At 29.1% G+C, this 62,860-nt stretch overlaps 6 protein-coding genes across 9 annotated transcripts in view; 4 read left to right on the top strand and 2 right to left on the bottom strand.

Annotated features, from left to right (window-relative positions):
• Positions 1–2,759: 2,759 nt before the first annotated feature.
• On the bottom strand, positions 2,760–9,495 carry LOC114174214 (AT-rich interactive domain-containing protein 6-like). Its single transcript, XM_028059005.1, has 13 exons — positions 9,253–9,495; positions 8,024–8,879; positions 7,880–7,919; positions 6,505–6,557; positions 5,931–5,976; positions 5,296–5,388; positions 4,958–5,065; positions 4,800–4,851; positions 4,629–4,710; positions 4,366–4,432; positions 4,228–4,278; positions 3,564–3,656; positions 2,760–3,173 (listed from the first exon to the last, which is right to left on the bottom strand). Exons 2-13 carry the CDS (start codon positions 8,839–8,841, stop codon positions 3,072–3,074), a joined length of 1,605 nt encoding a protein of 534 aa, XP_027914806.1. The 5' UTR covers positions 8,842–8,879; positions 9,253–9,495; the 3' UTR covers positions 2,760–3,071.
• Positions 9,496–14,403: 4,908 nt separating this feature from the next.
• On the top strand, positions 14,404–17,622 carry LOC114173060 (protein PIN-LIKES 3-like). Of its 2 annotated transcripts, XM_028057267.1 has the most exons (11): positions 14,404–14,555; positions 14,779–14,955; positions 15,054–15,133; positions 15,218–15,342; positions 15,787–15,908; positions 15,996–16,226; positions 16,436–16,528; positions 16,612–16,712; positions 16,861–16,913; positions 17,015–17,200; positions 17,301–17,622. In XM_028057267.1, the coding sequence occupies exons 2-11, from the start codon at positions 14,821–14,823 to the stop codon at positions 17,423–17,425; spliced, it is 1,251 nt and encodes a 416-aa protein (XP_027913068.1). In that variant the 5' UTR covers positions 14,404–14,555; positions 14,779–14,820; the 3' UTR covers positions 17,426–17,622. The 2 variants fall into 2 exon arrangements, with proteins under 2 accessions (XP_027913068.1, XP_027913069.1); XM_028057268.1 differs by lacking the exon at positions 14,404–14,555 and having other exon boundaries at positions 14,571–14,955.
• An 815-nt stretch (positions 17,623–18,437) lies between these two features.
• LOC114170029 (protein FAR1-RELATED SEQUENCE 5-like) lies at positions 18,438–23,023 on the top strand. Its single transcript, XM_028055499.1, has 2 exons — positions 18,438–21,219; positions 22,622–23,023. The coding sequence occupies exons 1-2, from the start codon at positions 19,021–19,023 to the stop codon at positions 22,787–22,789; spliced, it is 2,367 nt and encodes a 788-aa protein (XP_027911300.1). The 5' UTR covers positions 18,438–19,020; the 3' UTR covers positions 22,790–23,023.
• A 1,050-nt stretch (positions 23,024–24,073) lies between these two features.
• Positions 24,074–31,543, bottom strand: LOC114173668 (diacylglycerol O-acyltransferase 2D). Of its 2 annotated transcripts, XM_028058176.1 has the most exons (9): positions 31,117–31,543; positions 30,961–31,035; positions 30,801–30,886; positions 29,900–30,006; positions 29,656–29,811; positions 28,378–28,464; positions 26,235–26,332; positions 25,316–25,403; positions 24,074–24,371 (listed from the first exon to the last, which is right to left on the bottom strand). In XM_028058176.1, the coding sequence occupies exons 1-9, from the start codon at positions 31,296–31,298 to the stop codon at positions 24,270–24,272; spliced, it is 981 nt and encodes a 326-aa protein (XP_027913977.1). In that variant the 5' UTR covers positions 31,299–31,543; the 3' UTR covers positions 24,074–24,269. The 2 variants fall into 2 exon arrangements, 1 of the variants encoding a protein (XP_027913977.1); XR_003602534.1 differs by lacking the exons at positions 24,074–24,371; positions 25,316–25,403 and having other exon boundaries at positions 26,328–26,875; positions 27,031–28,464; positions 31,117–31,542.
• Positions 31,544–32,289: 746 nt separating this feature from the next.
• Positions 32,290–34,609, top strand: LOC114173755. Its single transcript, XM_028058337.1, has one exon. It carries the CDS (start codon positions 32,499–32,501, stop codon positions 34,410–34,412), a length of 1,914 nt encoding a protein of 637 aa, XP_027914138.1. The 5' UTR covers positions 32,290–32,498; the 3' UTR covers positions 34,413–34,609.
• Positions 34,610–61,658: 27,049 nt separating this feature from the next.
• LOC114173532 (subtilisin-like protease SBT5.3) overlaps positions 61,659–62,860 on the top strand; it is a 4,283-nt gene continuing 3,081 nt past the window's right edge. Inside the window, exons 1-5 of one of the 2 annotated variants that reach the window (XM_028057998.1) lie at positions 61,659–61,859; positions 61,949–61,986; positions 62,068–62,162; positions 62,276–62,373; positions 62,506–62,664. In XM_028057998.1, the coding sequence (XP_027913799.1) occupies positions 62,083–62,162; positions 62,276–62,373; positions 62,506–62,664 (337 nt within the window). In that variant the 5' untranslated portion in view covers positions 61,659–61,859; positions 61,949–61,986; positions 62,068–62,082. Of the gene's footprint in view, positions 61,987–62,067; positions 62,163–62,275; positions 62,374–62,505; positions 62,665–62,860 lie in introns of both variants that reach the window. The other variant, XM_028057997.1, reaches the window with a different exon arrangement.

The raw sequence follows: 62,860 nt of genomic DNA, 5'->3' as shown, positions 1-62,860 counted from the left end.
AAAGGCATACGAAGTTATTTAAATCGTGAAAGTACATTGAATTCACATTAAAAGTCTAGAAATTTTACATATTTTATTTACATGAATTTTTTATCTCAAAATAAAATTTAAATTACTCCATTTCTGCAAAATTATAGGTTTATATGTTCTTTGCATCTTGAAAGTGTTAGTCTTTTAGTGCACGTTTTGAAAGTCTCACATGAATTTTGAGACTACGAAACTTTTATTTTAAAGTCAATTAAATCTACCACAAATTCAATTGAAACATAACCTAATTTCAAAAATCCCTTGATGTGGAAGAGAACCATTATTGACCGTTAAAAAAGTCAACCTTACACTTGTGATGTTATATGCATCGAAAGTCAATATATCATAATTAAAGAAATACCTTCCGGAGAAAAATCGAAATTCAATTTAAAACAATTTTTTCTTCTTTTTTTTTCTTCCCACGAGCACGGAACTTGACTAAACAACAATAAAATAACGGTTCTCACAAGGTAAATAGAAAAAATGCACCAAAATCCATGTATATGAATGTGTTAATATTGTTGACCTTTATCATCTATTTATGTACGGAGTTTGTTTAAAATTGACCAAATTATTGTTATTATTATTACTCTTTTTAAATTAAAAGTTTAAAGATAAGGCATGTCGTGGGGCTTTTCTAACCAAAGATTTTCATATTTTATTTCATGGTCATTAAATTGGGAACACAGATTATTACTTTTCAATTGAATCAATCCTAGTGCCATTATACAGCTTTGATGTGGCAAAAAATATTATTTAAGAATAGTTTATTGAGAATTAAAAAAAAAAGTACTGCTGAAAGTAAACTACTTTTTATATGAAAATATAAAATTATTTTAACACTAGTATTTTTAGGTTAATAAAAATAATTAATAAAACATAATAACTTCTCATTGATTAACACACTTAATACATCTATTATCAAAGCCACTTGCACCACGTACTTATTCAAGAATTGAACCTACATCTACTGTATTGACACTAAAAATGCAATAAATGAAGCAAACTATATTCAAGAGGTACATGATTTATTATACTAGAAAATACTAGACTTAAATACCTTTCGTTCTCATTATCGTAGTGTTTGTTGCAGATGATCCTCATTTTGACAGAATATTTAAAATGATCTTCATTTTTATCAAATGTTTAAAATGGTCTTCATTTTTGCAATTGGTATTTTATTTGGTCCTTTTCTGTGTGACGCCGTTTAAGTCAGTAACGGAACACTATATAGGTGGCACTGTTTGTATTAAGTTGCATTGGGGTGTGTTACGTGTACTGTACAGATGGTTCCGTTACAGATTTAAACGGCGTCACAGAAAAGAACCAAATAAAATATGAATTACGAAAATGAGGACCATTTTAAACATTCGGTAAAAATAGGACCATTTTAAACATTCTGTCAAAATGATGACCATCTACAACAAACACTACGAAAATGAGGACGAAAAAGATATTTAAGCCAAAATACTATTATCCATTTTGAACAGTTTACAAAACTTTTTAATATTAATGCTTACAACAAGGAAATTTTCTTGAATCCTTTGTAGAATATATAGATCACATAATTTTTGTTCTCAACAAGTGGACGAGAGTTATTGCTCGCAAATTATTATTATTATTATTATGAATATTTGAGTATTGTAAATTACTTTTAATTTCATATTATTTATATTTCATTTTTTTAAGATTATATATATTTTTAATTCTTAAACTTAAATATAATATTAGAATCCGTCCATATTTTTAATTTTAATTTATTTTGATCCTAAAACAAAAAAGTTGAATAAATATTATCTTTTTAACTTAATAACGTTAATTTTTTATGGATCAAAGAGTATTTCAAATATTTCAACTATCACGTTTTAACTTAAATGTCATTCTAAAATACCATTTAACATAAAAGAAAAAAAGTTAACATTGTGTTTTCATTCTGTTTATACGACAATTATTGTATCAAAAAGTGTTATAGTAAAACTCAATAAAAAAAGCACACATATAATTTTAAAATAATGAAAATTTATTGACTTATTTTCAACTAAAATCAAATAATTTGGTATAACATGAAAATAAATTTACATATGAAAATTATACTATTTTATCTAAATAAAAAATTTAAAACACTTTTCCTTATTCAAATCATTTTAAAAATAAAAATAATAGTGTAAGAAATTAGATTCTCGTATATTTTAAATTCTTTGAAAAATCTCAGTAAATATTCCTGGCAATTTGTTCTAAGCATGCCAAATGACATTTTGCTATCCATGACATTTAGAAATAGAAAATTTAAAGTATTGAATAACAGTAATGTGGTTTAAATAAGAAAATTGATAATAAATTAATTTGAGAAATGTAATAAAATTATGAAATCCCAATTTCCGTATAAAAAAATTAAAGTTCTTCAATATCTCGTTGCGTTGCTAATATCATTATCTCTTCAATTATATTAAATATTTAAAATTGACTGAAGTTTGATTTTAAAATTTCAATACAAACGTGTCTGTGTTAGAGATAAAGAGAGCATTAAATTAAATTACCCATCTAAAATCCATGATTTAAAAAATATATAAAAAATTAATTTGATTTATACAAATAAAGTACTAATATAAAAAAAAAAAAACTTCATATTGCAAAATTTCTAAAATTTCTCATTCAAACATAACATAATGTAAAACCTACTAAATAATTACTGCAGAGAGGAGTATATACAGCAGATTAAATGCAATAGGAGCGACACATAAAAGGTCAAAAGTTTAATGTAATCTCACTATGAAAGTTACAACAACCCTCCTCCCTAGCAAATACAAATACAGAATTCTACCTAGCTCGTATTAACACGGTTAACAGTTAACTGAACTTCTTTGAAATAAATGCTACTCTAAGCCAGATATTGGCATGAGTTTTACAGACAGTAATAATTCTTCTACATGGTTTTGGGGTCAACTATCCTACATATATATATATATATATATATATATATATATATATATATATATATATATATATCATGGTCAAAGAGAAAGTCATCAAACCAGAAGGAACTACTATTCGGACAGTTCAAATGGTACACGAACAAACAACTGCCCATGCAGCGTCACCACCGCCGATGTCTGATGAGGATCAATTCTTGAGGGCAAGCTAACCACCTGAATTTATAAAATTTCTTGTGTTAAGAGTGAGAGGGAAGAGTAACATCACATAATATTCCTGAACAATCGAGTAGAAACCCCAAAAAGAGGGGGTTTAGATGAGGATTGTATTAATGAGCCTATAACCGTAGAATTAATTACTAATACCTAAGAATTTTAGAAAATAAACTTGCAAGTGTAGTGAAGCAAAGTAATAGTTTGATACAGACACAAAAGGTTGTTTCACTTTATATTCTTCAGTGTTTTGGTATGATGACTATAGTAGCAGGAAGAACAGACCACTGATGTTAGAACATGTAAACAAGACGGATTGAAAGTTGAAACAAAAGCAGTATTATTTTTAAAGCAAGACACTTTTTTTCATTGTTGAAGAGAAGTTAAATATACCTTTCTGAAAGGTGTCACGCCCCAAGGATTGTTGGGATGCTCAGGCTCACCACTTATGACAAGGCGTCCTGCTGGGTCTGACTGTACACGAACCTGGTTTTGAAAAAGCATCCACAGTTCCATTTCAGATTTTCGGTATTGTTTTTCAGTATTGTAACTAAAGCATTTAATGTTGAAGCGTTATTGCATCAAAAGTAACAAAGTTCAACAGAGGAAAAACTTTGCCTACAAAAGGAAAATGTAGAATACAAATTTTGAATTTATAAGTCAATTCTGATGGTCATCTGCCCGAGAATCAAAATCTCTAAATGAAAGTTGAATGTAACTATTATTTTCTTTCTTTAGAAGAGAAGTGGCTTTTATGAAATAGCTATTTCTTGAGATCACAACTTAAACCAATAATCTTTTAAGTGTCCTATGTAGCTCACAAACAATAGGCTGGATATGAAACAATTTGAAGTAAAGAACCGCAAATTTTCCAAGGCTCAAGGTTCAAGGGGAATATTCCAGAATATCCAACAGGTAGGCTTGTCCTAATATATGTTGAAATTTGCAATCGCTATAATGAATTTGGTATGCCTACCATACTGCAACTTCCTCTCAAGTAAAGGGGAGAAATAGAAAAAGTAATATGCTTAATTTTCACCATAACCAGAATGCATACCTCTTCCCGCAGAAGGCCAGGAACTAAAGCATATACCTCAAAACAATCTTTCTGCACGGAAGAGTGTTTATTTAAATCAGTAATTAGTAACTAGATACATGGCTTTTATGCTATCTCATCAAAGGATACAGAACTTACAGTTTTTTGTACATTGACTTTTACCCAGTCAGCAGGAGGTCCTATGTCAATCACAGTTGTGTCCAATCTAGCAGCCACGCAAATCAACAAAGGTGAGCAAGTCAGCAGATAAACCAAAGTCCTAAAGTAAACACTTCCTAATTTCAAGTAAAGAAAGTGGCTGGCAAAACGTTTCACTAATTAATTAAACAAATATATAAACAATTAATAAATACACAGAAAACACAAGAAAAGAGATTGAAAATGAAGTAACCGGTCTTAACTGTGGTTTAGAAGGTTTACTGCGTGCAGCTTTGACTGCATTATCCATGTAAGGTGAAGATGGCTTTTTACGTTTGTGCAAATCTGAGACAATAAGGAGATAATCCAATTCTGAGAATTGTTTAAAACCTGCTATACTGTTAAAAATGGAAGCAATAGGACGAAAGACATACTGATGCTTTTAAGCTGCTTTTCACGCTTTTGCACAGACATGGAATTCCTATCCTAAGAAAAAGAAAAGTATTAAACAATTATATGGAGGTCAAAACAGAGTAACAGACAATAATAAAGAATTCAGCGAACAAAAACAATAATTCAAAATCCTCCAGACCTTAATAATAGGGTCACTAACTTCACCATTCCCTAGGAGACGCTGTGAGTGCCAACCCTGCATAGCCCGTGCTGCAGCATCTCTCCGGGCTCTACCTGATGCTGAAGCCTGAATTTGCCCATCATTTAAAAAACAGTTTCAATAAACTGACGGTCACAGGAAAATTGACAGAGTGACAGTACAAAATAAGCAAAATTCAAATGCAGAAAATCAATGAAATTATGCAGATGTCAAATGTGGTTTTCCAATAATTCCTGTTCTCATATCCGCGACTTTTATGAGAATGGGCCTTATATTTGTTCATGAAACAGAAAGCAATGGTATAAATTACACATTACCTGATTTTCAATATTTACTGGCTCTGGGAGAGAAGAAATTGGCACATTTAGCTCACCACCTTTTATTTTATGTCTTTCATAATCAAGAAGTGCCTGGGGTAGGATATCACAAACAGCATGAATGAAGGTTAAATAGCATGGATGACAGCTGCATACTTCTAAAGGCACAATATCTGATCAATTTTCACACATTAGCAAATAGGAAAAATAATGAAATAAGCCTTTATTTCTTTTTAACATCTAAAACAAGCATGGCTAGATATTTATAGGTAACTGTGAGAAAGCAAACAAATATGAAATGTATCCCATGTCACTGCTAACTACTAAATGAAGAGAAAATTTGGGCACAAGAAAACTATGTAAAAGGTGTGGGATCTTCTCTGATAGGGTCATAGCATGAATGTCACCATCGTAACAAGCAGGAAAAGAATGATAACAATGTAAACAAATTGTAAAAGCTATTCAGGTATGCTTATTATCTACATCAATGTCAATATTCAAGCACATATAAAAAGCCTACTTATAAGCCTTAAAGGAACATCAACCAAGCACATATATAAATCATGTGCAATTAGTGAAAGCAATTAATAAAAAAAGAGAAACTGAATTATGACTAGTATATGTAGAGTAGTCACCTTCTCATAAAATCCCCGGAAAGTCCATGAGACAGTGGTGCATGTCCTGCATAGTTGGAGAACATTGCACTGAGTTAATATATTATACATTATATTATCTATAATTATCCATTCAGACAGCTCAAATTTTTCTGAAAAACTCCCCAACGCCCAGCCACCCAGTGAAAAAAGGAAAAGAAAATTGAAAATGAAGTCCAGTTGAGTAGGATATGGGGAAAAGCCAAAACAGTGACGAAATGTTTGAAGCCCACAAGTTAACCATGTCTTAAATATTGAAATCAAACAGCTGGTTCAAAGCTAAGCTAATATGCTTCTTAATCAACCATTCACAGTCCAATACATGCATCCAGCATTCTTTGTTTCCCATCAATACTTAACTTTAGAAACACTTCAAATTCTCGCAACTCCCTTACCAATAGATACTACCATTCCAGAGAGGCTATGCTTGGCAAAACAAACAGAAGAGATATAAAAACTACGCAGAAGACAAATACAAAATATGCATATATAACAAGATTTTGATTTCAGAGCAATAAACAAGATAAAGACACTGTAAGTGAAGAAAAATCCATACTTCGGAGGTTTGAAAGACTCTCCCACTTGCCGCCATAACTTACATGAAGTCACCTATTTATAAATATGAGCCAGTTAGGTGCATGACTTGGAAACATCAAAACAAGAGATAAATAAACAATCTAATTGCTTAGAGAGTAACCAATGTTAATTTGGCCCAAAAGACAACCCCTTAACATTTTGCTCATCCAATTGTAAAAGTACAGGACATCTATTCAACAACTGAAAAAAATTAAACAATTTTTTTAGTAAAATAGTAGACAGATTTACAACGTGTCACGTGCATCATGACAAACTATTCATTCATAAATTAATTAAACGAAAACAGATTACAGGATTATTAGGTGAGTATTTGGCAAGCTGGTATCTTCACGCCACTAAGAAACTGCATCACCTAGGATTTCTATGTCATGAATGCTATCATCGATACAATTAGGATACCAGGAATCTTATATCTCAAAATGTATGATGTTCTAAGTATATTTTGAATTATGTTCTGTTGACAGGATTAGTGACAAAAACAGGTTAAAGATGATAGTACCCCTCGGTATCATGTTGAGAAAAGGCAAACCGAGAGGAAATATAAAGAATTCATGGGTTATACACAGAACTATTCTTATTTATTTATAATGAAGAAAAGATCCAATAATAAGAAACAAAATCAATGTCTAAAAATGAAAAGTATTTGGTAAGATATTTCCCTGTGAAATCATATCAGATCTCCCTATTTAATGTATTTAAATCATATCTCTAACATGTTTGGTTTCATACTATACCCTAGCAATATAAAATACCTACAGTGTGATAACAGAGTATAACACGTACTGGTGTGAAGAATAGTTAACATGTAAAGCCTGTACATATTACTCTTCCTTAATTAGATGGTTTTGTTGCCATATTCTGTTAGGAATTAATTAATTAGACTCAAGGTATTGGTTGTCAGATTGATTATATAGTTGACTTCCGTAGAAAAGGGATGAGTATTCTGTAAATACACTTTCTAGTAGATGGAATGAACAACTCAGCCAGTTTTTCAATTGCAATAAATATATGTCACATTACTTATAAAAACTCAAGATTCTCATCACTCACTAGTCTCTTCTACCGTATATATGTGTGTGAATGCATTTGTTCACTTCATTTTACTAGGACAAATAACATTGGTCTTCCAACGGCTGGTGCCTTGCAAGTGACAAAAAAAATAAATAAATCATGTTACATGCTAGCTAGGTAGCTCATATGAAGACTGTTAACAAGCTAAACCAGCAACCTCCATGTGAAATTACAATGAACTTCTACTGTATCTAATCGTTCATCCAAGATGTGCTGCATAGTTTTGCGTAAGAGATTCAACAGGGAATAAGAAAAACGAATACCTTATCATAGCCACCCAATCTTGTTACAGCTCTCCACAACCTAATATTCAGCCATAAGTGAGCTTTATGCCAAAGTGATCATACTATGGACTAGTGTATTTATTTAAAAACAAGTAAAAGTTTAAATGAACATGAACCACTCACTTGAGGCAGTTTAGTCCTTCTCCATAAAACTTGGGATGTTTGAATTCCATGCTCCTCTCCCTAAAAAAGTTTTCAAGCTCCTTCATGAATGCTGACTGCTCCTCCTCTGTTCCTGACTCATTACCATCGTAGGAATGGTCAGCATCCAAGAAACAGAAGTGCTTTGAGTTTGAATTCCCATTATCAGCAGGATCGGTAGCTTGCTTTTCATCAGCCTTATTCTCAACTTCTAATACATTCACAAACTCAGTGTTTGTATCAGCAGGAGCAGGTTGTGATATAGGAGGCTCATTATGACTTGCAGGCATTGGATCACCATTGTCACAATTTTTACTGTCAACCACTCCACAGCCTTCAGGCTTCACTTCCACAGCCATTCCAACATTATCAATACTATTCTGACGAATATCATCACAATTCTCAACCTTCTTATCACTTGTGGGAAATTCTTCAGCTTCACCCTTCGCTTTAGACGCTTCTTCACATTCAATCGTATCCAAAACCTGAATATGAGACTCTACTGGGACAGAGTGAAAAGTATTTTTAACATCTTCTTGTGGAATTCCTTCTGAAACAACCTCAGGTTCCACATTTTTATGCTCAGCAGATGGCTCTTCCTTCTTAATTTCAGCAGGATTTGACCCACTTTCAACATGATTTGACCCATTTTCAACAAGGTTTGACGCTTCCTCTACTGGAGCAGGAGTAGAGGCCGCTTCAGGCTGAACTCGATCCTTTGTATCAACCAACACCTTGTTCTCTTCCACGACCGAGGACTCGCCCTGGGCAGCCTCTTCGTGTTCTTTTGCATCACTCATTTGACAATTTTAATCGTGCATGAGAACACAGCAACCTCCTACACCAACCCATTACAGTAATTTAAAAAAAAATAAAAAATCACAAGCTCACACTCAAAACACAGGCACCCAAAATACACAGAAGGGGATTTTTAAAAAAGGAGAGAGGGAGAGAGAGAGAGAAAAAAAAAAGGTTTAAAACTCCATGAACCAAACCCTACTGAGCGCAGACATTCACGGTTGAATTACCGCCATTAAAAGATGAAACAGGTGCCACAGAACTATGCGCTTATGAAATTCACAAAACGGGAAAATGTGATTACGAAATTCTTTGCAGGCATTCGACAACAGAATAAATCAATTCGAAGACAAAAAAAAAAAAAAAAAAAAAAAACAGAAAAAAGACTGGAAAACATCGCAATGTAGCATTACCTGTACAAATTGCAATTCAAGGGCAAGGAAGCAGTGTGAGCAGGAAAAAAAAAAATAACTAAAATGGAACACGGAGGTTTGAGGAATTTGAAAAACCCTAATTGTTTGTCCTCTTCTCTGCGGTTTGCAGGAATTTTCATCCCAACACCAATCGCTGGTTGAAGCGGCAGATTTTGATGCGTGTTTGGGTACACGCGCCACGCGCCGAGCAACTACAGGGTTGACCATACGACGTCGTTGCTGCCAGGACTCCGAGACGATCTGAGAATTTGGGCCTAGAACTTCGTTCGTATCGTATTGCGGCCGAAGATGGCCTTTTTCGCCTGCACCCTCCATGTCACTTTCTGCATCTCAATTAAAGTTATAATCTCCAAACTACCCCTTTTAAAATTATAATTAAAATCTCTACACTTTCTTATTTTTTATACTTTTTAGATTTTATGTTTGAAAAAATATTTTTAAATCCAGAAATGTCGAAAGTTCACAAATATTCGGATTGAATATTCTAAAAGATATTATAATATGCAAAAAGGACACTTTGGAACAGTTATTCTAGAATATAAAAATATCTTTAATATATTTAATCCAAAAAATATTAAAAAAAAACTTTAAATATTTTTATTATAATATGAAGGAAGGATAATTTAAGGATTACAACTTTTATTGAGGTGCAAAGGAGAAAACACCCCTGAAGATCGTGAGTTTCTTCCCTGCCGTAAAGATTTAGTTCTGCACCTCCCAAAAAGTGTTAAATCATCAAAAAAAAAAATTTTACCGAAAAAGTTTTTTTTTAAGAAAAAATATATTTGGATTATAGAAAATTCTGAAAAACTTAAGAACAAATTATTTTTTACACTTCTTTATAAATGAGGGACAATATAGTCATGATGGAGGTAGAAAAAGCAATTGGGCCCAGCAAGAAGAAATTTATAAGAGGGGCCCGATCTACAAGATACGGCCCAATAAAAATTTGTAGTGTTGGAATATGATTTTTGGTAAAAATGTTCATACCATTATTAAAAAAATAATAATGATATTTTAATTTATTTTTTTATTGATTTTTAACCTATTACTTCAGTTACAATTAAATTATTTTTTATAATTTCTTCTAATGATGTGATGCAATAACTTAATAATAATTAAAATGATAGATTAAAATTGGATAAAAATAATGAATTAAAATACCATGCTTGAGAAAAAGTAAAGGAGGAACACACCGACCTAAGGTATTATTATTCATCCACCAATCCAGTTCACCGATTCAATCTTATGCAAACCACTTTATCATAACTGAAAATTCGATGAAATAGTGAAAAGAAAAAACTCTTGATTTTTCAAGTTGATCACTTTTCTCTGTATTTTGAACAATTAATACGTCATTTTCTTCCTTAAGGAACAATTAATACGTCATTTTCTTTTTAAATTATTTAATTCCATTTTGGTGCTTGTATATCGAAATATTGGATAAAATTTATGAGAATGTAAACAAGTTGGAGAACTTTATTCCATAAATGTCTTCTTCCAACATTCTTGGTGATTGTGATAAATTTCTTAAAAAATATTTTGCTTCCAAAAAGCTTTGATACAAATAGGCCCACACTTTATACCCACTTTCTATCATTGATATAGATGAATCCAAGAAAACTTCGCAATCTATAAATTGGTTTTCGTCAAAATAAAAATGTGAAAAATAATTGAATACATTTAAAAAAAAAAAATCAAAGTTGAAATGAATTCACACGATATTCAATAACACCATTTTAATTTTTAACACAATTAACACGATGATTACGCATGAATCTGAATTGTTCTATTTTTGGTCCAAAAAATTTTTGGAAAAGTCAAAGTGATCATGCATTTGGATGAAAACATATAAATCGTTCTGTCTCAATAGCTAAAATTTTCTGTGACAGTTTCGATCACGTGTGTTGATTGTGTATGTTCTACATAGATCCACCATTATGTGGTGGATAAAGTGAAAATCGAAAAAAAAAAACTAAAAATAGATGGATATGATAACAGCTGTAAAATATGGATTTAGCGAGTATAATTGACATAACGAGAATACTTTTAAATGATTATTGTAAATTATATAATTTTATTTTATTCTGTTTTGGTTTAATTGTCAGAAAAAAAAAAGAAAAAAGTGTAAATAGGTTATTCATATACAAAAAGAAGATGACAAATTATATTTACACGATAACGATTAATTCAGTGATAATATTTATTGTAATTTACTTTCATTCATTTCTTTTATGAGTTTTTGGTCTGCCGTTGATAATTTATTTATTTTTATTGATCAATGTCCTAATGGCATAATTAATATATATCGAATTCTATAAGTGTAATATTAAATTAAGTCTGACTTAATCACATTAATATAATTTTATTTTATTTAAAAGATAGAAATACTCATAATTATTATACATATATGTTTCATATTTTATTTTACATTCATCAATAAAAGTTAAAGATAATTAAATAATAAAATAATTATATTTTAATGTTGTTAAAAATTAAATATAATTAAATATAAATCAGTTTAAATTAATCGTACAACCATAAAAAAATATTTTTAAATATCTACAAAATTTATAAGAAAAGAAACAAAAATAAAATATTTTAGAAGAAACCTTACAAATTTCAAAGTTATTTTTCTGTATTAGTAAGTTATTGTTTAAATCTTTAAAAATGTGTTTTTGTCTTTATAAAATTTATTATATGCATTTATACTATATTAATTAATATATTTAATTATTTCAATTTTTAATATAAAAATAAAAGAACCAATGCAAATTAATTATCCTTAACCAGTGTTCTAAGAGTATTGATTAGTATTCTCTTTTCTTTTGGGTATTCATGTTTCGTACAATTTAAGTTTCGAGTTACTTAAATATCTAAGTTCACCATTTGTAGTCACTATCTCACTTTCCTTCACACCATTTCACATTCATCTCAAAACACAAAAGTCTAATTATTAAAAATAAATGATGAGTTCCTAATTAATATTTACATAAAAAGAGAATTAAGTGAATAATTGGATATCTTTATAGAATTTACCCATAACAAAACATATGGTAAAACTACTTTGTTAATTGTAAAATCTTAATTAAAACACTTTAATTTAGATCGAAAAACATTTATTTGCTAGTACTATTTATACAAATTTCTCATGGAGTTGATATAGTTCACCCAAAATCGATTCGAAAAGGGTTGGACCAAAATTCTCAAAAAACACAAAAAGAAATTACAAACATTTCAACCAATATTCATATATTTTATTAAGATTAAAAAAAACTCCAAATTTTACACGAATGAAAATGAAGAGAAAAATTTATAAATTTAAAATAAAACTAATTATGAGCACTAAAAATATAGTTAAATTTATATACTAATTTTTTTCTTATAATTCATTAAATAAATAAACTTTGATGAAAATGTTCTTCAAACATCCGAAAACAAAAGTTAATGAGAAACTAAAACGCAACCTAACTCAATCCTATAGTATAAAACAGTAATCATAAATTATTTTAGACACAAAACTGTTATTAAATTGACTATGATAACTTGTTTGTCTCATGATCTGTGTTGCACTGATTTTTCTATACAAGAATATTTTTCTCAATTGATCTCATTCACTGAAATGAAATAAATATAATGTACAGACAAAAAACAATTAGATAACAGATAATATAAGACATATATTTAGAAAACTAATTATAAACTAAATATATGTTTATCTAAAATATAATAACAAAATATATTTATATGTATCGTAACATTTTAACATTTTATAACTGTATGTAATCTAAAAAACTTTTTTTAAGTAATAAAAAAATGAAAATTTTCCAAGAATCGAGAAACTAAAGAGATACACAGATACGGTTTTCATGAATGTGCGGACAAGAATTGAGGTTGCTTGATAATGAAGGACGAATACAAAAATTATGAATTTCTATGCGTCACAATCGGCCAATTTATGAAAAACAAATAAAATGCAAGTATATATTCGGAAAATTATTTTTTGATAATTTCTTTTTATATTTAACAATGGTAACTTGACAATATTTTATTGGATGAAATAGAAGTTTAATATAACTTGAGAATAAAAAAAAAGTTTGATGTGATTAAAAAAATTTTTTTGTCAAAGTTTATAAAAAAGAAGTGTAATTTTTTTTTATCAGTACTAGCAAATAATTGTCTCTAACATCTTCCCCACCCACATTATGGATTTGACAATATGTGGTGCTTTTGTTTTTTCGGCTTAAGAATAAATTATATTAATCAATTCCCAAGTTTATAAAAATCATATAAACACTTTTAGTTTTTAATGATCCAATATCGAAATATTTTTCATTAGCAATTTACTTTAAATAAAAAGTATTCTTTTCATCTTGTATTTAGTGATAAAAAATATCATAAAACCAAATTAGTTAGCTTTTTGATTATTTGGAAGAAAAAATAAATTTGAGTATATTTATTTAGATTTCAGTCTTACATGAGCATATAATTTATTCTCTCTCATTTACTAAGACGACAAATGAGCATTTGTCTTAGACACTTCTGGCACATCATGTGAGGCATGCCTCTTGTCCAAGTTGATCCTTGTTCCAAAGTTTCTAGGATAAAAGTAATACAACATCAAATTCGTGTTTTTCATGGGTTTTAGAAAATTTCTACGGTTGAAAACAAGGTTGACCACTGTGAAATTGTCTGTGAAATTATCTATGAAATTCTCCTGACTTGTATATCATCGGCCTCTAACACATAAAATAGATCGGACACATTTTTTTAATCGAGAAATATGAAATATTGGATGAAAATTAGTCAACTGAATAGGTAAAACAATCTTATCGGTCACAGGTCCAATCCTTCTCAAAATCTAATAACGGATCAAGAAACTTAGAAAAAAAGCTTACTTGAGCACTAGGCTATATTAGTATTTCAAGAAGTTTTTAATACACTTTAAAATTTTAATATCAACATATAACAAAAAAGACAGTGGATAGAAATCCAGCAAAAATTCAAATTTCTGATTTTCACGGTATGCATAAAGTAATAAAATAGATTATTATATTCTCTATGAAGTTTGTCTCTTTTTTTTTTTTACATGATTGGTCCCGGTTCCAATCATGTGGAGTACGTGTTCATGTTGTCGTCTTGGGCATTAGTGGAGGTCATAGTTTTTTGTCCACTTCAGCGTTTTTCTCCTTTTTTCTTTCCTTATTAATTCCGATAGAAGGAAGTAGCATCTTGTTCATATATACTGGATTATGCTCATTGGCCTCTATCTGCTGATTCGTGTTAGTAGAGTTTTGTTATTTTTACCTTTTTCTTTGGTTTATCTGTTATGTATTCATATAATTATATTTCTTTTGTCTGTGATACGTACTCATATTCAGTGCAATCTACAGTTTTCATTTTCTTTACATCTGTTGGGACCTTCTTATAGTACAATCTTGGATCTAAAGTTTGTGTTCTTCCAACATCTGTGTGGTTTATTATTTCATTGTTGTTTGCGTGTAGGATTTGTAATCAGCACATATTTTTGTTGGAAGAATCGTGAAAATGGGACTTGTGGAGCTTCTGTGGGTGGCATCTATGCCGGTGATCAAAGTGCTGCTAATCACTGCTGTTGGCTTAGTTCTTGCACTGGAAAACATAAATTTATTGGGAAAAGATGCAAGGATACAAGTGAATAATGTAACTCCATGAATTCTTAATGAACTTTTCTTTCTTCTTTTTTCTTAACTCCATTATTATACATGTTGCTCACAACAGTGTTTCATCCATGACGACAGCTTGTACATTACGTGCTTTATCCTTCTCTGGTGGGTGGCAATTTGGCTGACACCATTACTTTTGAGAATGCTGTTTTACTGTGAGTATTTGATTTCATCCAGGTTTTGCTTTATTTGTGATCCTCTTTCGAAATATCCAATGACATGTTTTATTTGTTATTTAGGTGGTTCATGCCCGTCAATATCCTCATCACGTTTATAATAGGCTCGGCCTTAGGGTGGATCCTTGTAAAATTAACAAGGGCTCCCAAACACTTGGAAGGACTAATAATTGGTGTCTGTTCTGCAGGTACAGTTTTCTCCCAAACATGTAAATCTGTGTGATGCTTTCACACAGATTGATTGTGACATAAAAGAAAGAAAATTGAGTGTGAATTAGGTGTTTGGACAGTTTAAAGTGTTTATAATATAACTTAGCATTCGAATCATAATTTCCTTATATATGTGTTGCTTCATTGAACTATTATCATAAATGGTGCTTACATGTTCATCTACTAATGTTGCAAACAAAGCAACTTATTGCTATAATTGGGAGTCCAAATATTTCTCTGTTTCAAAAAGAAATGAAACTGCATACATGAAAGTTCCACAAAAACTTCTTCCTTTTTGTGGTCGTGTTGTTATTTTCCATTGAAATGTTTCATATTTTAGCTAAAGCTAAAGCTGTAGCATATGTTCTTGCGGATACATCATGTTGTTGAGCTTATTTTCAGACTTACATGAACATGAACAGGAAATGTAGGATTCTTGCCTATAATCATTGTCCCAGCTATATGTAAAGACAAAGGTAGTCCTTTCGGAGACTCCAATGTCTGCTATCAATATGGAATGGCTTATACTTCACTTTCTATGGCGGTTTGTAACTTCATCAGATTCTTTCATGTTAAATCTTAATTTGTTTCCCTCTTGATTTCTGAAGTGGTGTTCACTGTGAAACTGTAGGTTGGAGCTGTTTACATATGGATTTATGTGTACAACATAATGAGAATTTCAGCAAGTATAGTTCCCAAAGAAGAATATAGAACTAGCTCCTTCACACAGGAGGCTTCAGGGGAGATACTAGATTTCGTCTCTGAGGAAGAAGACCTCAAAAATCCTGAAAAGGATTACGTGGGTGATGTTGATGCATACACCCTATTGCTTCCTTCAAATGAATCTGAGAAGAAAGTGAAGGTTGCTACCAATAACCCCTATAAGTATCACCTTGCATCTTTCAGATAATTATCCAAAATTTATCTCTTTCTGAAGTACTCATGATTCTAATTCATAATGATGTCTAACATGATCTTATTTGAAATTATTGAGATACTGAAATCGTTGAGTTTCTATCTTATGCAAGACTAGAAACACAATTCAAAAAAGTTTTGGATGTTTGATTGCAGGCATCAATCTCAGCTAAAATCAAAGACCTGTCAGGAAAGATTTTTGGCAACTCCAATTTCAAAGCCGTATTTTCACCGACAACTCTTGGATCGGTAGGATGCAATGTTTTTGCCTTGGACATCATTGAACTGAACTTACGTTAGTGTAATACTGCAGATTGTTTTTGGCAATGCAGATTGTTGGGCTTATTGTTGGCGTGGTTCCTCTGATACGTAAACTCATGATTGGCACCGATGCTCCACTTCATGTGATTGAAGACTCTGTTACCATGTTGGGGTATGTTATGTCAGCATCCAAAAACTTCTCTTAAGATTTTCAGATGAAAAATCTCAAGAAACCAATTCAGAAAACTCTAACACTCGACCAGTTTCTTACTTTTCATTGGTGACTCACTTCGAACCTTACACTATGTTGTTCCATGCAGTGAAGCCGCAATCCCAGTTATAACTCTTATAATGGGAGCAAACCTTCTTAAAGGCAATAGTTTCTTACATAGCCATACCCTTTTGTTTCTACTCCTCTCTGGCAATGGCAGCTTCTGAATAATTTCTTAATTTCTTGGATGAATATTGGAACAGGCTTGAAGGGAGCAAATACTTCATTCTGTACAATTCTTGGAATAGTAGTAGTTCGATATATCATCCTTCCAATTTTGGGTATTCTAGTTATTAAAGGAGCAACTCAATTGGGTTTGGTGCAACCAGATCCCTTGTATCAGTTTGTTCTTCTCCTTGAATATGCACTTCCTCCAGCAATGGCTATAGGTATAATAATATCATCAAACATCTACTTCATAATTGTCTCTGATGGATCATGCAAAACACACACAACATGTCTTTTTAATAATGTTCTCACTTTGTTCAGGAACCATTGCCCAGTTGTTTGGAGCAGGTGAAGGTGAATGTTCTGTTATCATGCTATGGACATATGGTTTGGCGTCAGTTGCAGTCACTTTTTGGTCAACCTACTACATGTGGCTTGTGGCTTAATTTTATTCATTGCTTTTATTATTATTATTATTATTATTTTATTGACATTATTTTTGCCTTATGAGTTCTCTCTTTTCAGCCATGGTTAGTGGAAGTACCTATGCTGAATGTAGTTTTATACAAGCTTCCTCAAAATGATGAAATCTGTAATATATTGCAAAATTGACCAAATATACGTGGCTTGATAGACAGTAGTATGAATGATTGACCCTTTGTATAAATTACAACTTTTTTACAAGAACATAACTTCACCATGATGATTAGAGGAGTTGAATTAAAGAAATTGTATAAATTTGTCTCCTCATAGCTCTCGTCAAATTAAATATACTGACATTACAAATTATGAGTCGCCATAATAGTTATTATTATATTCAAGTTAAATATATTTTTAAAATTAATCTATATTGAAACTTTGAACGAATTTAGTCATTATTTTTTGAATTACGTGGATTTAGTCTTTTTAATCAAATTTTGTTAAGTTTATTTGACATTTCAAACGCGTTTCATAATAGTATTTGACTTAACATTAAAGTAAGAATGTGTCAAACCGTATAAACAACTCAATTATGATCCTGAACTATGTACGAAACATCAAATAAACCTAACAAAATTTGATTAAAATGACTAAATTCACGTATTTCGAAAGATGAAAGACTAAATTGATCCAAAGTTTGAAATAGATTAATTCCAAAATTCACCGAAAGTTAAGAGACCAAAAACATATTTAACCCTTATATTTATTATATAGTCATTGTTATTTTTATTTATTTATTTATATATATATATATATATATTAATTTGTATCGATAAATAATGAAATATTTTTTTTTTAATTTTATAAATGTATAGAAAGTTTATTAGTTTTTATAATAATAAATTCGGTTATAAATAAGTTTTCATAAATGACCACTACTTTTTAATTACATTTGATATTTATTTTCCCGATAAGAAAATCGAAGTCTGGTACTTAGATGCAAAATTTGACGTGCTTTGAGAAAGCATAACCAAGTAATTTTGCCTTTACACAAAACATTATTTTTCTTCTTCTTCTTCAAATTTCTCTCTCCACTTTTTGAATTGTAACGCTGAACACAGTAATTGCTGTTTCTCATTGTCGTCTCTCACTAACCTCACCCAAAACCCAACTTTGCTTCCACCCATTACTTGTAAACAATCCAGCACCATCGATTTTGCTTCTTTTTTCACTTTCATTCAACTCCAACATCTACTCCAAGATCCGCATTTCTCCCTTTTCCTTTTCCAAATTTTACTTCTAAATCGTTATTCCCCCTGAATAATTCGTTTCCGCCATCTTCATGTCGATTCATTCTCCCACTCTTCTTTCCTCTGTTCTGATCATGCATGCATCTCCATTGTGATGGTTTCATAGAGGTCAAACTGTGTCCTCCATGCACATAAACGATGGTGGTGGTGACGATGAAGGATTGGTATGTTTTCTTAATGGCTTGAGATGTGTTTAATCATTTGAACCCTTTAGCCCCTTTTCAATTATGCACCTCTACTCTCTAATTTTCAACAAAGATAGTGTCTTGTTGAGAGGATAATGCTATTTTGATTCCTGGGTTTTCTGTAAAATGGAGTTTGAGCCTTTGAGTCTAAGCAACGAGGTCATTGAATTTGATATGATTGGTTTGGGGTACGATGCTACCATTGACATGGAGCACCCTGTTGAGGATGGTGAGGACCTTGTTAATATTGATTATAGTCCAGCTGCTGCTAATTCTGTTCTTGCTGCTGGTGTGGGGCCTCACATTTTTGGAGGGGACACTAACCTTGAACCTTGTCAAGGAATGGACTTTGAATCGGAAGAGGCTGCAAAGGCGTTCTACAATTCCTACGCTCGCCGTGTTGGCTTTAGCACGCGGGTGAGCATGTCTCGGCGCTCCAGGCGTGACGGTTCTATAATTCAGAGGTCCTTTGTGTGTGCCAAGGAAGGTTTTCGTGTGGAGAAGGAGAAGCATTTGGTCGATGGCAGAGTCAAGCGGCCACGTGCCGAAACCCGCGTTGGTTGCAAAGCCATGTTGGTTGTGAAAATTCAAGATTCTGGCAGATGGGTTGTTTCTTCATTTGTCAGAGAACATAATCATGACTTGGTTCCACCTGATAAGGTGCATTGCCTTCGTTCTCATCGTCATGTTGCGGGTCCGGCTAAGTCATTGATTGATACTTTGCAGAGTGCTGGAATAGGCCCAAGTGGAATAATGTCTGCTCTGATAAAAGAATACGGTGGAATTAGCAATATTGGTTTCACTGAGCGTGACTGTAGAAATTATATGAGAAGTAGTAGGCAAAGGACCCTTGGAGGTGACACTCAGATCCTTTTGGATTACTTGAAGAGCAAACAAGCAGAGAATCCTTCATTTTTCTATGATGTACAAGGTGACGATGATCACTGCATGAGTAATATCCTCTGGGTTGATCCCAAGGCAAGGACTAATTATACTTACTTCGGAGACACTGTCACCTTTGATACAACATATAGGTCTAACCGCTATAGATTACCTTTTGCACCTTTCACTGGCATAAATCATCATGGACAGCCTGTATTGTTTGGTTGTGCTCTCCTGATAAATGAATCCGAGGCATCTTTTGTCTGGCTTTTCAAAACCTGGCTTGAAGCAATGTCAGGTAGACCTCCAGTTTCAATTACTACTGATCATGATAGGGTGATCTGTGCAGCCATCAACCATGTATTTCCCGGTACCCGGCACCGATTTTGTAAGTGGCACATTTTTAAGGAGTGCCAAGAGAAGTTGTCTCATGTGCTTTCTGAACATCATAATTTTGAAGCTGACCTGCATAAATGCATTAACCTGACCGAGTCCATTGAGGAGTTTGAGTCTTGTTGGACCTGTCTAACTGATAGGTATGATCTCCAGAAACATGAATGGCTCCAATCAATATACAATGATAGGCGGCAGTGGGTACCGGTGTACTTGAGGGATACATTTTTTGCAGAAATGTCAATAACACAGCGAAGTGATAACATTAACTCTTATTTTGATGGATATATCAATGCATCAACAACACTTCAGCTTTTTGTGAAGCAGTATGAGAAGGCTCTGGAGAGCCGTTTTGAAAAAGAAGTCAAAGCTGACTATGACACTATTAACACCACTCCAATTCTGAAGACTCCATCACCTATGGAGAAACAGGCAGCAGGAGTTTACACAAGGAGGTTGTTTATCAAATTTCAAGAAGAGTTGGTTGAGACATTAACATTCTTGGCAAACAAAGTAGACGAAGAAGAAATGATTACCGTGTATAGAGTAGCCAAATATGGGGAAATGCACCGAGCCTACTTTGTCAACTTTAATTCGTTTGAGATGAAAGCTACTTGTAGCTGCCAGATGTTTGAGTTTTGTGGTCTAGTTTGTAGACATATATTAACTGTTTTTAGGGTGACAAACCTTCTTACTTTACCATCTCATTATATTTTAAAAAGATGGACCAGGATTGCTAAAAGTGGTGTCATATTGGATGAACGTACTTCTAATTTGTCAAATGGTGCTCACGAATCTCTAACCATCCGATTCAACAATCTTCGTCACCAGGCTCTTAAATATGTTGACGAGGGAGTAACCTCTTCAGAAGTTTATGACGTAGCAATAAGTGCTCTTCGGGAGGCTGCGAATAAAGTGGAATCTGCAACAAAAAATGATGGAAGACAGGTTATTGTAAACGGAACTTGTGAAGAATACCTTCATCAAAGCAATGGAGTAACAATAAGACGCAGTGATCCTCCCTTTGGCTCGCAACAATCTTCATATAAGGTATGTTGTTTTTGGTAATTTATGATATAGCATATTTTTCTCGTTTAAGACATTTTATGTTATGAGCTAAGATTAGATATTTTTGAAGTTTCCATTCTACTAATCATAATGACGTTGTTCCAAAATTTCTATGGATAACATCATTCGTTGTGATTTCTTCTGAAAAAGATTAACAGTTCAATAGTTAACTGTATTTTCATTGAGGGTCCTGTTCCGGAATTTCATTATTTGAACATCTGCTGTCTGGAGCCTCTTTCTGCTAGTTATAGTTGCTAAAGCTTTTCAGCCAATTTAATGTTCAATTGCATCCAGAATAACTGTTAATCTGGACCTTTTTCATATATAATCTTGTAATTGTAGTGCAAAAAATATCATACACACCGTATTAAACTGACATGCTAAAGTTAGCTGAAACCTAGTTGATGTAGAACAAAGATTTCTGATACCATTAGATTTGTGCATAGTAAAATCAACTATGAAGAGAGAAAAAAGAGAGTAGGGAAGGAAAAAAAATTATGAAGAGTAGAGAGATATGGTTATCTGATGAGAATTATGATATCCTCATTCAAACTCAGTTGTGCCAATGAAAATTACTCTCTTGTAATTAAGGGTAATCCTTTGTTAATTCTGATTCTATCAGGACAAGACACCTTGAATCCAAATCAAACAAATAATGTCAATTTTATGATTAACTTTTAAGTGTAAAATCAAAATCAAACTTTCTGATTTATTTTTCTTTCAAGAGAGAATTGTGAAAATTACAAGGAGCATTACGTGTAAAAGTATTTAAATATTCCTGATTTCCCGTCATATCTGCTAATGGTGCAGTATTTGAAGGTGATGAGCAATGGTATTTGTAATGTATAATTTTAAAATTATTAAGATGGTATCATGGATGGTCCATGATCCATAATTAATATTCTTTAAAATAATAAAAAGGAGTGGGGGATTAGAGTTTGGTGAATGAAGTTGGAAGCTTGGAACACAGATGCAGATGGTTGGGGGTGGCAATGGAATAGTTTATAGTTCTTGAAGACCATAACTGTTTGTTATGATTTCAGAGTGTTCAGTGAATATGCTGTAGCAGGTTAAAGTAAAGTTGCCAAGGGTTTGTCATATCTGGTTTAAGGAAAAATAAAGAGACAATTAAAGAGTTTGGTTTCTGAGAGGGTTAAACTGGAAGAGTTGGAAAAAATACTTTGACAGTCTATATTAGTGTTATAGTTCTGAAAGATTAAAATTTGTCAACAAAATCTTGGTCCCTTATCACAGATAATCTTATTAATTTGCTGTATGATATTTTCAGAGAGATTACACATGTATTTAGATCTTCTAAAACAAACACTTTTTGTTGTACCTAGGTCCTCTAATGTTTATAATGAACAATGTAATTTTGTTGTAGGATGAGCAGGATAGAACAATTGAGAAGTTGACACGGCAACTAGACCGAGCTCGAAGGAAATGTGAAGTTTACAGATCCAACTTGCTGTCAATTTTAAAAGACATTGAAGAGCAGAAGCTACAATTATCAGTTAAAGTCCAAAATATTAAGTTGGGAATGAAAGAGTGATTTGTTGATAATGGAGTTGATTCATGTATTTCTTTCATGTAAGTGTAGATTCACCCTCTTTCTTGTAAAGCATTTAGTTGGGTAGTGGAGTTGGAGAAAGCTTGGTAGAGCAAATTTCTAACCAGTTTTCTAATGACGATATCTAACCACTTTTACTGAGGGTTGGGTTCTTTGGTTTTCAAAACTGTGAAAGATCACATCTATCATAAGAGATCCAAGAGTAATTCATACCAAGTAACCAATTCATTAGAGTCTAAATCAGAATGAAACCTGAAATTTACATAGACTAATTTTATGCTTACGTTTTCTACCATACATTTTAATCTATCTTCTTTATATTTATTTACTTTAGAATGTTGGTTCAGCATTCATTCATTTACCTTAACCTTTTTGTTCTCTACCAATGTAGAGTATGGAATTACTCTTTTATTCTCCCATTTAGTGCTATTAATTCCCTTCAGTTCTCAGACAAATTTTTGGAAGAAATTCAGTCCTTTTTATACTGTATTTTATAATTATATACAAATTTAAGTTTTTCTTTTTCTTTTTTATCACGAATAGATATTATAAGTATCGTGTTTTGTATTGATGAATAGTGGGAAACAAATTTTAAAATCATTAATAAAAACTTTAATTTTGTACGTTGGTAATATTTTAACAAAATTAATATATTGTATTAAGAAATAAAGTTGAATTACCTTTATCAAAATTTGGGACAAAGTTAAAATATAGGTAAATCTATCTCAATCAGAATCATAAGTACCTTAGTTTAAGAAAATTTATATCCAGATTAATTAAAAATTTGGGAAGTATTACTAGTAAAATAGTAAAAAAGAACTATAATAAAATTGAAAAGAAACGGTGAAACACTAAAAATAGGGACAAAATTAAAACTAAAAAAAATGACAGAAAATTGGCGTATTCTTTTAAAAGTTAACTAATCTATAGAAGTATTTATTAAATCGTGTTAAGTATTTTCTATATTTTAAATTGATACTTCATTAAGGATGTGAATGTCAATTTTCTATATTTTATATACACGACCCGACTCAACCTGGTTTATACCATTTCAGCCCAATTAAACCCGCCAACTAATCCAGCTAGTCGCCTGACGAAAACTTTTTACTACACCTTCATAAATTTTTATTTCAGTTACACAATATGTAATATAAATTTTACATTCTGAATAATCTCCAATATATTTTTTATATTTTTATTTTTTATTTGAAAATTTAAAAATTATATTTAGAATTATATATTCTTAAAAATGTTATTGATATACAAAGAATACAATAGTTTGTTACAAACTACATACAGAATTTGAGCTGTATTTCTATTAAAAAGATAGCTACTACCTCATTTCCCTTTATTCATCAATTTTTATTCCCAAGATGGTACTAGCAATTTATAGCCTAACTCCATCCCAAAAATATAATAAATAAAAAACCATTGAAAATATGGTACAATATCAAGGCCTGGTTCAAACAATTTTTAGTTCAAGGTTTGGATAACCAGCAAGAGCTTTGTGCCTTTCAAAGAGATCTTGAAGTGCTTCCACAAACTTACTATGTATCTTGGCAACCTAAAAGCAGGTTTAAATAATGAAAGAGGTTAGAAATTCAGCAAACTGAACCCCAATATTTGAAGATATCAATCATTGTAACAAGAATTCCCATACAGAAACAATAATGCCTTATGTTAATTGAATGAATTTGATCATTCGATTAAATAAAATAAGGAAAGTAGAAGTCTTCTTTGGATAAGTAATTGAGAAGAAAATAATATTGGTTGTTCTTAACATTGTATCCGAAAAAGAGGGTGATCCTACCGAGAAGGAAGATTGCATCTTACTCGAACACTATAGCCAAAGATAAGACGCAAGTTTTTTGTTCAACTACTCCAACTTCTCTTCACTACCATCTTTGAATCTAAATTACTCAATCCATGAAAATATGGATGACATTAGGTACGGAATCCCGTCCAAATTACTTGTTAGATATATGTAAAAGAATATCCCTATATTTTTTTTTATATTCACGGACATTCACAAATATTTTTCGATATTTTATTAATTTTAAATCAAATTATTCAAAAATAAAATTTTAATATATAAAAGTAAATAAAAAATTAATTTTAAATTACAATTCAAATAAATTACTCACTAAAATATTAATGCAATACAAATTTGAATGAATTATACTAAAATACAAATTTTAAAAAATTAATCTTTTTAAAAATAAGTCTAAATAAAAAATAAAAATATATTTCAAGTCAAATTTTAAATAATTCTTTAATAATTAATATTTTTTCTCTAATAACTTTATTTTAATTACTTATTTAAAGAAAAACTAAAATAAAACTCACTAATAAAAATATAAAAGAAATAATTATGAACGGATGAATACCATAATATCCTATCCGTCCCAACAAATGAATAATTAAACATATTTATTCAGTATTTGTCACGGATTTTTTTGCTATCTTGTGAATTGTATTTAACATGACCGGTGCCCAATAGGCACATACCTCATCGGTGGTTGGGTCGGGGTTTCTGGTGAGCTCAATTGGTCTTCCCACCACCACATGCATTGGGTTGCTGAACGGTAACGGAGATCTGAAAAGGATATTACAAAATCTGCTTTATAATAATAAAAAGAAAAATAATTTTTTTACTTGACAACTTTTTTTTATAACTTCAGGTTTTTATAACTTTAGGTTTCTTTTAAGTAGTTTTCATTTTTTCATGCAAGCCGGTTTATACTCTTTACTTCTGTACCATAAAAAATTGGCTATACGACTTTGATCAATTACTTAACGCTATGTGAATGTCTTCAACATAGAATGAATATTTTCACACACAAAAGCATGCAAGCTGTGAAAAAAATGTGTAAATTGCATTAGCTATATCTAAAACATCGTGAAATTACACAAATTTCCTCAGCATGTTTTACCTTTACATCAACCTTTCATCGAAGGGAACTCGCTGTAATATTTTTCAAACAATGAAGGGGAAATAGTTTTGGTATGTAAAAGATGTCGATGTAATGGTCTTGAAACAATAAATTATTATAGGATAGAAAAAAAAAATAGAGAAAGTTCGGGTAATTTCAAGAAACTTTGGGGCGGTCTGTGCAATTCATTCTATTAAAAAAAATGGATCGGGGAAAGACATACATCCCGCATAATATCATTTGAATCCACCTTTTCCAACCACATTTAGCAAATATTTTAAGCTTATTCCAACTAAACTCAAACAAGACATTTTTACTATTGTTTCTACATGTATTAGCCTAATACTATTTAGGTGCCAATTCATTCTGTTGTTAATTTAAACAAAAGGAAACATTAGGTGGGACATTCCTTTTTAAAGAATCTTTAGCAACATAGCCAGCAAAAGCAGGTATAATAAGAAAAGCTTGCAGGTTGTCACCAAAGAAACACGCACCCGAAAATTCCCCAAAAACATATTGGGGTGAATCTGATAGCCCTTGCAACTTTCAGGAAGAACTTCCCACCTGGTTTCCACCAATTATAGACATTTGACTACAAAAAAGTTATAGTAAAAAGGATAATTATCTTGAAGTTGTACTGTATGTACAAAGAAATGTCACAACAAAACACATATCTATAGTAGTGAGAAAGCCAACTGCCGCAAGAAGAATCTACAGCTAAAGGTTCCCAAATGTCACCAATAGCCACCAGATTTCCACAAGTTTGGAGTATATCATAGTGGATTGGGAAAAGGGATGGTAATGGGTCTTTCTCGGAAAAAAGGCGCAAAACCTTTGGCATATTTATTAGACCTGGGAATATTGCAACGTGGCATAATCTTTTGCTTTGTGTAATGATGACGAAGCGCAAGTGAACAATGGCTATTGGGTGAACTAACATGTCTAGTAGGAATTACAGGAGCTAAACGTAGGGATACAGACAGTGGTATATACTGCTAAAAAGGTAGAGGATAAAATCTTGGAATTCTGCGCACTAGGGACTAGCAGGAGGACCATCTCTTGGAATGACAATAATATTTAATCTGTACAGTTCATCATGTCCCAGAGTGCCCGCCAGCTGCACTGTATATGAGTCCTGCGATTTAAGAAAATAGTTGAAGAGAAGAAATTCAATGAAATTACTATCTTGAGCAAATTTGCTAATGCTAACAAAGTTCTTAGTGTCAGGAACAAGGAGTAAACTGTTGAGGACCAAAGAAGTGTGTAAATCAACCAATTTGATGGACAGACCTTGCCTATTCCCCATGACGACTTGAACTGATCTGGACAAGGGAGTGCTTTGATTTGGATGCATGGGTCAGATGTAACATGATCGGTGGTGCAAGAATCTGAAATCCATAAACCTCAAAGCCAGTAAGTAAGGACTGTGACAGCTGTGGAGATGCAGCAACTGATTATACGCAACTTTGGTCAACATTTCTACAATACTGATGTGAAGGACAGTTTCAAACTGTGACAGGGGCATTGGGCATGGAATGGCAACACTGAGATGCAGTGTTGAAGGAACAACAGCTTGGAAAGCCAGAGCCACAGCCAAAAGGACAAAGTTGGACATCAGAGGTCCCAGCCCAGGTGGATAGTAGATGGAGGCCTCATGTCCTGACTTGTGACATATTTGTCATTGGACTGGAGACTGAGGACTAGTGTCCACCACATGATCCGCTAAAACTGTTACCACAATCTTGAGTTGCATTTTGATAGTCACCAGTAGGAAACCCATAGTTAGCAGATGTTTTTGAGCCTTTGCCACTTAAACTGAGGTGGTTGAACTGAAGTTGGAACTTGTGCAACATTTGCCTAGATCGACTTAGTGAGAGAGAGATTCTTGTGCTTTGCCATTTGAGCTCTGTGAGCCAACAAAAGGGATTCAATCTCTGATTGAAATAGTATCAAGACAACTTAGCACATAGGTGACAAATGAGTCATTTATTGGGTAGCCCACCCAAAACACCATCCAGGTGATTGGGAGGAGAATCGGTCTCCAAAAGGCACTAATACATCAGCAACGGATTCCATCCAAAGAAGAAACTCAGACTTGATTGCCCTTTTCACCTGACAGTGTACTAGAAGAATTGATGTGATTTTGCGTGAGTGAAAGCATGGAAGTGAATGTCCACTTTCTCCTACACTTGCTAAGAATGATAGCAAGCCGAGGGAATCATACAAAGACGAGAGAAGTCGTGATAGAGGGAGCACATCTTGTGATTCCACTCTAAACATGCAGGATTTACTTCCAGTTTCACAATCTTCTTTTCCGTTAAAGTGGGATGAAATGGAAGGATTCACCATGAAGTCCTGAAGCCTGCGGTCTCAAATCTTAGCTTCAACTTACAATTGTCATTGGAGGAAATTGTTATCATCAAGCTTGATTGGAATCCACGAGAAAATCATCAAAGGAATCACAGAGGAAGTCATCATGAATGCATCCATGAATAAAGAAGGAGATATACCACAAAGGAAACTATGGTTCCTGATACCAGAGAATGAGCGGAAGAAATGTCGAGAGAGAGAGAGAGAGAGAGATGCAGCATATTGTTGCACAATAAACTGAAATTTGATTCCATCAGAAACAAATACCTGGCCGAAGCAGAAAACTGGAACCAAAGGTAGGCCTTTCACCATTGATATGCGGACAAATCCTCTTCGTGCCTTAAGGAAAACAATCTACCAAGAGAAGAGTTCAATCTGCTTTGTTATTTCTATGAAACAGATAACCATTTAATAGAGCAAAGTCATTCTTAAAAGGTCTATTTTATGTATGACTATATTTACAAAGTAAAAAAAAATCAAAATAACCAAGAACCAAAGCTTATTAGACAGTATTCCAATAGAAGAAGCATACTTGGTGGAGACTAAAAAACAAAAATTATATAGAAGGATCAAATAACATTGATGTAACTTACTCCAATTATTACAGTAATCAATAACTTTTGACTAGAAGTTTGTTCTCCAAATTTACCCTTAGATTGAAAGTTTCTTTTGCATAAATTATGCCCATGAAAAATTATTTTAATCCAAAACTATTTGATGCTCCATTTATATATATCAAGATTGACAGGACATACGCTTCTTAAAATATATATAAATATGAACAATTTTATCATCATCTTATTTTTGTTTATATTTAATAAAATTTAAACACACAATCAACATAATATATAGTTATATTCAACAGTTGTATTGATTAATATTATATACAGTAAAGAGTTAGAGATCATAATTTGTGTAAATTACATATATATATATTTGTAATGATATTTGGGCATTACTCACCATCTTTTCTAGTCAATTCAACAAGCTTTTACTTTCACACCCAGACATAGCTCAAGTGCGATTGGCATGCCGAAAATACAATATAGTAGGCTGAATTTTAGGGTTATTGATCATAAAACTCAGACTAAATGAAGTAAACGAACTGCGTTTCTCTTTCCTCCCTAAAGAGACTGTATAGAAATTATATAAGACAGATAATAGGAAACAAATAGTACTACACTATTGAAATTTGAAACGCGTGCAATTCTTGAGCCCCAGTGACACAAAAGCTGAGAAAATTGCCTGCACCAACTGTTGTATTATTAAACTGGGCATCCATAGCAATCGTATAACTTGAAAATACTTGAAAATCTGATTCAATTCCTAAAGTAAACCAGCACTATATAGAAGGTTACCTCCCTAGAAATAATTACTATTAATAACAACTCTTTGTATTCTTACAGTATCTTAATTGTAATAATTATAACGATTGATATAATATCTCATCCAAACTCAACACTACATGTAGAGGAAAATAAAAATTTTAATTTAGTTAGAAAAAAATCCGTAAGCATTATTGAGTAAGAGAAGTGAGTAATGCACCTCAATGCCATGCTGCATGAGGAATGTCTCTTGCACTCCACCAGGTATTAAAATGCAACTATGGCCAGACGCTAGCAAGGAGATAAAATTTTTCTTTGTTGCTGGTGTAAGACCCAACCATGTCCATATGTGTCTCAAAAATGGTGTGTAGAACACCTATCCATTAAATGTGAAGAGAAAATCTTGAAATGAAATCCTCAATTACCATAATTCATTTTTGCAGGATCCCAACTAAAAGCTTTACCGTGCTGCTAGCAAGAACTCTAACTTTTGGAAGAGGCATGAAACCAGTGTTGTCAGCTAGTGCCAGAACGCCAATTGGAAAAACCGAATGTGGTTCATAACCAAAAACTGCATGTTGGGCACACTGTTGTTACAAAAGAGCCACGAACAAGAAGATACAAGATACAACTAAACAGACTCCCAATGACTTATTAGGCCAAATTCTGCTGCAAAATTAACTTAAAACACCATTCAACCACAGTAACAAAATAACCAGGAAAACTGGAAAATTAAAGAAATAGTGAGTTTGTCTTTCATAGAAAGCAATCATAGAAATTATCCGAGGCTTAACCAACGGAAAAATATAAAGTATATTGTAAATTGTCCTAATTACACATGCAGATCTCCAGCAAGAAGGCCAACAACAGACTAGGCATGGTTAAAACTTAATCATACTTTTTATCCAGTTCATTTCAAGGTTAAGCTAGAAGTTATTTCAACAAGGACAGTGTTAGCGTGATATTTGAGGTTTTAATTTAAAGAAAATATGTGGTGTTATGAAAAGCTATATCTAAAGTTACACTAAAAATTTTAGCGTCCATTGCAAGATTGCAATAACTTCGCTAACTACAACAGAGCAGATCGAAATAGCATTTCACCAGTTAATTAATCTCGTTTTGATTTAATAAACTTTTCACAAATTAGCCATTACAGGAAATGAAGATTTAAACCTTCATTCATATATAGTACCACTTTCCTAAGAGTTATGTTTCTTCCTAAAAGCAAAGGCAAAGAATCTAAAAACAACTCCGCCCAATAAAAATAGGAAACAAAATTTATGTTTCGTTAATTTTTTTTCTAATTTATCTCTCCATTTTCAAGAGAAATTCATCTTAGGCTGGGAAGAAGGAGCGCAAACAAACCATAAGCACGATTAGGATCAAAGGCGTTCATATCCTCTACGTGAAGCGTGATGGGAAAATAATTGCAAGCGTGTTTGCAAATGAACCTGAAATGTACAAATAGAGAGATTCGAACCGTGCCTTGTGAAAAGCGAAAAAGGTAACGAGGTCGAAAAACTACCTCGACAATTTTCGGCCAAATCTGCTCTTCTCGTCGATAGGAAGCACTGCAAACACAAACAGGAAACCAAAAACCCTGGCACGCGAAACACCAAAACTCAATTAAAGTGAATAAAAAAATGAAGAACGGCGATTTGGAGAGAGGTAGAAAACGAACAACAGTAATTTGGGGAGAGGAAGGTAGAAGAGGGCGAAGAGGACGAGGGCAACGTTGAAGTGAATAGCTCCCAGCCACAGCGCCATCGCTAGAATCGCGCTGAACGTGTTGGATGAGTTGCCGAATTCTTCTCTCCCACTGATGAATTTCTCCGCCTCGCCTCCGTCGTCAGTTGCCGCCATGGTCCGAGCTCCGAGGGTGTGAGGGAACGGCGTCGTTTAGGAGTAACACAGTGCACAAGCACGCTGATGGGTGATGGAAACATGAGATAGGAGCATTATGAAATTTGTGAAAGTGTGGAGGTGTGAAGTATAAAACGACAAATTTGGTTTCGTCACGTGCTTTCAGTTAAGCAATCAGTTGAGGGTAATGAAGAAAACGGAGGAAAAGGTTCAGTTACGCTGGCGCCGTAATTAGTGATGATGCAGTGCGGCCCTCGGCTTCATCATTGCTTATGACTAATTTTTTTAATTTTACTCGTGATTATATTTTTTAATGATTTTTGGTTTTTATTTTTAAGAATATGTAACTTTGAAAAATAATGTAACTTATAATATTTGTCCAATAATTTTTATTATATTGGTATTTTACCTACGTGATATAACTTTTATGTGATTTTACTTAAATTAGTGAATTTAAATGCTTTTTTAGATGCAGTCAAATACAACTCTCCTTAACAATTAATAAACTATATAGGTAATAAAAGCTTACCTGAATGAAACTATCCTGATTAACATATCTTAATCAAGATAGTTTGTTTGAGAAACTTTTTTTTAAGTTGCATTTATGGCCTTTTGTGTTTTATTTAAATTTTTATCATATAGTATTAAAATTAGTTTTTTTTTGTTAGTTTTATCTTAATTTTAATATATGTGAATATTTAGATAAGAAACATTGTTAGTTTATATATTAGGATTCATTAGGTGTCGAATAAATTGTATTTTTAGTTTATATTAGATATATGATTAATTTTAAATTTATTATATGTTGAATATTTATATAATTTTATATTTATTAGATGTTTGATTAATTTATTAAATATTATTAGGTGTATTTCAATTTATATTAAAATTTATTATAATTTTAAATATAAGAATAGTAACGAATAAAAAAGACTAACGTAATCCCCAAGGACAGAGCAAGCTATAAATACACTCATGTCCCCATCATCTTGTTCGTGAAATCCCAGAAAGCCCTCCCTTTGTATTTGTCTACCAACATCTTTCTTCCAAATCATCCCCAAAATCCAAAATTTCACCTTCCTTGACTAAATCAACCTCATCATAACCTAAAGTTTTCATCCAAGTCTGATTTCTTAGCAACAACTCATTCACAAGGACCCCAAATTCACCATCATCCATTATCTTCGTCACCACAAAACGATGGGCAACCCGATCCTCATAGGTCCACCTGAACTCTACATCGCCGGACCCACCGCAACCCTCACCCAAACACCCCCAGCCCCAGCAGTCACATGCACCACTCCAAGTGACCCCTTCATGGACCAAATGGTGTCCAAATTCAACACCTTATCAAACCCAAACATGACCCTAACTGAAAATTTGTCCCCAACATTTATCACTACGGGGAACCCATCTCTGGATTTCTTCTTCCACGTGGTTCCGGACACACCACCAGAGATCCTTCTCCAAAGACTCGAACTTGCGTGGGCCCACAACCCCCTTACCACCCTAAAACTCGTTTGCAACCTCCGTGGCATCCGCGGCACCGGCAAGTCTGACCGTCGGAACTTCTACGGCGCAGCGATCTGGCTCCACCGCCACCACCCCAAAACCCTACTTGGTAACATCCCCTCCCTCGCTGACTTCGGATACCTCAAGGATCTCCCCGAAATCCTTTACCTCCTTCTAGAAGGATCCGATGCCCGTGAAATTCAGAAAAGAGAGTGGAAAAAGACAAAACGTGGGTTGAGCAAGAGGGAAAAACCTGAGGGTGGGAAGAAGCAGAAGAGAGAAACGGGGGCTTTGGAAGGAACAGTCGACGCGGCGAAGGACAAAATCGAGTCTTCGGAGAAAGAAATTGCGCATGTTGCCAGAGAAGAGAAAAAGGTGGCATTGGCGAAGAAACTCGTTGATCGTTATAAGAACGACCCAGATTTCCGATTCCTTCATGATCGTGTCTCTGATTATTTTGCTGAGTGTTTGAGGAAGGATCTCGAGTTTTTGAGATCTGGGGCGGTGACGAAAGTCAGTCTTGCCGCGAAATGGTGTCCCTCTGTGGACTCGTCTTTCGATCGACACACTTTGTTGTGTGAAACTATTGCGAAGAGGGTTTTTCCCCGTGAGGAATATAATGAGTACGAGGGGGTTGAGGAGGCGCATTATGCGTATAGAGTTCGTGATCGGTTGAGGAAGGAGGTGTTGGTGCCTTTGAGGAAGGTGTTGGAGTTGCCTGAGGTGTTTATAGGGACCAATCGTTGGGATTTGATTCCTTACAACAGGGTTGCTTCTGTGGCTATGAAATTTTATAAAGAGAAGTTTTTGAAGCATGATAATGAGAGGTTTAAGGCTTACTTGGAAGATGTGAAGTCAGGGAAGAGTACTATTGCTGCTGGTGCTTTGCTTCCTCATCAGATCATAAAGTCATTGGATGAGGAGGGTGGTGGTGATGTGGCTGAGTTGCAGTGGAAGAGGGTGGTAGATGATTTGATGAAGAAAGGGAAGATGAAGAGTTGTTTGGCTGTTTGTGATGTGTCTGCGAGTATGTATGGGGTGCCCATGGAGGTGTGTGTGGCATTGGGGTTGTTGGTGTCTGAGTTGTGTGAAGAGCCTTGGAAGGGGAAGGTTGTGACTTTTTCTGCTAACCCTCAACTTCATTTGATTGAAGGGGATGATCTCAAGTCCAAGACTGAGTTTGTGAAGAAGATGGATTGGGGGGGTAACACTGATTTTCAGAAGGTGTTTGATCAGATGTTGGAGGTGGCTGTGAGAGGGAATCTGAGGCCAGATCAGATGATAAAGAGGTTGTTTGTGTTCAGTGACATGGAGTTTGATCAAGCCTCAGCGAACCCTTGGGAGACTGATTACCAAGCAATCACTAGGAAGTTTGGAGAGAAAGGGTTTGGTGATGCGGTGCCTCAGATAATTTTTTGGAATCTGAGAGACTCTAAGGCTACCCCAGTGCCAGCTACTCAGAAAGGAGTGGCACTGCTTAGTGGGTTTTCTAAGAATTTACTCACATTGTTCTTGGATAATGAGGGGGAGCTAAGCCCTCTAGAAGCCATGGAAGCAGCAATTTCTGGGTCAGAATATCAGAAGCTAGTTGTGCTGGATTAGTTGATTACTCATTTTTTATTTCTTTTCTGATGCTTTTGAAATAATATAAAAAATCGGAAACACAACACATGTGATACAATTTTCTATTCCTATCTTCTATGACATGTTTGCAATTTTGTTTCTATTTTTTAGATTTTGTTACGTTAGATGTATTGGCTGATTTGTTAAGAAATGTTAAAAGAGTTGGTGGATCCTTATGTCCAGTATGCACCCTCTGAAACCATGCCATTTCCCATGGAAATACATTTGCCTTGCGTGCTTCTATTATGCACCTGTACTCTCTACTATAATTTTTCGACAAAGATAGAGTCTTGATGAGAGGTTAATGCTATTTTGATCACTGGGGTGTGTGTGCAGAAATTTTTTTGGTGTTCTTGTAAAATTTTCCTTTAGTTGGGTACTTGTTTAGGGAAAGATGCCATCAGAATTTTGAAGCTGACCTGCATAAATGCATTAACCTGACAGAGTCCATTGAGGAGTTTGAGTCTTGTTGGTCCTGCCTAATTGATTGGTATGATCTCACTGAATTTGGTAAGTTTTTTTATTAAGCTTTACATGTGAATAAATCCCATAAAAGTGAAAATGTTGCCAAACTTTATGATAATTGAAGGCTGAACTGGTTCTAAAAGTACTGTTCTTAAAGGTTGGTTAAACTGATATGATAAAAAGTGCAATATAATAAACTCCCAATTATTACGAAATGATTTCCCCTTTTAAGACATGTTATGTTATGAGCTAGATTATATGCTTTTGAAGTTTCCATTATACTAATCATACTAAATAGTCCAAACTTTCTATGGATAACATTGTTCGTTGTGATTTTTTTTTTTTTTTATGAAAAAGATTATCAGTTCCATTTTTAAACAATGGACTCTATGATCTTGTTCCAGAATTTCATTGTCTGCACATCTATCTGAACCCTCTTTCTGCTGGTTATAGTTTCTAAAGCTTTTCAGCCAATTTAATGTTCAATTGCATCCAGAATAACTATTAATCTGGACCTTTGGTATATATAATTTTGTAATTCTAGGACAAAAAAATATCATACATACTGTTGTGTAGGACAAAGATTTCTGATACCATTAGATATGATGTGAATAGTACAATTAACAATGAAGAGAGAAAAAAGAGGGAAGAAATTTTTCTATTACGAGTAGAGAGATATCTGTGCCTGGTGAGAATTATGATATCCTCAAACTCAGTTGTGCCAGTGAAAATTACTCTCTCTTGTAATTAAGTGTAACCCTTTGTTAATTCTGATTCTATTAGGAGCAGATACATTGAATCAAATACGTTTCTTTATGTTATAGATTATATATTTTTGTTGTATTGATGTTATAAATTATAGATTACAAAAGTACTTATCGTAATTTCATAATAGATCATTTATATTTATTTTGTAGGAAGTTTTTGTATTATAGATAATTTTTTTTAGCTTAAGAAATTATCAAGTTTAAAAAAAAAACAGTCAGTGAAAGAAGAAAATGGTAAAATATTTAGGTTAAATTATTCTTTTGGTTCTTCTATTTGTCAAAAAAATTCAGTTTGTCCTCAAGCTCTTCGTTGTTTTAATTTGGTCTTCATCTTCTTACAAATGATTCAATTTGGTCTTTACCGTTAGTTTGACTAGACGGTGGTAAAGTCAACGTGACGTGTCAATTTCTATTTTTTCTGCTTTTTTTGAATTTTATAAATTCTTTTTTTAATTTTTTACACGTGTCACTCTATAGTTGTGCCACATGTCAAAGTGACTCAATTTGGTCTCTATATTTGTTTTTACTTTCAATTTAATCACAATCTTTGTAAGAATGAAGTAATATTGTCCTTCCTTAAATTGACACTAAATTTATTTTTTTATAAATCTTATGGTGATATTCTTACTAAAATTAACGTTTTTATTAAATATTTCTATAAATATATTAAATTAACTTTACATTCTATACAAAACATTAGACTTTAGTTTTATTTTGAACTTAAAATTTAGTTCCTAAACTTATGTGTGACAAGTTATATGATTTTTAATCTTCACTAAGTTTGTATAATATGATACACTTAATGTCTTTATATATAATGACAAAATTGTTAATTTTTGAAATTAAATTTGGGGTTTAACTTTGTTTAATAATAAAACAAAAAAAAAAAAACTTGTTTAAAAATATTTCTACAAATATTTAATAAAAACGTCAATTTTATTAATAATATCATAAGTTGTATATAAAGATTAAATTGAGTGTCAATCTAAGGAGGAATAATATTGTTTCATTTCTATAAAAAATGGGAACCAAATTGAGTCATGTTGACATGTGACACAACATGTGACACAATTGTGAAAGTGACACGTGTAAAAAAAATTAAAATTTAAAAAAAATAAAAATTGGTTTTAACATGTTGGTTCAGTTTTTTGTTGGTTCAGTTTATCTTCTCCAATTATTTAAAAATGTTCAATATTGATCTTTGTTAACTTGGGGTTCGTATCCATACATGACATGTGTCAAAATGTGAAATTTTTTTGTTGGTAATTTTTTTTGTTGTATTTATAAACTATAGTGTGTTAAGTTACTGTTATGTCACGTGACAGTATACCGTCATGACATATGAGAGTAGTAATTATTTTTAATTTAGTCATCTATGTAAATTTTTGATTTAATTTAATACCCTTATTTCTTAAAATGGTCCAATTTTGTCCTCTTAAATATGAGACCAAATTAATAAATAAACTTAATTACAATTTATATATACATCTTAAAATAATTTTTTTTTTAATTTATACATCAAATCACTTCATTTAAATAAAATTTATTTTTTACATTTTCATAATATTAACTTTCGGTTTAAAAATTTTATATTTTAAAATGTATAACTTAAAATATAATATTTTCTGTTTGTACTTTAGTTAATGATCTTTGAAAAAAAATCATGAAAAATTATCTGAAAGAAAAACTAGAAGGAGTTAGCATATTGAGTTTTGGAAAGATAATAATATTTTTATTGAATAAAAAATAAATAATTTTTTGTTTATATATATAAAGTATTTTTAACTAAGCATATACTTTCAATTCTTCATCTATTTTCAAATTTTACATCTAATAGTCATGAGAATGAAAGTTTGGAGATAAAATTTCTATCCTTCATTATTTTTCTTGTATAAGAATGACAATGTACAATAGTAGGTCTCTTTTCGTATAATTTGCATGTTGGACATATCACATTACAAAAAATGTATTATACCCAACTTTTTTATTTTCTTATGCTTTTGTTATATTTTTACTTTATGTCTTAATCTATAAGTTAACTCCCTTCCTTACATTTAATATCGGTTATTATAAAAGTTTTTTAATAGTTTTATTTATTTTTTGTTCATAAAAGATTTAACTTTAATGTATTTATCTGATGTGAAAATAAATCTTATGTTTATTTTATCTTATTTTAAGTATTTTCAACATTTATATGTAGTTTTTCTAATATTTACTTCTAGAAACTGATTCGCAAACCTATAAGGTAATCATTTTATTTTATTTTATTTTTAGAAGTACATGAATGTTTATTTATTTATTTATTGTACAATCTACAGAGTCTAGTCAAGCCATTGCAACCTTAAAAAAAATGCTTTTAGAATTAACTTCAATTCGGACCATGTCTTTCTCTTTTATCCTGAATTCCTGCACCATTATCTAAAAGCTGATCAACAAAATGAATAGCATTATTTTGACCATGGTCACTATATATTCTTGTAATTATAAAACATACAAATAGAGTGAATAAGATTAAGTTTGAAAGTGAAAGGCTTAATAAGGTCCGTTTTAGTTAAACATGTATTTTACTTTATACCAGATGAGATCATTTTTATAAATTAATTGAAACACTATTTGTAATTTATTGTTACTGATTTAATTTTTAATTTTAATTCTTTTAAGTTGCGAATGACAATAAAGTGAAAGAAGAACGATTCTACTCATATTTGATTTCAAAGCAACAACTCAAACTTATTTTATAAAATTTATATCTCTTAAGTAGTTTTTATCCACATCTACACTAATATTTGTTAAATATTTTTTTAAAATAAAAATAAAAGCAAATGAAACATTATATGATCGAAGATTCAATGTGAAGACAATATATATACTTTTTCCTGTATAATGTTAAATAATAATGAAAAAATATTAATTGTATAAATTTTAAAATAAATATCAAAATTAATATTGTTTTAGTAATTTAAAATAGAGACAACACACATTTGTTCTGAAAAGTTATATTTGTCAAACCCCTTTTCTAATTATGGAGGAGCTTGTGTCAAATTTATTATAAAATATTGAATCTTTTAAAAGAAAATTCAAGAAAAATTCTAGATTAATGAGATATGAACTATACTTATATAAAAGATCATTTATATATCACCACAAATTCAACACTTTCAAGTAATGTATTTATAAGTTTTTTATATATTTTTTTTCTATTTAATATGGAACTCAAATATATATATATATATATATATATATATATATATATATATATATATATATATATATATACCTTGTCACTCTTAAGTTCTTTTTTTTTCTTTTTTTAATATTGAGCTTTTTTAGGGTTTGAGAGATGATTTAAAAAACTAATATTTTGGTATCGTGATTTTGAGTGGTTTGACCAGCTTTTACATAATGTGACAGTTGAATACAGATTCTCACTACATTAATTGTCTGACAAATTACAAACACAGTTTTCAACTGCCAACAAATAAATAAAATAAATTTTAATCAACATTTTTAATTAGTGTAAAATTAAATTTTGTTACTTATATTTGATTACATCACCGATTGTATACATTCATTGGTATATGGTACAATATATCACAGTAGTATCATAGTATCATACACTGAATATATAAAAATAATATAATAAAGGAGAATCTGATATATGATCTAGGGTTTGCATGCATGAGAATATATGGTGGGCAAAACACCATCATGTTTGGACTATTTTAATGCAAACTCACCCTATAAATCGTACCTTAACAAGGGTAAGTTTCTCAGAGCCTTGAATTTGCAGGTCTTAATTAAGGGTATCCATGGAACCACCTAAAAAGGTTACAATCCAAAATGTTCTTTGTCCCAGAAACCCTCCACCTTCAAGGAGCCAAAATGCTTTAAGCTCTGCTCTTACTAAACCACCACCCACTATACAACAAATCTTCTCCAAAAACACTACCAAGAAATGACTCATTAGTCATCACCTTCATCACCACTATCTCTCTTCTGAGATTCTTCTGTAGTTTCATCCATGTTATATCCAAATCATGCTCTTTCAAGTTTATTAGGTTATGGCTTTTCATGTGTAATAGCAATCACCTTATGTTATAGCTTTTGTGATTGCCCATAGTTTACTAAATAATGTGAATTTTCATTTGTGGTGGAAGAAGATAAACATGTAATATTTTGTTCTCAAAAGAAAGATTATGTAATGTATAATGCTGTTTTTATTTTCTTTTTCTTCATATAATTTTTGGTTGTCTCTTTTTTCTTTTCTTTTGATAACTTTACACTACTAAAAAAATTCATATTTTCTGTTAATTTTGTTTTGAATTATTTTTGGTAGAAAATACTTATAAATTTTGTTGTGAAAAAATTTGCAAGAAATTGCTATCAATTTTTTGGCAAAATATTTTGTATAAAACATTTTTTGCAACAAATTTTGTAGAAAATACTTGCAAATTTTATAATTTTGTTGGAAATAATTATCCACAAGGAATTACTTGCCAGTTAATATTTTTAGAAAAAAATGGTAGAAAAAAAAATTCTTGCAAATTTTTTTAACAATTATTTCTTGTAATTTTTTTTCAACAAAATTGTAAGAAAATATTTCATATGTAATATGAAAATTTCTAATAGTGTAATTTTTTTTTTCGCTCAACCGGTTGTTTTAGAAAGTGTATTTATTCTTTAGTTACCTTTTTATGGTAGCTTAAAGTTTTCTAACTAGGTTCTTACGTTTAGAGCATTAACACAGTCCTTTAAATGGTAAATTAAATTTAAAAAAGTAGGTGTTTAAGATGTTTCTTAGCTTTGCTTTTTTTAATGTAAAAAATTTACATTTTTAATTTGTAGTTTTTATTATTATATTTATTTCTAATCACAGATAAATTTTGTTTAAAATTTCACATGAAAAAGGAGAGTCTTTACATGGTGCTATGATAAGAGGAACGTAAGTGATAAACCATGATTAGATTAGTTTTAAAGACTCGTATGTAATTTGTGCTAAAAGTTAAAGTTCAAACCTAGTTTCATTGGGTCAAAAGGCTCATATTTAATATTTTTCTTCTAAAAGGAGATGTAACTCATATGTACAAAATTTTATATATTAAAGTCAAATTAGGTTATGATTAGGTCAAACTAAAAGGGTTTGATTTAGGTTGTTCACGAAATTTTAAGTTTTTAAATCCAATATGGGTTTCTAAATTGAATTCCAATCCCAGTAAAAGAAAGTATTTTACCTAAATCTAATTTTGGTCCAAAATTTAAAACATAAATTCACAGTTTTATCCAATTGTTCAAGTTGAATCAGTTGCATGTTTGACCATCAAAAGGGTTAAAAACCTGTACTTAATTCGAGTTTCTAAAAAGTTCCATGAATGTTATTCAACCTGCACAAATCTTTAGACTAAACTAACAAGTTTCAAATTCAATTTTTAATGCAAAAGTTTATAATTTTTCATTTTAATAAATTTTTGTGTGGTGACAAAATTGATGAGCATTCATATGTCATATTTCATAATAATATCTAAAAATAATCTCATTTGAGAAAGTTCATACATTTGTTTTCACTAATTTTATCATTATTATTTTTTTTTAATTTCATCCTAAGCTTCTAATTTCAAAATTTTCTAATTACATATATATATATATAATTATTAACCGGTCTTCTTCAAGCTAATAACTCTTCTTATTTTTGTAGACTTTGTTGCGATATCTTGCAAATGTTTAGGGCTGTTATCAAGAATTGGGTCTCTATTAAATGACATGATTAATAATGATTCTTTTGATCATTATAAATTAAATTTTCTTTTATTGCCCATGTTTTCCTTTTGACCAACAAAAACAAAACAGAAAATCATATAATATATATATATATATATATATATATATATAAACACTACTAAAAAAAATCTATATTTTTTATTAATTTTGTTTTGAAATTTTTTTATAAGAAATATTTATAAATTTTGTTATGAAAAAAAAATTGTATGAAATTGTTATCAATTTTTTTACAAAATATTTTATATAAAACACTTTTCACAGTAAATTTTGTAGAAAATACTTATCAATATTATAATTTTATAGAAAATAATTATCTATGAATAAATAAGAAATTACCTGCCAACTAAAATTCTTATGAAAAATTGCAGAAAAAAAATATTTTCTTGTAATTTTTTTAACAAATTTATAAAAAAAAAATCTTATGTAATATGAGAATTTTTAATAGTAGAAGGATTAATTATTTTATTAGACGTGAGTTATAAATTAAATCACAATTCTTGTGGATATATGATTTTTTTTCCCACAATTTTATACCAGTTTTCAGTACACTTCATTAGAAAAAAAATTGAAAATTTAATATTTTGATAGAACTTAAAAGGAATTTATATCAATATATACTTATAATTAACATAAATATTAAATTATAACGTTATGTTATGTACGTTGTACATTAATTTCGCTGGTTTAAAATAAAAGATTTAAGAGTAACAAATTTTTCTTTTGGACATAAAGTTGTAAACATATGCACAACAATATGATGAAAAATTATATCGCCCCAAAGTTTTACATCTTAGTGTAATTAAAGCACTAATCTAAATTGTTAATCGTACGCAAATAGTTTTATTTCAATATGTTTAATAGTTTTATCTAATTTAATTAGGAGTTGAGACTATGTACAATTCAAACATATATTCATTCATTTAAATTATGATAAAATTTTAATCTCTAAAACACATAATAACTCTAATGAAGTAATTGATACCAGTCATAATGCCTTGATGAACTTAAAATTTGAACATTGAGATAGTTTGTGAGAATGAAAAAATAATTTTAAAGATGAAACTTCATTTTCCTTTATTATCAACTATGTAATTTATTTAATATGTCTAATGATCTCTCATCTTTTAAGAATTAAGATTAATGACAATTTAAATATACTTTAATAATAAATTTGTGACAGGACCATGAACAATACCTTAATAATGTGAAGAAATCGACAACTTACATGGTAACCAAAACACTACAATTTTTTTTTTAAAATAACAACTAAATTTAGATAAAAAAAATTAGTAATATAGTAACTAATTTAGATACTAATTAATAAATTAAAAATTATTAACTTTTAAAAATTATTATTATGAATAAAAATTATAATTGATGACCAATTAAAGTCTAAATTAGTTATATTATAGTTATTAATATTTTAGTTGTTAAATAAATTAGTGACTAAATTATTAGTAACCAATTTAAACACTTTGGTATATATACTTAGGAATATTAGTGACATAATATTCATTAATTTTGATATGATTCTCTCATGTGAAAATATGATTTTAGGTAGTTTCTTTTAATAAGCATATGATCTAAAAAGGATGTTGCAAATAAGCAATGTTTATTATCTTTTCTCTGTATAAGGAATCTCAACTTTATATTTATAAATATATAAATAAGATAAGATAAAAAGTTTGTGTGAATTTCTTCTTTTATATATATAAATATATATATATATATATATATATATATATATATATAAGTATATAAGTGATACATTGACTCGAAATAAAATAAAACTAGATTAAAAAATTAAGCAGGATAGCTCGATACAAAATTTCAAGAGATAACTAATTTTATGTCATTTAATATATTTTATATTTTAAAATTCTCAAACTACTTTTTCTTTGAATTATTACAGCAGTCTTATAAAAACGATTCATTGTTATATTTTTATCCTAATTCTTAAATGTTTATATCCATTTTTTATATATATTTTTCTTTTATATATGAAATCCTTGTTTTGAAATATTTTTAGAAGTTTGTAAAACTATAAATATAATTATATTATATATTGAACACTTATTACTGGATATATCTTATAAACATTATGTTCGTAGAATACCTTTATCACAAGGTAGTATGAGATTAAATCTCGCTTTTCTGTGGTCCCCTATTATCCCACATTATATGTTTTTAAGATATTATATTCACCTTTTGTTAATGTAAAGATTTTCTAAAACCTAGTTTAGGGATATGTTTTTATACTTATACTTAATCATATATTTATTATTATTATAGAATATTTTTATGAAACAAAAGTTATTTTTAATGTAAAAACAATTTTTTATTCTGATGATTTAAAGTTTTATTTGAGATGTATAGAATTTTAAATTTATTACCATCATTCTCTAACAATACAAATATCTTATAAAACTCATATGTGAAATATTACCCAGAGATGATCTTGATGAAAACCTAAGTACAGAGAATGATGGAGAAATGAAGACCAATGGCTAAAGTTTTAGAACTTTGTGTTTAGTCTTTTTTATATTGGAAAAAAAAAAAGTGACTTGAACACACTTTTTCAAACAAACAATTACCTTTATTCCTTGTGTTTTTAAAATAAAAAGGTGTTTTGAAAAAAAAAATGTTAAATAGGGTAATTTTGTGATTACTTGCTCTTTTTAGATTGCTGAAGATAGTGCAAGCTGGAACACTTACTAGCTGTAAGCCAAGATTCCATCAAACAGAATATAGAGAGAATAAAAAGTCACAGCTGTATCGCTTATAGAAATTTAGAGATGCAAAGTATCAAGTTTTTTAAAAGAAGTATGCAATACACATTCATGTTAACAATTTCATAAAAAAAAAATGTTACTTATAATCATTCCGTTAAAAAGTTAAAAAAATAAAAAACTTATTTTCGTAAATTAAATAAATATATTTTTAGAGTCTAAACTATAACATGAAATTAAAATATGTTTTTATTTTAAACTTTAATACATTTTAATCATCAAAATTTACAAATATTACCTGTTATCTTTTTAACATGTTAACTATTTTTAGTTATTAAACGATATTTCTGGTGGTATTTAAGATAAAATGTGTCAAAAAATTCAAATGTCAGATTGGAATATTATTTAAGAGAACAAAAACTTAATAGTATTTAGATTAAAAAAACTGGATAATGATATTTTGATATATTTTTTTTAACATATTTTTAATTCACTATTTTAATCATACTTAGATAATCACATCATACTACTACAAAAAATTAAAATATATAATTAAACAGTAACTGAAGTAGTAAAATAAAAATGGATAAAAAAATAATCAAAATATCATTATCCAAAAAAAAAATTATTCATGTTTAAAATTTAAGAATTAAAATGTACCTAAATTTAAGAAAAAAATTTAAAATTTAAATATAATTTAATAACTAAAAACATATTTATTTAAGTCTCAATGATAAAATTAAATCATTGTTTCAGTACGACAAAGTCAATAATAAAACTAAATTACACGGTTAGGACAATTGTAATCCTGTGTAAACTTTGTTAACTATTTCAAGGTGTATTTGATATTTACGAATTGTTTTGTGACATATGTTTATTAATGACAAAATTAACAATTATATATTATTATTAGTGTTTTTAATAAATACATATGATATTTTTAAAAGTAAAATATATATTTAATTATATTAATTATTAATGAAGTTCATATAATATTATAACGTAATTAAAGTTTTTACATTGTCACGGTAATTTTTTAAAATAAAATATGTTAATATTTATTATATTAAGTTAGTTATTTATATCATGTAATAATATTTGCAAATAGTAATAACAATCTATAAATTTTACAATTCACATATTTCGAAGCTATTTCTTATACATATAAATAAAAGCTCACTGTAAATCTATAAAATTCAATAAAAACTAATTTATTAACATTTGTAAATATTTAAAGATTAAATAATTCTACTTTAGTCTAAAATACCATTAAATAGTATATCCACATTTAATCATGATTGGACTCAAGTATAACTTAAATAAATATATTAACTAAATAGTTATTATGTAGGTGACATCAATTGTCTCGAGTTTAAAGTGGACTGGGTTACAATCGAATCGTGGCCGTTAAACTGTTATTCTATTTAATTAACAAGAGTTAAGTCCTGATTAATAATGGCTATAGTTTTTTGTCTAATGGTAGGCATTCGATCCTAACAATTGGTATCAGAGTCAATGAATTATTACATGTTATACAATTATTTTTACCGAAAGTTAAGGGACCGTAAAAAAGAAATGAGTTTGTAAAAATCATCGAAAAGTTGTCGTTACCTTAATATAATGGGAAGGTTCACGCTAATGACATCGATGATAACTAGTTAAGGTTGTCGATGAAAGTGACAATGTTGGCATGATCAAAATTACTTGGATCGATGGTGGTGTGATTTTCGATCATTATTACTTATAAGGAAAAAAAAAGCAAAACAAAAAGAGAAAAATGAGACGATATCACACATTTCACTGACAGATTTGAGAACTTCAATAACTACCAAACAATGTATATCATCATTACTTATCGATGATGTCTTTATCAGCAAACTTTTGTCTATTGATAGTTCGTCAATAAATACGATTTACCGATGAATATATGCTATTACGAATAAATAGTTATAGTCAATAACATGCAAAAGTTTATAAAATGAATAAAGATTGTCCAATTTAAGATAAAAAAAAACTAAATATAAAAGAAATATAAAAAGATGGCTAAAATACTCATCTAATTAGGCAATGTAAAACTTTGTGTTCATTAATTCAATTACATAAAATCATTAGTGCCAGAAATATATATATATATTTCAAACATTCATATAATGCATGGTTTATGAATTATCACTGCTCCACTTTTAGATACCACGATCTATGTCGTTTCACTTTAGCTATGTGTGAAGAATTTAGAATCGTTATAACCTAATTAACCTTAATTTTAATTAACTGTTTTAGTCAAATTATAAAGACAAAGGTTCCTCTAGAAGCAAGATTACAATCGAATATATTTCGCGTCTTCTTGTTAAAAGTTGTCATCCACTTAGCATCCATTATATGTTTCAACTACAACAGTCAACATGTTTTTTGTTTGTTTAATATTTGATTCTAGTGTTTTGATATCTCATGTTTAGTACTTTACCCTACTATATATACACACACATATATATATATATATATATATATATATATATATATATATATATATATTATCTTTAATACATGTGTTTTTTAATCCACGTTCGTATCTGTGACATTATTTCTTGGAAAGGTACTACGGTTATAAAATATGCTTAAATTCAGTAAAATTTGTATACCTTGTTTAGTTCCTATAACGTATGGATCTTAAAACTTTTTTTTTTGTCGAAGCTTTTGTTATTAATGATAATGATAATAGAAAGTGGTGGATAATATATCTTAAGTCAATAAAATTAATTAGATATTATTTAAATCTCAACTCAGCAACATATTAAATATTTTAAAGTAAAAGTAAAAAATTAAGAAGATAAGATTAGGAGAGCAAATATATAAGATGAGGGAGGACAAAATAATTTTTTTATCAGGTATTAGATAATAATTTTAACAAAATTAGGGGTATTCTTACTCATCCTCATATACATGTAAGTTTGCCATTGATAAGTGTATCTAAATAAGATATATCATATATGTTGACATGATATATTTAGATATATAATAAACTATATATTATTTAAAATTAATAAAATTTATTACACTTTTTTTATTAAAAAAATATAAAATAGTTAAGGAAGAAAATATATTTAAATTATTTTTTATTTTAATTATTAGGTCATGTGTTACTAATACTATTGAGGCGGGAAAAAAAAATCAAATCGCCATAAGCAGTCAATAAATGAATAGCATAATATATTTAAAACTAATTTTTCACTGCTTACATGAGTTAAACATAAAAATTGAAAATACTAAATTAAAGAAAATTTTATATGTACTGCCAGTTGCAAGGATAATTTTAAAATTTATTATAAAATTTAAAATTGCATGTTTGAAGAAAAATATTAATATTAAAGGATAAGGAAAGGAAATGCTATAAGAAAAAATAAAATAGAATAAAATTAGTTGTATATTGAACGGTACATTCAACTATAAGCCATAATTTGTAAGATGACAAATAAATTTATTTATGTGAGTAATGTCCCAACTCATTTATGTTTTGATAGAAAATGTTTTCATTGATTTAATATGAGTATAAACATAGATAATGCCTTATCTTTTTCAATTGAATGTTCATGTATATATTGCTCTGCCTCCGTTTAAATTATTAAAATACTAATAATTTATTAAATATAATATATATATATATATATATATATATATATAATTCTTAGTCTCTAGTTATATAACTTTTTTTTCTTTTCAACTACACACTTTTTTCTCTCACTTCTAATTGTTTGGCTTGCTTTGAAATCTATTTTCATCTCCAATATAACTTTTTTTTATCGCAACTTTTATGCTTTTATGTTCAAATGATATATGTGAATCAAATATTTTTTATGTTATCCCTTTTTAATATTTTTATTTATTGTTTATTTTCTTCATTTGGTAATGTTTAACTTTCAACTTAACTACTCAATAGCATGAACTCTTCATTTATTAGATAATATGAAAAACTTATATTCTTTATTCTCTTATTCTTAGTTTTTGCTTCATTTGAAGAAGTCTTTTTTTTCCTAAAACAATTTTCATTATGTCTCAATAGTTCAACTAATTTGTTATCTAAAAAGTTTTCTTAGATTTCGAAAGTATTTTTTTATCTTGTAATACCCATAATTTCTTTTCCTTAGTGCAATTTTATTTAATTGTCTATCAAATTGTTTATAAGACACATATTGATCATTTTTACTTCTTTTTAATATTTTTATTTGTTGATATTTTTATCATATAGAATCTTGTTTTGATGTTTTTTATATATTTATTTTTATTTTCTAACTCATTATCATTGCAATAATTGTATAAATAAATTTTATTTACTATAATAAATATAATAATTTAATGTTATTGTCATGAATCTTGTTTATATTTTTCAATCTACAATAGTGCAAATAATATACTTAACTATGCATAATAAAATGCGGTTTTAAAAACGAAGTCTTTTAAAACACATTGACATTTTTTACATTATTGGGAAAAGCATATACCATGACTATTTGAAATAGAATAATGATATCATGACTCTCATCGTTTTGACTCCCATCATTTATTTCTTCAGGGGGTTTAATGTGGATCATTGATTAATATACCACTATATTTTTTTCTTTGAACGAATTAATGACCTACACTAAGTCACATCAGGAAGTAAATAATGAAAACTAAAATATGGGAGTCAAAATATAACTTTTCTTTAAAATATCGGAATTCTTCTTTGAAAAGTTGGAAGCCTATACCAACCAAGTTCCTAGAAGATAATAGGATGAAAACTAAGTTTAAAGGGAGCAACAAAGATTTGACATGGATCAAATCGTAAGTTCAATTGAGTAAAGAAGCTAAACTAAAATTAAATAAAGATAAAAGATAGAATTATAAGGTGATACAGTAAGTGCATGCATGAGAATATTATAGAAGAATATAATATAAAGTGGCGAAACAGGTCACATGGTTTTGGCTTCTAACATGTCTATAAATTGCGGTTCATCGAAGCCTGGGTTTCTCAAAAACACAGTTTTAGGTAAACAAGTGTAGTGTCGATGGAAACACCAAAAAAAGTCACAATCCAAAGTGCTCTTTGTCCTTCTCCTTCGAAGCCACCACAACCAAAACATTCAACCTCTCAGCCTGCAAAACCACCCACTATACAACAGATTTTCTCCAAAACACCACCAGAAAATCATGATTCTTAATTATCTCAGTAAACATGCATGCATGTTCTTCACCATCATCAATCTTATATTTCCATGTATAACGGTATCTTCACTTCTGTGCGTGATTGCTTCTTTTCTAAAAAAAATACTTAATTATCTCATATATATATGTATGTAATGCACCGGAAGAAGTTCCGTGTATGAATAAAGAATGTGTGTGTTTTGGTAAAATAAAAATAATAAGAATGTGAGTATGTTTATTTTGTTTCCTTCTCCTTTATGTTGTTTCTCGATTTTATGGTATCTTATTTCCTTACAGGTTTTATGGGCCAGAGATACTCAAAAACTCAGCCAAATATAAGAAATACACTCTTTGGCTCACAAACGATTAACAAGTAATCCTAGGAGATGACTTTTCATTGAAAGTTTAATTATAATAAATGTTCAGTTTTTAAAAATTTGTTTTTGTTTTCTTTGAATTTTAGTTTCAAAATAAATTTAATCTAGAACTTCTCTATCCCATTATAATTGTAGTATAAAAGTGTATTTTTGCGATGATGACAATATTGAAAACTACAATTGTCATAATGATAATATGATAGTAATTACAATATACCTTGGGTGATTTTAGAGGTGATTATGGAGCCTTGTGGCGTTCACAACAGAATTTAGATTCTTTGTTGAATTTTTTGGTACTGTTTTATTTCTATAATATACTGATTTTCACTAATTTTAATGTTTTAAAATATATTTAAAATAACAATACAGTATATTTTTAATACTTAATATATTTAAAATAACAATACAGTATATTTTTAATACTTAACAGAGAACAATACAAAAAAAAATCAGTAGAGAAATATTAATCAATTTTACAACATGATGACAGTAACAGCTATGAGAATAATCAATTTTTAATAATAAGGTAATTTATTATATGCTTGTTTTTTTACTTAATTAAACATTTTTAAAATATAGTTAAACTATACTTCTATCTTTCTTTTACTTCGAAAAGATAGATTTTCTTACAGTATAAAATTAATATTAGTATAAAATATATTGTGGATTTCTTAAAATAATAAACAATGGATGAAAACACAATGAGACCATGAATTGTGTTAGTTTCTCATCATATATTTTTTCCGTGGTTTAACCCTATCATACTTATCATACATTTTCTAATGGAAAGTAATAATGATTTACGAATTTGACTAATATAAATATATAATTTTTTATTGGATCTCTCTCTGTACTCCTCATTATTGACCTTTTTTACACTCAAATATTTTTTTTATCTCTTAGTATATAATGTTCTTATGTTCTATTACTTTATCTATTTCTACATGATCTGTCTCACATTTTAATATTTTCATTTATCTCACATTTTAATATTTTCACTTATCTCATATTTTAATATTTTTTGGCGGGATATTACATAATAAGGATATCAGAGAAGAATCGAATTAGGGATTTTAAACTGAAAATTACGTTTAATTTATTTCGTGAAATAAAAACACTAATCAAGCAGTTGCACAGTATTTTTATTACTTTTTTAAGATTTACAATAATACAATCTTTTATATATATATATATATATATATATATATATATATATATATATATATATATATATTATTTGATAATGAGTTTTTCCAAACTTTCGCAAGAAAACAAAAAGGTATGGATACAAAGGAAACTCTGATGGATAAAACTGAATACAAAAAGTTTTATACTGACAAATAACTATTTGAGAAGAGTACAAAATTCTCTTTCTTCTCCTTTCATTATTCCTTTTAATAACAGGAGGAACTTTTTCCCTTCCACCTGATGCAATAAATGCATGCAAATTCTTCACATTATTATGAGACATGATTCTCTAAGGTGAAGAAAGGGAAACGCATTGTTCTTATATGATTCTCGTAGCAATATATGACAATAAAATATTATAATCAAAAGTTATAATCTTTGTTTATCGTAATAAGATATTTTATTACTTACTCCAATCCATTTATACAATATGTACAGTATTATAGATACAATAATAATTCCAAAAGTCGTTCTTGATACATTGTAAGATTTTATTCTTATTCTATATTAAAAGTAATAGTTTACTATCCATTCAGTATAGTTTTATTTTAAAAAAAAAAATACATATGAAATGTGAGACTATGTATTTATAAGTATAAAATTGATTCGGTAAAATGAGATTTGTAATCAAAGACTAAACATCATGGATATGAAACTATGTTGACAATCCTCAATAACGGATAACGAAAAGTTGCAACAAATTTGATTAGACTCTTATACCATCTTAGAAAACAAATTTTAAACTTAAATTAACCTTTAACAATTAACTTGTAAGTCAAATTTTACACTCATTAATTAGGGTAATATCTTCAACAAGATTTCCTTCTTTCTTACTTTATATATAAGCTAAATTGATAAATTAGCTTCAAGACATCAAAAGGAATAGGTTTGCTTTAACAAACTTCAGATAATCTCAATAACAATACATATTAAACGTTTTGTACGAAAATAATTTGACTCTTTAATTAAAAAAATTACTATTTAAATGTTGTGTATAAAAGCAAAACATCTACAGTTATGGCACACTTTTATTTTTAGAGAAATGTTAATCGGTACTAGAGATGTCAAAAAAATTCATACTCGCGGGTATCTGCGGATAAAACCCGCAACGAGTAGAAAATGAATATTAAAAATGGATACCCGCTACCCGTGGGTACGGGTATTTTTGATACCCGCATGTTAACGGGGCGGGTATGGGTATCATAGTATCCGTACCCGTGGATACCCGTACCCGCTAAACTTACACTCCTTAATATTCTTCTATTTCCTTTCTTTGAAATTGGGTATATACATCAAACATAATATAAACAATGGCGTTTATGGTATGCTTGTTACCAAATGATGAAATCAAAATAAGAATACTTGGCACGTGACAATTGAGGTTTATTATTTGTTTATTTTTTAGAATCAATTGGAGAAAGTGAATTTGTTGATAAAAGCACTAATTAAAGAATTTCCATTGTGTTGAACGTCATTTATATTTACTTTTACAATTATTTGGATTTGTATCAACTTGAGTTTATTTGAAATTTATGACAGTGGTGTATTTTATTTTATTTTATTTGAATTTATGATTAAATATTTGTTTTTTAAATAATTTTGCAAACACCCGCGGATATCCGTGGATACCCACGGATATGAAAAAAATAGGTGGGTACCCGCATAATGGATACCTAACGGATATGGGTACGAGTACGGGATAAATATTTATCCAGCGGGTAGGGTACGGGGGTGCTACTACCCGTACCCTACCCGCCCCGTTGACATCCCTAATCAGTACCCTAAGATAATTTTTCAAAATATAATTAATGATCATTGATTTTATTATATTTATGTTAAAATTTGAAATAATTAATTTTATTAATTAAAATAATATAAATAAATGTACTTTTTAAGATATAATTAAGAAATAAATCATAAATTAATAATCAATAATATATCTTATAGTAATATTAATAATATAAATCAATATTGATTTTACTATATTTATGAATTTTTTTATTGTTGTAAATATTTTTAAATTTTATTAACATGAGTAGACCATCAGATTTTTTTTTTTTTCAAAATAACCATTTTACTGTTCAAGTACAATTTTTGTTCCCAAAAGATTAAATTGTCATCATGATTTTTCGAATGTTTACATTGTTAGCGGCTGAAATTATACTTTTAGAGAAATCAATTCTTAGCAACATTTTTTTCTAGTTTCATATATTTATATGTTTATTTATTTAAAATAACCAAGTTTATTAAAAATTTATAATTTTTTACAAACTCGCGTGAACATATTTAAGAAATATATTTAATTTAATATTTATAAATTAATTAAGAATAAAAATTTGAATAGTGATTATAAGAAATAAGATAAATTAAATATATTGTAATTATTATAATAGAAAAATTATCATAATAAACTATTGCAGTTATGATTAATTTTTTAAATTAATTTTAATAAATTTAAATTTATTTGATTACAATCATTTATGTAATGTATGTAATAAGTCAGAAAAAAAAATTAACTACAAAAATATTCACTTGCCAAATTTAATTAAAATCAATTCTCATAATTCATCTTATTCTTTACCATTTGTTTGACTAGACATCTATAACTAATTTTTTGTCAAAACTAAAAATTTTAGTACTAAGTAATTTATTTTTTCAAATTATTAACTTTAATTTAAATATCTAATAATTTCAATAAATAATTATTTAATTTGAATTTGAATTTAAACTTAAATTTAAATTTTATTTTTTTATAAAATTCTGTTAAGAAATTTTGTGTTTTGCTATATTTTAATTTATATAATTTTCTAAATAAAACCTTTTTTAATAAATTCTATACTTTTTTATATTGTTTTCAAATAACTTTTTTTTTTTTGTAAACGAACATAAATGTTTCCTGTTCATATTACTAACTTTTAACTTTACATTAAATATTACATAATTTTACTTTTCTAACTTATTAAAATAAAATATTACATCAATTATTTTAATCAAATAAATATACATTTATCAAAATTAATTTTCAAAAACAACCACAATTATAATATTTTATTATGATATTTTTTCTATTATCATAATTATAATTTATTAAAATTATCTTATTTATTATAATCTTTCCTTAAATTTTTTTTATTAATTTATAAATATTAAATTAAATATGTTTTTCAAATTCATATTCGCATGACTTTATAAAAAATTATAAATTTTTAATAAAATAATTTATTATAAATAAATATACAAATCTATAGAATTATAAAAAAATAATAATATAATGACTTAAGATATAGAAGACATTGATATCACTCTCAACCCAAAACCTTAAGATGATGAATGTATGGACCTTCATCTTTTATGGTGCTCAAACTTTCTCATTTTTAGTCAATATGGAACTTAGACTCAGACTTGATTCTCAATGATTTCTCCTTCAAGTGTGAGTTCCTTCAATTGGCACTCTTCTCTCGAGCTAATTATCTCCTTTTCTGTACTATTGTTCATCTCAACGAAACACGCTTATCTGACTCACTATCAAAAATAATTTTGATACAGAAATTCATCTTAACCAGTCACCACACGAACCTAACTGTGATACGACTTGTTATTAGGTTCATAGATGAAGTATCACCGTATAAATACCGAATAAAAGTAAACCTGAGACTAATATGTCCATTCAAGTTAGCATCAATGTGCCCAAAATAAATATTAAGTTATAAGAAAATGTGTAGGATTTGTTCCATAGTTAGACCAGGTGGAGACAAAAGAAGGTGCGGTTTGGATAGAATATTATTTTATACGAATTTAGAAGTAAAACGAAAAAACATAGGGAAGGCGTTATGGACCGGCATATGCCTCTTTCTAGCCACCTTTTGAATTTAGAAACAGAACAATATTTATGATGCAAAGTGCAAGTTCCCACAATTATGCTCCTTCTTCCACACTTTGTCGATTAATGTTTAATTATTATTATTATAGTTACTTTAATTAAAATTCTTTTGTGGTTATATGAATGTTAAGAAAATTTCCAATATACTTCACATGTTGTTTTATATATACATAACATTGAAAAATATGATATGTGGTCTTTATTATATTATTATAGTTTAAATATGTTTGTTTTTTTATTTTTTCACTTTCAATGAAAATTAGAATAAATTTCTCTTTAACAATTTGGTCCAATTTAATCATCTCAACCAAATTTTATTAAATTTATTTAATGATTTAAATGCGTTTTATGATAGTTTCTCAATTAACATTAAAGAAAAAAAATATGTTAAATGTATACAACTCAAATACTATCATAAAAGCTTTTAAAATGTCAAATAAATTTTAATTTAAAAGAAACAAAATTGGACTAAAATTTTTACCGAGACTAATTTCAATTTTTACTAACAGATAAGGGACTAAAAACATATTTAATCTTATTATCATTAACCAACCTATACTCGATTTTGTCTTTATATCATAAATTTTGAGAAATTACAATTATTTAAAAAAACGTAATTTGTGATTTTTTTTCTTTTTTTTTCATTATTATTTTTTTTAGACAATTTTTTTTTTATTTTCAATAAATCATTTCTTAGTTCAATATGCCACGTCAATTTAAATTTTGGTTAAAGTATAAATAAATGATGCATATCTTACTTTATAAAACTAAATTATTTTTTAAAGTTAAATTAAACTTAAATTTAATCCATTTTCTAAAATAGTATTAGAATTATTAAGAACTCATTCTAGTGAAAAATAATTGAATTTATAATAAGAATATGAGATAAATATTAAACTTTTGTACTTTAGTCAAACAATTCCCATGGTTTTGTGGATAAGGTTTTGAAGAAAAAGCTAGAACACTAGATATGAGACATAATGAACTAAATAATGGAGCTTTGTTGGTAACAAAGGTAGGAAACTTTCTATGTACGCAATTACAGCTTTTATATGTTTGCTTTAGATGCTCACCAATAAAGCTTGTTTAATTACATCAGTTGATAAAATTAGAAAGCGAAAAGAATATACTAAAATTTGTTTCTGGCAAAAATTTTAAATTATTTTAATTTTCAAATTTAAAAATAGATGAATAAATACAGTATTTTAAATTTAAATACATTAAATTTTATATATTAAATATGTTTTAGATAATATTTAAGTTATTTACATTCGGTATGATTCGGTATGTTTCTGTTTGAATTATCTTTCGTAAAATATGTAAAAGATATTTAGTATAATTAAATTAAAATAATTATTTTTATTCATCTTTAAAATATAAAGACAAAAATATATAAAAGCTTAAAATAGAAATAAATTCTAATTTTGATCAAAATTTAAATGTTAAAAATATATTTAATCCGTTCAAATATCATATCTCCACTTTCTATTTATTTATTTATGGGTTAAATATATTTTTTGTCCCTTAACTTTCAGTCAATTTTGGAATTAACTTTGAATCAATTTAGTCATTTATCTTTCGAAATACATGGATTTAGTATTTTTAATCAAATTTTGTTAAATTTATTTAACATTTTAAGTATGTTTTATAATAATATTTGACTTAACATTAAAGCAAAAATGTGTCAAACAGTATAAACAACTCAAATACAATCCTAAAATGCATACGAAACATCAAATAAATCTAACAAAATTTGATTAAAATGACTAATTCTACGTATTTCGAAAGATAAAGGACTAAATTGGTCCAAAATTTTGAAATGGACTAATTCCAAAATTCACTGAAAGTTAAGAAATAAAAACATATTCAATTATTTATTTATCGAAGGATTATGTGCTGATTTTGTTAAAGGGTTATATTATTTATTGATTGATTGATGGATTATGTGCTTTTGTTAAAGGATTATATGCTGATTTTTTTGTAGTTCATCCATTGAAACCAATTTTGGAGACTAAGAAATTAAGTGGTTTGGTTGGGATGACTTCACTCTATAAAGGAAGTAATTGGTAATGATGTTTATGTCACAATGTAACTTTTTATTAACGTCATGCTCATTCAAAGCATCTGCAATTTAAAATACAATTATCTCGTTTTGAAAATTACGTAACTTTTTGTATGTCCTTTACACATTTAATTGGGATTTTGAAGATTGGATCGAAGGGTTCATGAACTCATTAACTGTTTCATTCACATAAGCTGATGTCATCAGTGTTCTGTTTAAATAAACTGGTTAAGTATCAGTTAATATGAACTATATAATTGATGAAAGATAAAAAAAATACAACGTTTCATACTAAGTATTAAACGCAACATATTTTCTTTTTACTTTAAAAATGAGAAATGTTCTAATATAATTTTTAAAATATAGGTTTTTTATTGTGAGTGAAATATTATGTACTGTGGAAAGTCAGTATTACAATATAATATTTGATTTGAATTTGTTATGTATAATTTTTGTTTAAGTATATTTTAAATGTTAAAAGACTAAATTTATGTTATATTGTTAGACCTTGGCGTTATATATAAAGTTATATAATATTAAATTTTTAATACTATCTAATAACCATATTGTCGGTAGTAGTATTTTATTAACATTAATTAACTGCGATTTATATAATAAACTCACTCTGAGAAAAAAAAACTATTAAATTGTAAAACAACTTCTTAATTTATAAATTCAATGGTGAATTCATATTTTGATATTTCTTAAATAAAATACATTCACTTAATTGAAAATAATAATATTTATTTTCATTATTTTATTTTTTTAATTAAAATTCTAATATATATTATTATAGTAGACTTAATTAATCTTTTTGATCTCAATTTTGGTTTAATAATTTAAATAAATATCCTTATTTTTGTTTGTGTCATAGTTTTTTAAAATTTGAGGTACCCATTGCGTTATAAATATGTTAGTGTTGTTTGAAATTTTTATTTTTCATTTTATTTATTTAAAAAAAATTGTTCACATGTTAAGTATCAGACATGTCATGTGTTATTGTCAAAGTAAGTTCACTTAGCATTATTATTATCACGTGTTAGTATTAGTTCTAACAATTTTATTTTTATGGTTTAATTATGCCTTTGGTTCTCATTTTGGAGTCAAAATCTCAAAATGGTACCCAAATTTTTAAAAGTCTCAAAATGGTACTCTTTTTTGTTGAAACATCTCACGTTTGCCCTTGCCGTTAAGTCAACGTTGATGCTAGAAGGAATGCCACGTGTCAGTTCCTCGATTTTTTATTTTTTATTTTTGAATTTTTTTTTGAATTTTTATTTTATTTTATTTTTTGATTTTTTTAAAAAAAATCAAAAAATTGCCACGTGTCAAGCTGTCATCGTGCCACGTGGCAGTGCAGTGACACGTGTCAGTATTCCGCCACGTGTCATTTTGTTAGTCTCAATTTGGTCCCTTTATTTTAATTTGTCTCAATTTAGTCCCAATTTTTGTAAAAATGAGCAATTTTGTCCCTCTCCAAATTGAAATCAAATTTAATTTCTGTATAAATGTACACAAATATTTTCATCAAAATTGATATTTCAAGTAAATATTTTTAACCAAATTAAGTTCATTTAATTAATATTTTACATTGAACTTCATTTAAAATGGTTTAAAAGTTTTTAGTAGAAAATAATGTTAATAGAAAAAAATTCATAAATTACCTAGTTCATGTTACAATAAAACACATATAAATTTAAAAATTTAAAACAATTTTAAGTAAAGTTGAATGTGAAACATAATTTTAACTAAACTTAGCTATGTTAAAAATATATAATAAAAATATCAATTTGAATACAAATATCAAATTTAATAAAAATATTTGTATAACATTTATATAAAATTAAATGTTGTTTCAATTTGAAGGGGGACAAAATTGCTAATTTTACAAAAATTGGGACTAAATTGAGACAAATTAAAATAAAGGGACCAAATTGAGACTAACAAAATGACATGTGGCGGAATACTGACACGGGTCACTGTCACTGCCACGTGGCACGATGACAGCTTGACACGTGACAATTTTTTTTGATTTTTTTAAAAAATTCAAAAAAAAAATTAAAAATAAAAAAAAATTCAAAAAAAAATTAATAAAAAAATTCAAAAAATCGAGGAACTGACACGTGGCACTCCCTTTAACAGCGTCAACGTTGACTTAACGGTAAGGGCAAACGTGAGACGTTTCAACAAAAAAGGGGACCATTTTGAGACTTAAAAATTTGGGTACCATTTTGAGATTTTGACTTCAAAATGGGGACCAAAGGCATAATTAAACCTATTTTTATTCAATTCGGTTCCAATATTTTTTAAATGAAAAAATATTATCACTCTTCAAAATGAGATCATTTATATATATATATATATATATATATATATATATATATATATATATATATATATATATATATATATATATATATACACTAAAAAATCTTAATCATATTAATATTCGATTTCTTAATTTTTTTAATAAATTAATTAACATCCATAATAAAATAAATTAAAATAATTAGATATTGACTTACTTTATTTTTATAACAATTGTAATAATAATTAAAATTTAATTTGGGGATATTGAAAATTTAAATTATTGTACATTTATAATAAAAAATAATTTCATAAATATTTAATAAAAAAGTAATTTTAATAAAATTAACAATATAACATTTATATAAATAATAAATTTGGTCATAATTTAAAAAATAACAAAATTATTTCATTTAAAAAAATTAAATTAAATTAAATACAAAACAATAATACTTGATATTGACATTGACACATAGCATTATCATTGTAAAGTGACACAAACAATGTCATATTTCATTAGCAATTTTCTTTTATAAATAAATTATAAATCGGATAGACTTGTATTTAACATTGACACAATACAAACGAAAATGATTAATTGAATCAATTTTTGAGATTTTATAGAAAAACAAACTTATTAATTTTTTAACTAAATTAGTACCAAAAGACTAATTAATTCATTATATTATTATAAAAAATTGTAAAATGAAAGTATTTTATTTAAAGGTTATCATTCTTTTTTTCTAGTTTATGTTATATGTATCGTGCATGGGTTCACTCAGGTGGGTGAATATATATATTACCAAATGTCACATATGCATGATCAATCAATTCTATAATTTTCAATCAATCACTTTCTCACATCCATTCATGTTTTCTGCTGTTTCCTTCAAGACTTGGAACTAATGATAATATGGTTGATAAGGAGGAATCTACATTACGTGGAATGATGGATAAAGAAGATGAAAATGATTAAATTAAGTAGAAGAAAAAGGAGAAGAAAAAAAAATAACATAATCAGTATTTAATTTATAAAGTTTAGATTAATTTTTAATGTGTATATGCCCATTTTGCTTTCCGTAATGGTGAACCTATCGTAACATTATTCTCAATCCCTATGCCTTCTAAGAGTTTCTTGCGTGAGGAAGATATTGAACACCCACACGCCATGCTTTTCTTTTTCAAAGATGATCTCAAATTGTGTTTGAAATAATGAACCTATTCATGAGTCAATTTGTTGTGATCCTATTTTCTTCCGAAATTGTATGAAAATTAGTTCAGATAATTTTATGACATCGAATTTTGGTACCAAGATTCAATAACATCCATGATTGTGCTATTTTTCTCTAATGAATGCACTTTTTTGTTTTCTAATGTAAGAGAATCTGATCAGAAGTTGGTAATTAATGTTATGTCTCTATGTAAACTTGTCATGTTAGTTAATTCTTTCTCACAAAAAAAAAAAAAAATAGTATCTGAGAGAGACTTGGGCCACAGCACTGAAGCCCAAACTGTATCAACTAAACAAATTTATACTTTTCTAAGGAAAATAGATTTATAATTTTCTTACACATTAATATGGTGAGTAATTAAAATATTAATATGTTGATAATTTATATATATATATATATATATATATATATATACAAATATTGTTGTAGTCTTTTTTTAACCTAAAATATCTTGTAGTCAAAAGTCAAACACCAACCCTAGCCTCCAAAAATATCGATAACATTTTAAACGAGTTAATGACGCAATCTAATACTAATAAATACTCTCTCATACACGTCAGCATAATAGTTAAATCACTTATTATTGTTACTACAATCACTTTTTTTAATGGAAGCTTGAACTATCCCTTAAAGAAGAAAAGTCATACTCAGACTTGTTAAGACGGATGATAGAACATTTCCACAGTATTTAATACAACAACTATCACTTTAAACTTGGGAGAAAAACGAATAATTAGGTTAAATTCTATTTTTAGTTCCTCTATTTTCTGATCTATAATATTTATAATGGAGAAGTCTTGGATTAAGCTTACACTAACCAAGCTTATTGATTGAAGTCACAGCAATCACCACTCAGCCGCAACAGCAACAACTCACAAATTAAGATTAGCCAACCATGAATGAATTGTGAAAAGAAAACATGAGGGTGGTTACAACATGCTTGGCGTTGAGCCAATCAGACAAAGACACATTGCATTCATTAACTAAGTTTTTTGTTTCAATGTTATATGTTTCTGTATGGGTGAATGGCATCATAGACTGAGGTTGAGTGTCATATTACGTTGCTTTTAACGGTCTCACAGAAATATGGGAGATTTGCGGTTGCTTTGGCATGTACAAAAAGCAACACGGTCCCTTTTTCTCTCTCTGTCATTGTCATCTCAACCTTTGCCAACCACTAAGAACCTTGTATTCACTACCACTCCACGTTGTCATTTCCTTCCTCCTTTCATTTTTGCTGTTATATATAAACAATCTCATTGTATTTACATGACATGACACACACCTACATTACGTAACAGACACCAATGCTACAACTGCAACAATGATTCTATTTCCACCTCTGATCTAACTCCATCTGGGTTTTCTTTTCTCATATATTTAATAACTCTGAAGTAGTTATCCATTTTATCTGTGTCCCTTTGCCTTCATAGTTCTCATTTCGTCTTTTTGCCTATCACTTTATGGTAATAATATAGTACTTTTAGCCTTGAGAGAATGTCTTCTTCCAGTTATGCTAGAAGCAGAAGTACCTTTTTTTGTCTGTTTCTTGCAGTGTTTGTTGCAAAATCTAGCTTTTGCTTCTCTGCCAAGGTATGGTTTATTTCAAGTATTTTGGTTTAGAGTGTGGTGAGAGCAAATTATGGAATCTAGAATGGCTGTGCGCACTGTCAGGTTTATGTGGTGTACATGGGAAGCAAAACTGGAGAAGACCCAGATGATATTCTGAAGCAGAATCATCAAATGCTTGCAGCTGTTCACAGTGGAAGGTCAGAGTTCAGAATTATGTCATCTTTCTTTTGGAAAGTTCATCCCTTTTTCCATATTTCTTATATGGGTTTTTTCCTTTTTTTCCCTTTCTCTACCCCTTTATCTTTAACAGTATTGAACAGGCCAAAGCTTCTCATGTTTATAGCTATAGACATGGTTTCAGAGGTTTTGCAGCCAAGTTGACTAATGAACAGGCTCACCAAATTTCAAGTCAGTAAAATTCCCCCCATTTTTTTTCTCCTTTTCTTTGCAGATAACACAAATACCACAATGCTCGTTCACTCCTTAGACTTTTATATTTATAGAATATTGTATTTTTTTTTTCTGTTCAAATTTAACCAGAGATGCCAGGAGTGGTATCTGTTTTTCCCAATTCTAAAAGAAAGCTGCACACAACTCATTCATGGGACTTCATGGGACTTTTGAGAAACGAATCAATGGAGATACATGGGTACTCCACAAAAAACCAGGAGAATGTCATCATTGGTTTCATCGATACGGGTGAGTTGTCGTACTCTTACAGTAACCTGAAGCCTTTCCGATAATTTTCATGGCATTCTCTTCACCCACACGTATAACATGCCCCTTTTCTTCAAAGTCCGTGAATATATTTATTAGCCGCTTCATAAGGACTTGCAAACTTTATTTTATTTCTTTAGTGGCAGAAACTATGTATTGTTACTTAACCCCAGTTCTT

This window comes from Vigna unguiculata, chromosome 2 (assembly GCF_004118075.2).
Source record: "Vigna unguiculata cultivar IT97K-499-35 chromosome 2, ASM411807v1, whole genome shotgun sequence".
Taxonomy (NCBI): Eukaryota; Viridiplantae; Streptophyta; class Magnoliopsida; order Fabales; family Fabaceae; genus Vigna; species Vigna unguiculata.
The sequence above is the reverse complement of the archived record's forward strand: the minus strand, read 5'-3'. Positions and strand labels throughout refer to the sequence as shown.

Bases quoted from the DNA above. Each gene is read 5' to 3' on its own strand.
- LOC114173755 (XM_028058337.1), top strand. From the start codon at position 32,499: ATGGGCAACCCGATCCTCATAGGTCCACCTGAACTCTACATCGCCGGA.
- LOC114174214 (XM_028059005.1), bottom strand. From the start codon at position 8,841: ATGAGTGATGCAAAAGAACACGAAGAGGCTGCCCAGGGCGAGTCCTCG. The intron at 6,558-7,879 runs GTATTCGTTTTT...ATTTATAAATAG, and splicing joins GATTGGGTGGCTATGATAAG to GTGACTTCATGTAAGTTATG. The intron at 4,852-4,957 runs GTCTGGAGGATT...TCTTTTTCTTAG, and splicing joins TTAGTGACCCTATTATTAAG to GATAGGAATTCCATGTCTGT.
- LOC114173668 (XM_028058176.1), bottom strand. From the start codon at position 31,298: ATGGCGGCAACTGACGACGGAGGCGAGGCGGAGAAATTCATCAGTGGG. The intron at 25,404-26,234 runs GTGCGTGTTTCT...TATCCTTTTCAG, and splicing joins TGTTTTTGGGGAATTTTCGG to ATCTCCGTTACCGTTCAGCA. The intron at 24,372-25,315 runs GTATGTGCCTAT...ACCTGCTTTTAG, and splicing joins CCGACCCAACCACCGATGAG to GTTGCCAAGATACATAGTAA.
- LOC114170029 (XM_028055499.1), top strand. From the start codon at position 19,021: ATGGAGTTTGAGCCTTTGAGTCTAAGCAACGAGGTCATTGAATTTGAT. The intron at 21,220-22,621 runs GTATGTTGTTTT...ATTTTGTTGTAG, and splicing joins CGCAACAATCTTCATATAAG to GATGAGCAGGATAGAACAAT.
- LOC114173060 (XM_028057267.1), top strand. From the start codon at position 14,821: ATGGGACTTGTGGAGCTTCTGTGGGTGGCATCTATGCCGGTGATCAAA. The intron at 16,713-16,860 runs GTATGTTATGTC...TGTTCCATGCAG, and splicing joins GACTCTGTTACCATGTTGGG to TGAAGCCGCAATCCCAGTTA. The intron at 16,914-17,014 runs GCAATAGTTTCT...ATATTGGAACAG, and splicing joins GGGAGCAAACCTTCTTAAAG to GCTTGAAGGGAGCAAATACT.